The sequence below is a fragment of the Chenopodium album genome, chromosome 13 (genome assembly GCF_948465745.1).
Source record: "Chenopodium album chromosome 13, dcCheAlbu1.1, whole genome shotgun sequence".
Classification (NCBI taxonomy): Eukaryota; Viridiplantae; Streptophyta; class Magnoliopsida; order Caryophyllales; family Amaranthaceae; genus Chenopodium; species Chenopodium album.
In genome coordinates, this window is record NC_137846.1 from 54,362,777 (window position 1) to 54,417,604 (window position 54,828).

Consider the following 54,828-nt stretch of genomic DNA (forward strand, 5'->3'; position numbering starts at 1 on the left):
TAACCCGCTTCCGATGAGCAGCATCAGCCACAACCCGCCCAGGAATAAAGTCAGATAGCCCTGACTGTGTCAAAGGAGAAGACCCTGTCAAATCAATACAGACATCGCGACCACGATCCCATGAATAAAGTAACACATCCGCAGGTCTGAGGGCCTCGTCGTTCCCTCCAGCCAACCCAATGTCAACCTCTTTTCTCGCTGAAATCCCAGAACGATAACAAACATCAACAAGGGTATCCCGAACAACATTATGCCGATGTTTAATACCCACAATACCAGCACAAGACACCGCGTGATCACCGAAAATATCTCCAGCAAAAACCCTCGAACAAGCAGAGCACGACGTCGAGATAGAGAACAATGGAACACCCAACCGATAGGACAACACACAGCGATAAGTCTTGGCGTTCATCGTCTGACCCAACCCCGAAATAGGAACCGCCCGAAGCCAAGCAGAGGTGTGATCACCCTGCTGTGATTTCCACAATGCTGATTGTCGAGGAGTTAAAGAATAAGCAGATTCTGCAGAAGCGGTAATCTTTGTGAAATACATATCTGCCAATTTCTTCATGAGTTTAGGGGCAGCGACCTCACTCGGATTACTCAAAATGTCAGACTCCACTGTTCCATTAAACAGACACAACGCATCCTCAAAGGCTCGTCCAAGACCAACAATGCCAGTATGCCGAAGAAGTTGTGTCTGCAACCCAGCAGACTGCAACCGAGAAGCAAGAAAAGCATAGTGACGAACATCACCTGCAGAATAAACACCAAGCCCTCCAAACGCAAATGGTAAGGTGGCAAGCCGCCACTGCCAATCACCAAACCCAGGCCCCGAAGCGGTAACAATACGCTCCAAGGAAGATCGAAGAGCTCCATCAAAAGTGCGCTGAGCTACCTCAAAAGTACTAGGAGGACAAGTACGTAATGCAAAGTAGAGTTTTGAAACTCCAGTACATGCCCTAAGTAACAACAGTTCACACTGAGGATCATCTAGCATAGCGACCTTATCCATAAGGGCAATGGTCTTGGTCACCCTCTGCATCACAAGCTCACCACAGAAACCAGAATCGGAACTAGCGGGACCTCCAAGCAACCTAACACCACGCAAAGGTCGAGCAATATTAGGCGGAAAGACACCTATTATTATTATTATTATTATTTGTTTTTTTCCTTGATGTAACACTATAATAGAGATTGATCAACTAAGATAATGTTATCCTAAACCGGCCAAACAGAAATTCTTAAAACTTTTATGCAAGTATAAATTATGTGATTTTCTTACTAAAATTTGGAGTTAATTTATTTTTTTCAAAGATAAAAGTATTCAAAGGGGCATATTAAAACTGCCAAAAAAAAAAAAAAAAAGGTGATGCATTTTATGACCTCTGAAGCTAGGAAAAGGTGATCGAACATCTTTGGCTTAGAAAAATTATTCCATGTTATAGAGAAAAAAGGGTTTCACTTTTAAAACCTTACTCTACATTCAAATTTGCCTAATTTACAACTTTCCATCATTTTCATGCATCTATTCGCTTATTGCTTACCTTTTTTGGACCATATATGCATCAAATTTCAAATTTTAGACACCTAATTGATTGAGATAGTGATAGGTGTAATAAAACACGAACTTAATGTGAAGAAACTGCTCTTACCTTCTCTATAGACTTGTTTCATATTCATTTAATCAATTGTATTGGTTTTTACGCAGGTAAAAATAATTATGAAAGGATGGATAAGTGAGTGTGGATTTCAATTGTAAGGAAATTTATACATATAATTAAAGAGCGTACTAGAAATATTGAATTGATATAAAGGAGAGGAGAGAGGGAGTAAAATGATGGATTTAAGCTTTTATTATATGAAATACTTCGTCTCATTCTTGTCACACAATCACGTTTAACATACCCCTATCTCCTTAAAATTAATAGTCACACAATGTTGATGAACAAGTTATATCCTTAATGTCGATGAGATTGGTTTGCTATTATAAATAGTTAAATACTCTTTTTGTACAATCATATTATAATATCCCTTAATGATAATTTAATTGATAAGGAGTTTGACGATATTATAATTAATCTAAATTTAGATGGATTATATTAATATTACTTGACCATTTGATTATAATCATTAAACAAAAGGAGAGAATACAAGACATGACAAGGATTGTAAAAAAGGAAGTCTAATGTGCTTTCTAAGAAATATATTAATGTCTAATGTAAAGTAGAACACTCTGATGAGTATTCAAATGAGTGAGCATTGAGCAATCTTTCTTAGACACTTGGACGCTAGCAATTGGATGATTGAAAAGAGAAGATATTTGCACTCCCAACAAACCTTCGTATATAAAATTTGATGGTCAATTGATGATTCCAAATTAAGGTAATGAAATATCATTGAAATATCCTAATACCATGTCACCTAGTACAATCTACTATTCACCACCCCCACCCCCTCTTAATAGGAATCGATCCTAAAACCTCCTGTAAGAAAAATAGATTATGACATATCGAATGTGATAAACTTTACATTGTATTTACTACATAATGTTATAAGTCTTATAACTAACTGTCAATACATTGAAATATTGGGCACGTATATCTTATTTATAAATTAAGATTATTATATGTGTAAATCGTCTTTAAAGTCATATCAAATACAAGATGTCTGGAATAATTTCTAGATAATCAAACCAAACTATTTAATCTGAATTATATCAAATTCATGTTGAGTTTCGAGCAATGTTACGTATCTATGAGCCATTATCTTTATAAAATTGGTTAGAGAAATTCACGAAGGATTGAGCTTACTTGAAAGACAAGACCTGACAAGTCTTGAATTATATCATCGACCCTTTAAATCAAATAAGTTTAATTTCTTAACAAATAAAGTTGGTCCCTCAATCTCGTACACATGTATGATGGCTCAAAAAAGACGATCAACTACCTAAAATTGAATCAAGAATAACTAAATCAAATTTTCATCACACAATGACTTATTAAACTCGTTTTCTACGTTAATAACAATAATAATTTGGTAAATATATCATTATGAATTACTCTGCATGAAATTTGCTACTCCGTATTATGTTATAGGGTTTACATAAAATGTTCCGACTTCCTAATTGTCTAAGTTAACTGCAGATATAATCAATTAACTCCACTTTCAAGTTAATTTATTCATGTTTACATATACCACTTGTACATGTAACTGTTACGAGTATTTTGAAACAGAGCGAGCACTCAGTATCCCTCACTCCCCTCCAACATGGTGGAGCCCAATCATCCCTACACCACTCTTAGTTCTCCACATGTTAAAAGCCACCTAGATGAATGGTCAACATCACTTCTCCCACATTAACCAATCCAATCCAATCTAATGAACTTATCACCAAACAACGTCTTAGAATCTTCCACGTATCTTCTTCAAACAATCTTCTTTTTTTTTTTTTCTTCTATAAAACTTTTTCATTTTTATTATTTTCTTCTTCTTCATTTTCTTCAACAGCTAACAAATACTCCATTAACCAAAAAAACCGTCCTTTCTCTTCGGGAACTTTCTCATCTTTCCTCCTCTTTTTTTTCTCTCTCTCCTAAATTACGTCCTTTTCTTTCGCTTTTTCTCTTGATTTTTTTTTGCTGATTTCACCTGAATTTGATTCTTACACTCTGAAATTACTCCGATTATCTACAATTTCAACCAAAATTGTCGGCTTCGATTTGTGTTTTTGGATCAATTAGGAAGAATTAGGGTTTTTCAAAAAAAATTTGCGCGAAATTGTGAATTTTTTGAAGAGAGAGAAGTTGTAAGTTTGGATTCAGAGTAGCAGTTGATTCACAACATCACAAGGATTTGAAAAGTCGAGCTTCTTCTCTAATTGATTTTTCGATCAAGTTTCCTTCCCATAAGGTAATTACTCGAACAAATTCTTCGCTAATATGTTAATTTTCTAGAGAGAAATTGAAATATTGAGTCAATAATAGCTATTGTTTCCAGAATTTGATCAAATTTAAACTCATTTTCTGTAAGATTACGTACTTTTAGCTAGAAATTGCATTATATTACCTATTAATTCCACCGTTTTTGTAGAAATTGGTAGAAAAATCACGATCAAAATTATTTTTTCGCAGAATTTGCGCGAAATTGTTGAGAAGGAGAATTCAAACTCAGACAAGTTGACCGAGTTGACTCATGGGTGACTCGGACAATGACTCGGGAGGAAAGTCGAACAACTTCAGCCGCGGAGACTCGTACCCGAAAGAGCAGGACCGGTTCCTGCCGATCGCAAACGTGAGCCGGATCATGAAAAAGGCGCTACCGGCTAACGCCAAAATCTCGAAAGATGCAAAAGAAACGGTTCAAGAATGCGTTTCGGAGTTCATCAGCTTCATCACAGGAGAAGCTTCGGATAAGTGTCAACGAGAGAAACGGAAGACGATCAACGGCGACGATCTTCTATGGGCGATGACAACGCTTGGGTTCGAGGAGTACGTTGAACCGCTGAAGATTTATCTACAGCGGTTCAGGGAGTTGGAAGGGGAGCGAACCGGGCTTGGACCCCCGGTTCAAGGAAATAATAGTAATAGTAATAATAATAGTAATGGAGGCGTTGGGGTAAATAGTGGAAATGGTGGGGGTGTTTTTGGAATTTCTCAAGGTGGACACGTGTATGGATATGGTAGTGGTGGTGGTGGCGGCGGGGGTGGTGGAAGTGGTAGTGGGGGTAATAGAGGGATTTTGACTTATGGTGGGCCTGGTGGCGCTAATGGTGGGCCGAGATGATATTGTTGTTATGTTTTGTTGGGCCCCCACTAGGTCTTGTAAGTAGAGTGGGTGGGGTGTGTGTATTTTGTTTTTATTTTTGGTATCTTTTTAGGTTTTCAACTATTAATGTGAAATTAATTGGAGTTTGGTAGCTCTAGAGACTAGAGTGTATTTAAGAATTTCGTTTATTTTGGTCATGTTATTTGATAGCTTTGGTCATAGTGTACATAAAGCATTACGAATTTACAATTATGGATTATGATATGTGTCCTTTTGAAAATTGAAGAGAGTTGTGAAAAACGTGCAAGAATTGATGTTGTGATTCTTATAGCATGGTATGAGATGATAAATGTAAGCAATGATTCCATTGAATTTGCCTGTAAGAAGCAACTAGTTTAAGACACTTTTTCTTCACTTGTTACCACTATTAAACTTGATTTGTATGGTGGTGATCATCTTAATAGGTGCTTTTCATTGATTATAAAAGAATAGCAATTTAGAGGTATGTGTTGGAAGAGAGTATATAATTGGTGCTTATGAGGATAAATTATGTGTACTTATGTAGCGAAATTCATTTCTAAAATCTCATGATAATGTTAGGTTTTCGTAATAATACATTTTTTTTTTCTTTTGAATGACCAGTAAATCTTCTATAAACTGTAAGTTAGCATAGTATCAAATTATTAATTGAAAGACAACTATTTCGTAGATGCAATAATATTCCTTATATAATTATTTACTTGTTAGCCGTTAGCCCTTATTTAGATGACATGATATTGATATGGTTTTGAATGTAATGTTTGCTTGAGGTGACACCAATAATATTATGTCAAATATCCTGCTAATCATTTTAATTTATTAGTCAATTCAATGTTAAAATTCATTTTGAGGTGTAAATTGTATTTTTTTTTTCGATTTTAGTAATAAGTGCTCCAATTTTTTTTTTTTAGGATAGAAAGACTATCTCTCCCATCACTCTCTCAACCTTGAGGGCGGTGTTGCCTTATTATATTAGGATAGAAAGACTACTTCCTCCATTTTTTTTTTTTTTTTTTTTTTTAAAGAAAAGGAAAAATGGAATATAATATCTCACCTTGCTCCATCTTCCATAAATAATCCCACCTTTTGAAATTCAAGAAAGAACCCCACCTATGATAGGGATCTTCCATTAACAATCCCTAACCGGTCAGAGTGTTTTAGTAACCGATTTTCTTAGGGTTATTGCCACTTGTCGGATTTTAATAGGTTTACTCTAATTTTTAATAATTAAGAAAAACCGATAATAATAATATTTTTTTAAAAAAAAAAAAAAAACAAAACCCCAGCCCCCGCCATTACCTTCCCGGCCCCTCCGCATCCCGGCCTCTACTTTCCCCGGCAACCCAACCCAACCCCACTCTTACTCTCTCATCTTCAATCTTCAATATTTAGCTCACTTTCTCAAACATTAATATCAATTTTGCAGGAAAATCATCATAATTCCATCAAATTTCTCGAGATTTCTGTTTGGGGGTTTGGTTTCGTTGATGCAATTTGGTGGTGTTGGGTATGTGGTGGTAGTTCGGGTGACGGGGATATTCAGTTCAGGCGGGGTTGGGGGGTTTCGTTTCGTTGATGGAGGTTGGGTGATGTGGGGTCTGTGATGGAGATTTTGTTTGAAGGATTGTTTCTAGAATATGGAGTAAAGGTGGGATTATTAGATATCATTTTTCCTAAGAAAAATGGATATCACATGATATAATACACTAAAAATGGGATTAAGAGGTTGTTAAGACTTAAGAGTGTAATCAAGTAGACCATGAGCTTTAAATAAAAGTAATAGTATAATTTTCACTACAAAAACCTTTATTTATAGTGTTACAACTATTATGACATTTACATTTTAAAAAAGTGTTGCAACTATTTTATTTTTTTGAAAAAAAAAATAACAGATAGGTAATGTGTCATTTAAAAATGATGCAATTACATCGAAACAAATGAGGTATATGTAACAAAAGTTAGTAGTTTGGGCTAATTGCAAACACTTGCATATAGGAAGCGACTGAGGCCCATGAACATTGGAGATTACTGAGCTATTGACCCTGCACTCTTAAGATTAACACGTACGAGGGCTAGAGAAAAATGAGGAGCCATGTCTTTATATAATTCCTTTGTTATCCCCAAATGTACTGTAACCAATTAGTATTTGATTGAGTGGTAATGACTGTATTGCACATCTTCAATCTTGAGATTTTGGTATTAATCTTCAATAGGAGCCATTCATAATTCAATATTTGTATTGTGTCAGCGATATAAATAGTCAATCCCTTAAGAAAAATGAGGATAATAACTGAGGAGATCAAATAAAGTCGGATAATAACAAAGACCTCTAGCTGATTCTAGCAAATTGGTTAACCTTAACTAAAAATCAAAACCAAGATGATTATTATTATTATTATTATTATTATTATTATTATTATTATTATTATTATTATTATTATTATTATTATTATTATTATTATTATTATTATCAAAAACAAAAGTCATACAACCTACAATAAATTAGTGGGAAGCCGAGATACAATCTGGGCCCCCACTCCTCTAGCTATAGCAAATCCTACCCTAGTGAAGATATGAGCTGCAGCACGAGCCCCAATGTCTTGCGTCGTCGAGAACCTCTAAATCTGCTTCAGTAACGCAACAGCCTCCTTCTCTAATTCCCCAAGCGAAGAAAAGGAGAAGGGAATGAAACCATATCCAATCGCCTGACATCGAGCTTCATACTTAACCCGCTTCCGATGAGCAGCATCAGCCACAACCCGCCCAGGAATAAAGTCAGATAGCCCTGACTGTGTCAAAGGAGAAGACCCTGTCAAATCAATACAGACATCGCGACCACGATCCCATGAATAAAGTAACACATCCGCAGGTCTGAGGGCCTCGTCGTTCCCTCCAGCCAACCCAATGTCAACCTCTTTTCTCGCTGAAATCCCAGAACGATAACAAACATCAACAAGGGTATCCCGAACAACATTATGCCGATGTTTAATACCCACAATACCAACACAAGACACCGCGTGATCACCGAAAATATCTCCAGCAAAAACCCTCGAACAAGCAGAGCACGACGTCGAGATAGAGAACAATGGAACACCCAACCGATAGGACAACACACAGCGATAAGTCTTGGCGTTCATCGTCTGACCCAACCCCGAAATAGGAACCGCCCGAAGCCAAGCAGAGGTGTGATCACCCTGCTGTGATTTCCACAATGCTGATTGTCGAGGAGTTAAAGAATAAGCAGATTCTGCAGAAGCGGTAATCTTTGTGAAATACATATCTGCCAATTTCTTCATGAGTTTAGGGGCAGCGACCTCACTCGGATTACTCAAAATGTCAGACTCCACTGTTCCATTAAACAGACACAACGCATCCTCAAAGGCTCGTCCAAGACCAACAATGCCAGTATGCCGAAGAAGTTGTGTCTGCAACCCAGCAGACTGCAACCGAGAAGCAAGAAAAGCATAGTGACGAACATCACCTGCAGAATAAACACCAAGCCCTCCAAACGCAAATGGTAAGGTGGCAAGCCGCCACTGCCAATCACCAAACCCAGGCCCCGAAGCGGTAACAATACGCTCCAAGGAAGATCGAAGAGCTCCATCAAAAGTGCGCTGAGCTACCTCAAAAGTACTAGGAGGACAAGTACGTAATGCAAAGTAGAGTTTTGAAACTCCAGTACATGCCCTAAGTAACAACAGTTCACACTGAGGATCATCTAGCATAGCGACCTTATCCATAAGGGCAATGGTCTTGGTCACCCTCTGCATCACAAGCTCACCACAGAAACCAGAATCGGAACTAGCGGGACCTCCAAGCAACCTAACACCACGCAAAGGTCGAGCAATATTAGGCGGAAAGACACCCACCAGCCTGCTTCGAGGGTCTTCCGTAGGCTAGAAAACTTCAGTTTTTTCCACGTTAAGACATAACCCAGAACGAGGTCCTTCCTCCATAATCAACTGCAGAACTTGCCCCACCACCAAAGTGTCTCCAATAATCGTGCCGTCATCTAAATACCAAGCCTGAAGACATACATCAAAAGTCTCTCTAATTTTACACACCAGAGGTTGTAAAACCAAAGAAAAAAGCAAAGGACCAAGGGGATCACCCTGCTGCACCCCTTGAGATGACCATAAGGTTTGGTCCCCATAGTACAACCTGGCTGGATTAGAATAGCAGAATTCAACCCATCGCGAAATGCCTGGACAACGGCGACGTACCTCACATAACATGACCGAACGATCAACCAGATTGAAGGCATTTTGAAAATCCACCAACAACATAGATAGACCCACATCAGAACCACGATCCTCAATTAACCGATTCACCGCATGAAGAATTGCCTCACCACCTGAAGAAACCCCAACACCAAATTGAAGGCCATCAAAGTAACTCCCTAAAGACTGACCAACCATAACAGCACCCACCTTCGAAACGAGACGCCGCCAAACCGTACCCACAGCAATAGGACAGATACCACCACCGGGCTTGACAAGTGGCGTAAGAGGAGCACTAGCAATGTACTCTCCTAATTCCATAGGACATCTTCCAGCTAGAAAGAGATTAACCACCCCGGTAATAGAGTCAACCAACTCATCTGAGACTGCCACAGCTGCACCACTTAAGCAATCCATAAGATGTTGAGCACGCAAACCATCCCTACCACATGATGTGCCACGGGGGAAGCTCTTAATCCGATCCAAAACAACAGCAAAAGTCGTTACGAGATGAAGGTGATCAATAGGTATATCAGGCAAGGATGGATCTGGAGATGAAGGGTGCTTGGACTGTAAATCCGCAAGAGTGGCGTCATTATAAGGAGCAACGCCTGAAGAAGAAAGAACCCGAACTGCAGCAGTGTAATGGCCATCACAAATCTTCCTACGACACTGCTTTATATTACGCTCCTCCAAATCAATGTCCTCATCATCAACCACCGACAAAGTAGGAGATTCCTCCGCCAAAATTTCCCTCACAAGCTGCAAATTACCACCCGCTACATTCCAAGAACAAATAGCACGGGAAATACTCTCTTCCTGATGCCGACGTCTTACCGCAGACCGAGACTCACGACTACTCCGAGGGCGAAAGATTTTAAGGATGCAAAGAGGTAACACCAACAAAGAGACCCAATTAGAAATGTCATCAGGCTTAGAGATCACCTTATCAAGAGCACCTTTCAGAACCCGAGAAAACCCCAAACGACACTTGGGAGGGATAGACTTAACAGTGCGAAACCCCTTAGAGAAAAAACAATCAAGGAGAGCCACATCAAAACCACCGTTATGATCTCGCACCTCACCATCCACATGACCAATACCATCCACCGTTATTATTATTATTATTATTATTATTATTATTATTATTAGTGTTACAATAAAGTAGGATAATCAAATTATTAAAAGTAGAATACAAGCTCAAGCTACAATACATACCACGGTCCACGTACTCGTAGCTTGTAAGTTGCATGCATGGATAGTATATCATATATACCATCCAGCTATCTTACACCATGCTACGCTATTATTTACGTTACATGCGTTACACATGGTATATGTTCATAACATTTATTCATTTTACACAACCATGTCAAGAGACTTGGAGTTAGCTTTGAGACTCCAAAACATATCATTGATGGCAGAGAAATGACAGACCGGGGAATCACCTGGGCGGATCCCGAGGTATTGAAGGGCTGGGACATTAGGCTTCCACGCATATGTGTCATAGTGACATACGGCGGTGGTTTGGATGGCGTTACCAGAGGTTGGGCTAACCAAAGTTACGTCGTAATGACCAATGTCTTGTTGGTGGTGACAATAGTACACGACGTAAGGGTAGCTCATCCTATGGCATGCGGCTGCAGTATTGCCCGGTACAACCAACTTCTTCACTTTTGTTATCACGTAGTCTTGTATGCCTTTAGGCACCTCAATATCGTTCCTCATCATTCTTAACTCAACATCGTTGGACCCCAACTCCCTTACAACAAAATCTACAACATCTTCCATGGATTGGGCACAAGTCCTGTCATAATAATTGCTTATTATTAATGATCCGACAGAATTATTAACCAATAAAATTCCATATTAGCAAAAATATTTGTAATTAACTGATCGTAAATTGAAATCTAAACTAATGCTTTTACAAAAGGTAAATTTAATTTGATGGTAAAGGTATTATACTGAGCTTTGTTAAAGAGTAGTATAGTACCTGTTTTCCTTTTCCACCTTCGGTCTATGCAAACATATATCAAGGGTTCCTTTAATCCCTGTTGCTTCTACAGATTCAGGCTTTATCGAAAATAAATTGAGTATTTCTGTGAATTTATCCTCCGAGAAAGGCATGGATTGAGCAATGTGCTTGGGCAAAAAAGGAACACTTGGAGTCTTTTGAAAATCATGCTTTAATTTCTCTCCAAGGCGCAAGCTTTTCTCGACGAAAAAAACCGATCCAGAATTTACTTCGTTAACCTTTTCTTTATTACCATTCTCTTGGTTGTATTTCCAATCTACGACCGTGTAAGGCTGCTTCATACCAACCTTCTTTGTGTTAGTGTCCATGGTGAATACCTCGTCTGCTTCTTTCATCTTCTCTTTATTGGCGTTATTTGTGTTATACTTCCATCCGAAGACAGTATAAGGTTGGTCTATACCAGTTTTCTTTGTGTTGGTCTCAACAGGAAATGGCTTCTTGTCTGCTTTTGTAACCTTCCCTCCATTGACATTGTTCGCATTGTATTTCCAACCCATGACAGTGTAGGGCTGATCCATACCAACCTTCTTTGCTTTGGCATCGTTTGCATCATCGAAATTGTTTTTCCAACCCATAACAGTGTAAGGTTGGTCCATACCAACTCTCTCTTTTGCATCATCGGCATTGTATTTCCATCCCATGACGGTGTAAGGCTGATCCAGACCAACCCTCTTCTTTGCATCATCTGCATTATTGTATTTCCAACCCATAACAGTATAAGGTTGGTCCATACCAACTCTCTCTTTTGCATCATCGGCATTGTATTTCCATCCCATGACGGTGTAAGGCTGATCCAGACCAACCCTCTTCTTTGCATCATCTGCATTATTGTATTTCCAACCCATAACAGTATAAGGTTGGTCCATACCAACTCTCTCTTTTGCATCATCGGCATTGTATTTCCATCCCATGACGGTGTAAGGCTGATCCAGACCAACCCTCTTCTTTGCATCATCTGCATTATTGTATTTCCAACTCATAACAGTGTAAGGTTGGTCCATACCAACTCTCTCTTTTGCATCATCGGCATTGTATTTCCATCCCATGACGGTGTAAGGCTGATCCAGACCAACCCTCTTCTTTGCATCATCTGCATTATTGTATTTCCAACCCATAACAGTGTAAGGTTGGTCCATACCAACTCTCTCTTTTGCATCATCGGCATTGTATTTCCATCCCATGACGGTGTAAGGCTGATCCAGGCCAACCCTCTTCTTTGCATCATCGGCATTGTATTTCCAACCCATAACGGTGTAAGGTTGGTCCATACCAACTTTCGCTTTTGCATCATGGGCATTGTATTTCCAACCCATGACAGTGTAAGGTTGGTCTATACCAATCTTCTCTTTTACATTATCAGCATTGTATTTCCAACCCATGACAGTGTAAGGTTGGTTCACATTAGCCTTCTTAGCCTTATCTGCATCGTTGCTATAAAGACATTGAAGAAAAATAAAATTTTTTATAAGTTAGATTAGCAAAATTACACTTGAATGCCCATAAGATAGCTTAAAATGTTGTTGAAGGAGAAAATAAATAATCATTTGAAGGAAATTAAGTATAAAATGATGTTTTAGCTAAATATTTCACAATTAATAACAAAGTACTCCGTACAACGTATGTCCCCTTTGTAAGAGTATCCGAGTATGTTGAAGCAAATGGCAATATTTCAATTCTTAAAGTACTCCATAGTAAAAATGAATTAAAATTATAAATGACATTGAACAATAATATGTGATTATTTGCCAATATATATATATATATATATATATATATATATATATATATATATATATATATATATATATATATATATATATATATATAATCAATTTAAGAAATCTATGGATTTATGCTTACCTAATTAAACTCTTAGCGTATGTTTTAATATAATAAGGTGTCAATGAAGTAATCATTTAGTTATAATGGCTATATTGGTGATAGATTACAAAACATATTCTTGGGCTTTCCATCAGCTAAACTTTTGGTTGAATTGGTCCTCTAATATGGATAGCCATGTTAGAGAACCAACTCAACCAAAATCTTAAGCTAACGGGGCCCACGCTACATCCACACTTTAAGCCTAATGAGCTCTCATGTGAAAGGGCGTAATAGAGTATATAAATTAAACCGATCATAGACTTCAACCATCAGGTTAAGCTTTTGGTTGAATTAGTCCTCTAACATGGTATCAGAGCCAACGTGACATAGAGGTCACAAGTTTGAATCTCATCCACTACCCTTCCTTCAAAGTGGAATTATTTCGCGCTGGGTATGGGAGGGTCTGTGCTGCATCCACATTTCAAGCCCAAAGAGTCTTTCATGTGAGGGAGAGTGATAGAGTATAAAACATATTCCTTGGTTTCAACCATCCACTTAAGATTTTGGTTGAATTCGTCCTTTAACAAATGTTATTAGTTGTTCCAAGGACAAATTACTTACATAGTTACATTGAATATAATACATTTATTAAAGTGAAATAATATTGATCTCTTTGTATTTCTCTTCCTTTAAAATGAATGAAGAAAGTATATGTATAGTTTCAAAAGTCAAAATGGGTTAACTAAAATAACGAAAAAATATTTTATAAAAAAACACATTACTTTTTTTTTTGGTCAATTTATCAAAAGGTGTGTTAGTAAGCTGTATATGGAGACAATGGAGTAGTCAACGACAACGAAGATGTTATGTAATTAAAGTAATTACCCTTGAGCGGCCTTCTCCTTTGTCTTAATAATGCTTGGAGTCATCATAGACATTTGATCTGTAAATTAATTCGTATCAATATATAAATTTCAAAGTATTACATCTAAAAAATGAACGGGGAAAATATATATATTATAACAGAAATCAACTTTCAAACTTCATAATGAAGTTTAAAAGAAACATTTTATTTATTTTTACTTTTAAAAACTGTTTTTATTCTACACTTTAGATACTTGAAAATTATTTCTGCCCAATTAAACACAAAGCACACTAGAAAAATAATTAAATGAGCTATAATTAAAGTAACCTTTAGGATGAAATAGATTGTCCGTGATAGCTTGTGGCATAGGGACTTTTGGTAGCTTCATCTGCCAGTAGTCCTCTTGTTCACAGCTTGATGCATGAAATGCTAGAAAAACAAGCTGTAAAAAAATAAAAAGGATATATCATAATAAATTAAAGGAATTTGGCTAGGTGCAATTCAAAACAAAACAAAGAATATTAATGCTTATCTAATTTGATACTCAAATTTGATATGCAAACTATAATTTGACACTCAAATTTGATATGCAAACTATATTTTGAACAATAATTAGTGAATAATGAATTAATAGTACATCTTTCCTAAAAAAATGAATTAAGGATACATACCCTTGTTCAATTAAGAATTAATAGTCATTATGTTTAGGGACATGTTAATCATCTCATATGATTCTTTTTTCTCGAGTGTATATTCATAATTCATGTTAATTAAATTCATATTACTAATTTAAGTACTAGTACTTTGAGTTTTGCTTGGTCAATAACGGTTTATGTTTATTTTTGGACAAGCGTGACAAATACCAGTACTTTTTTACCTTAATAATTATCCGGTTGGTACTAATAAGATAGCAATGCACTAATAACTAGTATCATTATGAATAACTTGTGCCAATCAACGGAAATCATTATCACCAAAGACTTTTTCACGAAGTCATTTTGGCAATAATCTGTAGAATTGGTGAGCATAGTAGAATCATCATCGATCGTGTACTGTTGGAAATTTATGTCGAAGTTAAAGGCCAATGATACTAGTGTATGCATGGTCTGACTGCAAATTTATCTCGATATATATACATTTAAAATGTCAAATTCTTAAATACTAGAATTTATAGATAACAAAAATAACTAATGATTAAAATTACGCATTATGCATTGAGAAATATAAAATTTACGCTACATGTTGCAAAATTTGGAGCCAAGAAAGTATTAGTTAAATTAGTGCGGATGAATTTATTGCTTACCAAGAAAATTGCATGTAATTGTAACTGGGGCCCGAAATGCATGGCCATCTTTGGCAGAAAACTAAGAATTATGAAGACAAGACTCAAGAAAGAGTGAGTAAGTGAGTGAGTAGTCATGAGTGAAGGCAAGAGTATATATACTAGTTGTAAGCTTGATTGTAGCTATTCTTTACTTTGTACAACCACCCACACTATATTAGTTAATTAATATTTGAAAATATTAATTTTACTTTGGGTAATAATATATATAGCCCTTAGGGTTAAATATAAGCATTAAATATATTTTCTATTTCCTAAAATGAAAATAAGTTGAGAATTTATAACAAAATCACGCGCAATCGGTGTTATTAATGTTAATTTATCCTCAATATTTCCTCTTTAAACTTCTTATACATAGCTTTAAGGGTCATGTTTATCATTTTCCTTTTATTCAATGTAATCTAAAATATTACTTGTAAAAGTTAAAATCATATATTGAAATATTGTAAAAGTCCATTGTGATTAAAATAGAATAAAGAATTTTGTTTTTTAATTATATATATGATATGAATGAATATATTAATCTTGTGAATGCAATCATTGTACGATGATTGCTATAATTTCCACTCACTTTGGAAAATTAAAAAATAAAAATAAAATAGACTAACAACTCTAGCAAATATATAATTCGTATATCATCCATATGACTCAACAACCTAATTAAAAACTCAATGTGACTACATGAGCTCGCCACATGTCATCATGACTAGACAGATAATGTGGCTCCATATCATTTTTTGAGTAATTCTTATAATCCCCAATTTAAGAGAGTGTTTAAGGTGATTAATCACCACCATTTTTCTCTTGATAAGTAACTTAATTTGATAACCCACCATTATTTAAGAGGATGTTTAAGTTGATTATTCATCTCCCTTGATGCTTGAGATTTTTCTTTAATGTTCTTTCATGTTTCTCTATAAATAGAAGAAACCTTTTTTCTGATTTTTACACTTGAAAAATACTCCGTACATCAAGCACAATAGTCTAAACACATTCGCTATTAGACATAAGTTACTTGACAAAAACCTTCCACTCAAAAGTGTCTTTTTTGTGGTGTGTTAACCATAAGGTTCGTGCTGGCGAATACAATTGAGTACCTTGGTTGTGCCGAAAATTAGTTTTCAAGTCAGTGATTTGCATTACGACACACTGATATTGTTCCATTTTTTGTGTGATTATCTAGCTTTTTGATCTAACTTAAATATTTTTATACTGTTTGTACTAGACTACTCCTTTATTTACAAAAATTGTAACTTATTTAATCTAAATTTGTATTTTATCACATAATTATTTATATAAAACCTCATTTATAATATACATATAATGACCCGGGGCATTGTCTGGGCCAAAAACTAGTTAGTTAATTAATATTTGAAAATATTAATTTCATTTAGGGTAATGATTTACGTAACCCTTAGTGCTATATATAAGTATAAAAGTACTTCCTAAAATGGAAATAAGTTGCAATTATGGCAAAATCACGCGCACATCGGTGTTATGAATGTTAATTTATCCTCAATATTTCCTCTTTAACCTTTTTATACATAGCCTTAAGGGTCATTTTTATCATTTTCCTTTTATTTAATTTCCTTTTATTTAATGTAATCTAAAATATTGCTTGTAAAAGTTAAAATCATATATTGAAATATTGTAAAAGTCTAACATTGTGATTAAAATAGAATAAAGAATTTTGTTTTTTAATTATATATATGATATGAATGAATATATTAATCTTGTGAATGCAATCATTGTACGATGATCGCTATACTCTAGACACAAAAATCTTATTATCTCTAGCTCCCATGCATACTCTAGACTCTATAATACAAGTTTAGATCAATTATTTGTAAAATCAACTATTAAGCATGCAATAATCAAACCTAACAACTGGGACATTAGATTTTAATTATTTGGCTAAAGTTGTACCATCACAAGATTCACAACAAGTGTTCTACATCATTCGTGCAATATTCTATCAATCCTTAAAGAATATGTACGAAATAGATTATTTAAGAAATATATTGAGCTCCAAAAGGGTAGAATTGGAATATGGAGTAAGAAAAGATATCATTTCAAATTTTAAAATAAAACCGTATTATCATAATCATAAGATCACCTTATAGATGAATTAGGCTAAGAAGAGAGAGAAATTAAAATAAAGTCATAAATTTGTACGTAGTAATTAAAAGCAACCTTATGATGATAAACAGCCCTACACAATTGTTACTAAATAATCCTTTAACATTAATAATGAGGATAAATTATATCAATAAAGAGAGACAAAAGACACGTAACAAGGAAATCAATTTTCCCTAAGCAAGAAAACAAAGTGTAAATAGTTTCAAAAGTAATGTTTCTAGTCTAGACTAGAGATAATCAAGATCTTAGCTTTGTTTCAAGTAACAGTGTAATAACACAATTATTCATACGACTTTAATATTACCTCCGATTTTTTTTAGTTGCAACTTTGAAATGAATATTTTATATCTCTCAAATAATACCCCAAAGTTACAACTAAAAAAAATCAGATGTAGTATTATTTATTGTTTAGCACTGGCTTAAATTAAAAGGTTATGGCACTATTTATCGGGTAACATATTGCTTACACTCCTATTGCATGCTATTCTACTAATAATGCATTAATGCAACATCATGTAAAGTGGATGTCAACTATAGTTTAGTAATGACATAATTGATAATCAAATTTCGTATATATTATATGTCAATGCATATATGCTATAATACACTTGTTACTTTTATTATACGAGTAATAATATGTCTATAATCAAAAGTTTTGACCTAGTGAGTAAGATTACAAGAATATTAAGTCGATAAGTAGTAAAGCTAGAAGTAATTATTGATATCTGACTTTATTAATTATCTTTAATACTAATTAATATATGTTTCCTCATCAATCATGTTAATTAGGGAGCCAAAAGTCCAAAAGAAGCAGACAAGAAACCAAATTTCATTTCTATAAATCTAAATTTTTAAACCAATCAACCACGTGAATCATGAGCACTATGCAATTTGACACGTATATTAGTTTGTTTGGGAAAATTTAATTGCTATTTTTATCAAGAAATGATCTTATAATTTTAATGCTTGTCAAAATTAATAACCGCATATCTTTATCAAGAGAAGAATTAATTTGCATTGCAGATTTGCAACCTAATGTATACACAGTCACACATACTGTAAAGCAGTTACAAATTTTGTAAAATTAAGTAAATGATTAACTGGTACAAATCTTTTTATTCATGCTTGGATTGATCTCCTTTTTCATTGTTATTTAATTCCTTTTGTTTTGTGATTTTGTCCAAACATGTCAAAAATGGAATTGAATTCAATGTCTTGACGTGAATATGAGTTGATATCAACCGATATCCAATTTGACCTATTTCATAATATTTTATGGTTCAAATAAAAATGAACACTTAGTTAGAATGAATTTGGAAATTAACACGATTTGAAATGAATTCATTAGTTAAAATGAACCCAAATCAACACTTAACAACTAGCCTGAACAAATATTTTTTTTTTCGTTTAGGCAAACACATGCTTAGTAATGAATCTCACTCTTCACTCATTTTGTTTTTGGAGTTTTACATATTAGAGAGATCAAGAGCTAAATGAACCCAAATCAACACTTAACAACTAATCTGAACAAATATATTTTTTTCGTTTAGGCTTTAATAATGAATCTCTTGGTATCAATGTAATTATCTTATCTTATACGGTAATTACCTTATCTTATACTCCGTATTATCTTAGATATAATAAAATATTATGTTAAGTAAATATATTTGATACGGAGTATTATTTCTTGGTATTATTGTTATTATCGTAACATGTTATCTTTGGTAAAATAGGGATACGATAATAACATTGATGTCATTATACCAAAAGATATGATATATTTTGATATCGGCCTCCAATCCATACATTTATATTTGTGATTATGCACAGTATTTTATTTAATGGATCTTGCTAACGAGCTCCTTGGGGCGTTAGATAAGTAATAATTGTATTGGTTAAAATGGTATTAAGTTAGGAATGTATGACAAAATCACGTGTCGTTCGCTGTAATCAATAACTATATACTAAAAGCCACACCACTAATGACACATGTCATCACCTGATGTGTCTATCTGCAGTTTTTTTTAAAAAAAATCATTTTTGAAAACAAATCTTTTATCGTACCTAAATAAAAGATAAAATACTTGATGTATATTTTCATAACATATTAACAATTGTATGAACATAAGGAAAAAAAAAATAAAAGTGAATCGGAGATTTAACAAAATTTGAGTCAAATATTACAACAAGGATTTTATTTTTATTTTTTGAATATTTTTATTTATTTGTATATTAGAAGCTCCAAGAAAGTAATTCGAATATCAAATATTAAAAAATTACTTAAGGTAAAATAAAAGATTTGATGTATCCTTCATTCCTTCCACAAAAGATATTAACAAATATAAATTTTAGAAAAAAAAAATCATACTACATTTTAAGAAATTCATTTGGTTAACAAAAATAAATGATACCAATTTGTTAGTGAAATCAAATAAATAAATAAATATGCATATTTTGAAATACATATCTGGTCAATCAACACCTTTTATATACACCCATGTATTCATAGAGGTAAGTGTACCCAAAGGTAGTTATTTGCTTATTTTACATTTTTTTCTTCTCAATTTAAGAGTTAAAAATGAGCACAAAAAAAACATATTAAATGAGTAGAAAATACCCTTAGTGCGCCTTGGATCTGATGTACACATATATAATTTTTTTTTGCTAACTTGTTCTTTCATAAAGTCATTATAATATTTTAATTAGACAAATTAACAATTTATAATTAAATGTAGTGTTAATATGAAAACAGTTACTCTATTATTAAAAATTATCGTGCATGGCACGGGATCTAACCTAGTTAATGTTACTTTTACTCTAATATTTCGACTTTAATTTTCTTATTTAATGTTCCAGGGACGCTCATTAGTTTTTACCTTATTTAATTCACGAAATTTATTTGTATATTTTGAAATTTTGAATTGCAACAAGTTAATTTATTTTTAACTTTTTGAGTGAATATGTAACCGATGAAACCAAGGTAATAACTAGGACAGAATAAGAAGCTGAATACCAAGTACAGGCTTGTCATAGTGATAGTGTCATTCAGCCATGACTAATCAATGGCTTTCTCGTTCATTGCTATTATCTTTCCTCCTTCATTTAGGCATTTTGTCGAACACCTTCTCAGCATTGGCTCAAATTTACACCATTGAAGTTGTCAATGAGTATCCTCATGATCCCAGAGCTTTTACAGAGGTCTTTTTTTTTAGTTTTTTTGTTTTACAGTTTTTCATGGTTAGTGGAAAATGGGTTTTCTTTTCATTGCTCTGAATTGAATTTTATAACTGATTACCCTCTTTTGATAATGTGATCAATCAATAATTTTATTGAAATGTGCTTTTAGTTTATGTTACTAGAACTCTTCATTTTAGCTCTTAGGTATGAACTTTTGACATGTCAATTTAGACCATAGACATGGTTAATTTTGAATTTTGTAGATGAGTCGAATACTTAAACACGTACCCGTGTCTGATATGAGTACCCGAGTCCTAGTTGCATAATCAAATTTGTTGAGTGCACATGTGGGTTGTTGCTAATTTGGAAGATAGTAGCTTTTATTTTAGCTTGAAAAATAGACATACTACTGTGATTGATGGGAGAAAGATGTCGAAAACCTTGCATGCAACATGCAAGAATTGGTTATTTTGGGATTCTTTTATCAATTTTTGGGCTAATTTAAAAGATGATATATATGTGGTTAATCAAATAAGTATTTTTTTGTTGCCTGCAGTGTAAAATGGATTTAGAACTTCATAGAGTTGCTAACTGTTTATAGTTGATTTATCAGAGTATATTAATGGAGAGGTGCTAATCAAAATCTTATAATTATTGTTTATTGTACTTTTGTGCTTCTTTTCAGGGACTTCTATACGAAGGAAATAACACTCTTTATGAATCAACTGGTTTATATGGAGAGGTGAATTTTTCCTGCTTCACTTCATAACGTTTTTGCATATGTTGTTATAAATCTCTTCATATAAATAAGATTTTGGTCATTCACATTATGTCGAGTTTTTGATGATAAAATGGAATATAATGTTACACTCTCTAATTCATTCAGAATTTCTTGCTTTTCATTTGGGGCTGTTTCATCGATATCCTAGATGCTTACTGTCATAGTTAAATAATTACTGATCAGCTGAAATGTGGTGCTATGAACACTCATTATTATGTGTATTTTATCAACTTAGACCCTGCATGTTAAATGAAGGGTATACCTTGTTTCTGGTATTATATGATTCATCTTTCCTATGGTCGTAAATTGAGCTTCTGTACTGGAGTATTCCATTTAAGGAGGAATTATACTTGTAGTTCGTAAATCTAGCTATTCAATTTTGAATGCTGATATCAGATCTTTTTTTGGTTGATACTGTTTTCCCTATGTCTCTTTAAGTATTTGTAGCTTCATACTCCGTATTTGATATTTTAATTGTGTTATTTTACTTGACTTTGAACTTTGCAGTCTTCAGTGAGGAGAGTAAATCTACAAACTGGAAAGGTACAGCACACTTTCATGAATCTCAACTGATCTTCTCCATGGCTAATAATTTCATATAGTTGGTAGTTATATACTGCGTATTGTCAGCCTTTACTCAACTTGTTATCTGATCTTCCACTGCCATTACCACTCTTTCCTACCTCTCATCTTCCTTTCTTACCACAAGAACATGTCATTAGTACTGCGAATTATGCATATAGAGTTATAGACCTTACTTATATTACATTAATATGAACCTCTTGAGAGTGGAAACTTGCTTAGTGTTAAAGAAGATAGTCTACATAAGAGATCTTGTGGTTGATCCCTGGTCGTGATCAATATGATCAAACTGCATATCAACTACATTATGCATTCCTCACATTTTCCTACACCTTCTAGGGCTTCTACACCAGTTCACTCTGTACATTATGCATACTTATTTTTGCTTTTAGCCTAGCTAGAGAACTTGGGTGTAACAAATTCAACATTCCTATGTGCCTAAATTGTGGTAGTTGAGTAAATGTGCAGAATAGTTTACTTCAATATGACATGCTCCTCAATCATCTGTTATACACTTAATTTTCATGTGACAAATTTAGTGGCTAATTTTCCTCTGGTAATCTTATTTTTGGAAACTTAACTTTCACATTAACTATTATGTCTCTACCTACAAAGCACTAATAACCATGATTGGTTCTCTGTATGGTAGGACTTGAAGAAATAATCTTACCTTTAACCAGTCCTGCTTACCCTACAAATGCAACAAAATTTCAGAAGAATTTCATTAGTCCAACATGGCTGTATCCACATGAGCATGTTAATTAATCTCCGTTCTCTGCGCCCCAAATCAAGTAGCCTCCCGACTTTAAATCTTATCTAGTTACAATAAACCAATACCTCATACCTCCACAGACTATTCCAGAATGCTGAAGTTCTTCTACTTCCCTTTTGCTTACTACCTACATTCTCTTGCTGAAGTATGTTCTGATGTGCAGTCAAATATTAAAGACAATACTCGATAGAATTGTTTTTCCTGTTACTTTTACTGTGCTCTGCATGAATGGAGTTACTGACAGCTTCCTTAATAGGACCACCTTTGTGATTTTCCTTAAAATGATCCTAGAGAATTAAACAAATTAAAAGATCCCAACTAGCTCTTTGTAATGATGGCAATATTTGTTAATTTAGATCTATTGTAATTTAAAGCTATAAATATTTTCAGCATATGTAATCTTAACTCAGTTATTTTTGTTTTTTGTTTCATTTGACTAATTCTCTCTTGGTTTCAATAGGTCGAGGCATTTCTGGATATGTCTTCTTCTTATTTTGGGGAAGGATTAACTTTGGTTGGTGAAAGGTTTGTATTGAAAGAGTAATTTGCCATTTAACTAGCAACTATTTCGTACAATTGATTTAGCTGTGTGAGCTAAGGACCAACAGTATCAATAAATACTTGTTTCAATTGTGATTCACTTTTCATCTATAATTGTACAGCTTTTGACATAAAGGCTGTGGTTACCACTTTGAACCTCAATCATAGTCTGCTGTAGGAGCAAATTACCTTCGCACAGCTAACAAGTTTAGAGATAATTTATTTAACCATTTGTTAAGCAGTAATTAGCCTTGTTGCATCCTACTCCGCTATATACTTGAGATATTGATTGATGTAGGATTTTAGATCTTTAAAGAACCTCACCCCCCCCCCCCCCCCCTCTCTCTCATATTTGCTTCTTAAATTTTTGAAAAGCTATAATCTTTTTTAATCTATGTATACAATCTGTTTTGCAGGCTGTATCAACTAACTTATGATCAGAACACTGGTTTCATTTACGACAGAACAACCTTGAGCAAAGTCAGTAATTCTGGAGTTCCACTTTTACTTACTGTATTATATAGTGTCTTGTGAGCATCTTAGCTCTACTACCTGTCATCTCAATAAGATTTATGATTCAGTTAGAATACTTCAAAGCTATAATCTCACAACCATCTTTAAATAACTATTTTTCTCAAGCTATTCCATAGAACTTTAATTCGCATGAATTTGTTTTGTTCCTCTCGTTCCAAGTTGCATTCTTAAGTTTGAATAGAGAATCGAGATGAATTCTTCACTCCAAGGTCTTTGATTCTGAATCATTATTCAGGAAACTTATAACTTGAATAGTGTGACAATTGTTTCTGTAGTGGAGACATAGAAACTAAGAAACACAACAAGAACTACACTGGAGATCCTAACTTCTGTATTGGTATATGAAAATTTCTATTATAATCTGATTGACAAGGACAGAAAATTCATATTTGCAATCTTTTGTAGAAGCTTTTCTTCACTAAGTCTATAAACTTCCAGAATTATGGATTTGATTTGGGATAACCAAGTAGGTGTGCAGTGGAAAAATTTAAGAGAAGCTGATGTATAATTAGTTTACAATACCAGACCTCTTTTCTGGTGTGTCTAAACCAAGGAAAAAAAAGACTCAGTGTTGAACAGAATGGGTTGTCTAGATTGATTTTACGGGAAGCTAACCTTCCTACATCCTGAATTTTCTAATAGTACTGAAGGTAATTTCTAGGGCTTCTCCTCTCTTACTGAAGGAGCTAAACTTTGATGCTGTGAGACTTGTGAATTTGATCGAGAAATTTTTTTGATATCTTCCAAAACCGCTACAAGCTTACAGAACTCGTGCTTTAGTGCAGATAGGAATATTTAATCACCAAAAAAAAATTTGATCTCTTATTAAACAGTTACAACTTACAAGCTTACAACACTTATGCTTTATTGCAGATAGGAATATTTAATCACCAAATGAAGGATGGATGGGGACTGACAACTGATGGGAAAATCATGTTTGGAAGTGATGGTTCATCAACATTATACCATATAGATCCCCATACAATGAAAGGTGCTGCTTTTATCCTCTTTATTTAATAGATTCGATGGATTTCATTTTTGTCCCTCTTTCTGCTGCTGCCGTGTTCCTGTGTGCACAAAGTTAAGGATGCCTTATTGCCTTCAAAGTTGATAGTTGTAAATCTTGTAGTAGATAGAGATAAAATATGTTAATTTAAAAAAAAAAATCATCTGTGTGCTTGACTCTCACTTCGATGTTGTCACATACTCACATCCTGCGGCCTTGCCTATATGTCCTGTAGTATAACTTCACATAATGAGTAATCTGTTTAAAAGGTAGTTGCATGTATATCTCACTCAATATACTTGTTGTCCAGTGATAAAGAGGCAGAATGTCAGATACAAAGATCTTGACCTACATTACCTAAATGAGTTGGAGTATGTTCATGGGGAAGTCTGGGCAAATGTTTTTCGGGTAATTATTTTGCCCAAGTTCCTATTCTGGTATCTCACTTAATTTACTTCAGTTCTCTTGCTTAATAACTGATGCCTGAACTTGAAAGCATGTTGTTAGCAGATATACTATGCATAAAAATATAAGTAGCGTGTTAATTAACATCCAGGAAATCAGTCCAATATAGTGTAATTTCAGCTTAATTAGCAGTAATCATGAAGATATCAATATGCAGACTGACTGAGTTCTTGTTGTGCAGACTGACTGCATTATAAGAATATCGCCTGAGGATGGTACAGTGCTTGGCTGGATCCTTCTTCCCATGTTGAGGTTTTTTTTTCAACCATTCTCTTTGTCTCTTTGTTCAAGCTAGCACTCTCCCTTTTCTCGACTTATGATTTGTGTTTTTCAACCCATCGCACCTCATAATCTTCCCTCATTGTCCTGTTTCAGAGAAAGATTGGAAGCATCTGGTGAAATAGTATGTCTTGGATATTTTACCCAAGTTGACTTTGTATATTGATTTTAGGGCCTGTTCTCATACGATTATTTTCAGTTCAGTTCAGTTCAACTCTAATAAGTTAAGTTAAGTTCAATTCAGCTCAGCTTAGCTCAGTTCAACTCCTAATTTCCTTCTCTTATAAAATATTCATTTCATTTCAGTTCAGTTAGCTCTAATAAGTTCAGTCCAGTTCAGCTGAGTTCAGTCAATGAGAACAGGCCCTTAGTCCATGAATTTGGACCTTTTTTAGAGCTAGCAACATCCTTATAACCATCTCATAAGTGCATTAATTGCTTTGTTCTAGGACTCTGAAGACGTCTTGAATGGCATCGCATGGGACAGTGATGAAAAGCGCATATTTGGTGAGTTTCTTTCACTTCAATCTGTACGTCACATTTCTGGTGAATCTCACTCTATTGTTAATCAGCTACCTTCCTTGAAAAGAAGTTGTCTAATGATTAGACAAGTAGCAGAGGTTAAAATATTGATAATTCCCTTTTATCCTAGTTAATTGCCTACTAACTAATAAGACTTTGATTTTTAAGAATGAAGCCTTCAACTTTCAGCAATCATAATTATTGATGTGTGTAAATTTCAATTTTTTGGAATTCGTAGTGCTGAGACTAGCTAGTATTATAAACTGATAAACATGTCTCATTCTAGTATTTGGGGTAGGTCTTGAAGAACAACCAATTTACCTGATTTTAAACCCTATTAGAAACTGTAAAAAAAAAAAAAAAAATGCATTATTGAATTTTGTTGCATTGTTATTTTGGGTTTATTCAGGTTTTTCTATATATTTGTTGTTTGTTTTAATATTTTGTAGTAACTGGAAAGCTGTGGCCAAAGTTATTTGAGATTAAGGTACATTCATCGAATGATCATTCTCAAGTTGATATTAAACGGATGTGCATCCAAATGCTTGCCAGCCTTGAAGGCATGAAGTAGCAGCGGTCACATGGATTACTAGTATTTATTGATAGTTTCTGTGATGTCCAAATTAAATAAAACTTCGCTTATGAAGTTGGTGATAGTCTTATTGAACTCTTAGTATACAAGAGATGTTTTTTCAAGTTAGCAACCTAGCACAATCTTATATTAGATCTCAAGAAACGAAAACAGGACAAAATAATATGGCCTGCAAACTTAATTTAATGGTGTATTAAGAAGCATTAGACTAGCTCAGGAGATCTGTTCTACTAACAATAGGACTCTACGCAGTAACCACAATAGAAAAAAAGATAAACAATTAATATTTCTAACTTTCGGACATTTTTTTCTTTCACTCCTATTTCGTATTAATTAGTCAAAGTAATCCTGATTTACAAAATGACCAACAAATTTAATTCAATTATAAAATTAGTATTTTAAATATTGAGATTGGATTAATTTATTAATAAACTAGTTTTGGTCTCGTGCAATGCACGGATATATACTCTGTATAAATTAAATTTATAAAAGAATTTTACAAATAATTTAATAAATCTTAAATAAATTTCATGTAATTTGTTACTCTCTTATAAATAATTTACACGCTGAAAGGCAACATCATGTACATATTTCTAAAAACCATGCTTCAGGGAGGTGGTATTAAGATAGAAACATTACTCAAACAACTGTATTATTCAAATACTAGATTAGTGCCCGTACGATACACGGTAGTAATTTTTTTTTTTAATAATTAATTTTTGATATAATATAAATATGAGGCAACTCATTATTAAAAAAATAAAAATAAAAAAAAGGCCACTCATGTGACATAAACAATACAATGTGCATAAGAAAAATGAAGTACTAAGGACAAAATTATTAATATTAAAATTGAGAAAAAAAAATTATTGTTTATTAGTTGTGTTTAAAATTTTTAAAAGTAGTATACATTATATTACATTAATGATGCATGTTTTTTCCAATAAAACTATACAACATACTTCCAAAAAATAAGTTAAGGAGAATAACAAAAACAAAAATTAAATTAAATTAAATTAAAGATGACATCATATATTGTTTTGGCGGGAAATTTTTTAATAACGGCTTGACATGTGTCAAAAATGATGTAAGCATGTTCTGTTTTAGTGTTAGTTTATAGATTTCATACCACACCAGTCAAGCAACTGATATGTACATTTGTACAATAATCGAATACAACTAGAAGAAAGAGTTCCATCCCCAATTACGCTGCTTCTGACGAAGTCTATTCTGTACTAGAGTGCTTAAGTAGGATATGTAGAAGCATCAGCTATGTACATGTATTTATTATATGTCTTCTACAGTATTAAGCTCTATGTACAAATCTCTAAATTTTATGCATTTTTCAAATAGGAGAAACAAACCCGGGTACAAGCACTGAAAATTTAACAAGAGAAATTCTAAACGGTCATTGTTCTCGCGCATTACACACGTCAGGACTCGAGACCCTAGCGCAAAATTCCCTCACTGATCAAGAATATAAATACGATTTCAGCTACGCAAGTTCAGCTCCAATTCTTGCATTGCCTCACTCTTTCTAGCCATCCATGTCAAAAATCAAACATTCAAACTTCGAATAATTTGCCCATCATCTGAATTCCAGAGATTTTTACCCTTGGGCAAAGAGGATCTTTGACAACTCCCAAAATTTTAGTACAAAAACTTACAAGAGGAGCATTTCCCATTCCAAAAACCTTTAATGTCAATTTCATATAGAATGCAAGACGACATTTTCAAAGTACAAATTTAGAAAAATTTCATTCATTCCCCGGGTTAGATTTTTATTACAATTTCGAGTGTCAACTTCCAAATTCTCAATTTAGAATTTTGGTTGTTCTTCTTTCTTACCTAATTTATTTTATCATAGTTCCAATTTTTTTTTTTATATTCATCAATTATAAATTATTTTTATAACTAATTCTAATCTTATATACAATCTAATGCAACATAACATAAATCACAAGAAAGATACCTATAATATATTAATAAGTTCATCTAGTTGTAAAAAAAAAAAAAAAAAAAAAAACCAAAAAACAAAAAAAAAAAAATCGGTACACTAATGAGAGCTTAAAGAAGAAGAAAAATGAAAAGAAGAGAAAAAACCGAGTAATATCCAGGTCAAACTACAAGCTGCCTTCAAAGAGTAGAAAGAAAACAAGTCAAAAGCTAAATCCCATCAATTTATCATGTGAAAGAAATTTGTATTGAAAGAATGGTTAGAAAAATTCTCTATAATCATCTTAACTTATGTACACAAGATCAACATGAGCTATAGACAGGAATATATACACACGACGAAAATTAAAAGGCGACAACTACAAAGAATACAACAAAGAGGAAGCTAAGAGAAAGATACAACAAAAATCCAACAAAATATAAAGAACATAAGCACCAACCTCTGGGAGCTAAATCCTACTTCGTATTACATAGCATCCAAATATTAATTTCCAGAATATTAAGACTTTTTTAAGGTTCTCAAGCCATATGCATCATCAACCACAACACTTGTTTTCATGGATAAATTTCCAACTAGAACGTAAAAACTGAAAAGACAGCTAACATCTAAACGGTAAAAGGGCGGTGTTATGCTTTGCAGGATCCGGACACCATGCATACGACTTCAACTTCAAAACCTCAAGGTAATGTTCATCTCAAAAGAGCCTCCCACTCCAGCTTCAGTCTCTGAGTCAAGGTTGCCTTCAACAACTACAAACAGATAGATCTCGTCAGATAATATTTAAAATAAGAAAAGGGAAAGAAAAAAAAAAAAAAAAAACAGATTCTAAGACTGAACAGACATAAACCAAGCATTAATATTACTTATAGTATATTACTTCAAACATTCCCATGAGTAAAGTTAAAAGTAAAAAACCAGATTAGCCAATATATTTTGCAAGCATGTCTCCTGAATCCTGCTTTAGGCAGAACAATAAACATGACCTTCAAGGACTCGTTAAAAAAGCCACAGAACAACCTATTAGAGCAAACGTTTCTACAAGAATTATATAACAGCAGCATTGTATAGCAGACTTTAGATCAAATTTTCAAAAATTCTTTGAAGTCTATCATGGTTTGTATATCATAGAGGCTTGTACGTTATTACCACAACAAAGTTGAGAGTTTTTACTATGCTTGGTATATTCACATTAATATTGAGAACAAAATGAGATTACATGAACATGACCAAGTTCAAGATCCTACTATCTTTTGCTACAAGTATATTATAAGACCTAGTCCTTACACGAGCCTTTCCCAAAGACTTTATCACATTATAGCAGAAACCTCATAACTTGCTACCTCTAGCAATGGCTATGCTTATCGCATCTATCAAGTCTAGGAATCATTACGGAACAGTTCAATAAAGCAGCAGGCACGAAATTTTGTAAAATTAATAGAAGAGAAAAACCCAAGATTAATATTAATTCATCAAAAAAAAAAACTCCCAACATTCAAAACTTAAATGAGATGATAAAAGATCCACAGGTATCATTCATGAGATTAGCAACTTCTACAGGCAAATAAATCTCCGAACTAAATGAATAGAAAATAACAATTAAATGTTATATAACAAAAAGTGTCATTCAGTAGCTTCTAGTCCAGTGTAAGTTGTAACAACAAACTAAAGACCAACTTAATTATGATGTAAAGAACCTACAATCAGCAAAATCTTCATATTCATTCAAAAATCAAGTACATCAAATAAAGTCTAGATCATGCAGATAAACCTGTAACACCAACTGAAGAGTATACCATGAAACCCAGGCCAGAACATATTACATAATGGGTGAAGAAATTAAATGAGTACTGTATAGTTTGCAGTGCAATAGGTAAAATTTCACTATTTACACCAAAATAAGATAACCTGTAGGAGCTTATTAGAAGCCAATTACAATTCAAAACGAAGAGCAGATCAGCATGAATTTAGCAAAAAGACACATATAACACCAATCAACACAAATGCACACGCACGTACGTCGTACACACGCAAACAATAATTGGTCCTGTCTTATAAAACAATATTGGAGTAACCTAAAGCTTTTTCATAGATGACCCTTAATCACATATCTATAAATTAAAATAAAGATTTCTCAATGCTATACTGTTAATAAATAACAAAGGTTTATAAATTCTATACAATGAAGCAGCAGCACGTAATAAAGTTCATTTATAAAGTTAACAGAAATGAAACAAAGATGGCTCGGTGGATAAAATGGCATGAGAGAAATAGGAGATGGTAAATTACTTACCTCCTACATAAGAGCAGAAAAGCACACCCCAGAAACACAAGGAACATGAGTGACTTAAGAAATGAATCATAACTTGTGACCCAAAAAAGGTAGAAGCTAAGAAGCACAGTGAACCCCCAGTCATCCAGCCTCAAAAGCAAGCATAGTAGTAAATATCAGCTATTCAGAAGTTATCCTCCTCCTCTTCCCATAGTCAGCATCTCTAGATCTTGGACGCTCTTCTTCTTGGGACACACGGGACTTACTATGAGTCCTCGATGGCCGCCTCTCCCATTCTTCATCATAATCTGCTTCACGGTCCCTGTACCTATGATGATCAGCATATCTATCTCTGTCTTCTCTGTAGCGATCCCTGTCCCTTTCTCGCTCACGATCCCGATCACGAGAACGCTCACGATCACGGTCGCGTGAGCGTTCACGATCACGATCACGGTCCCTCTCACGGTCACGAGTTTCTCTGTCATCACGATGTCTTCTATCCGGCCATTCATGATCGTGTGCTGCCTCTTTCTCCCTAGGTATATCCCTGTCATATCCAGGCTCCCTATCTTCCCGATACTTCCTATCAGAAGACCCTGAAAAGTCTCTATCAGGAACCTTTTCTTTAACAGGATTCTGCCAACCAGTCCGGTCGTGGCTTGCCTCTCCATATTGATGGTCAGACACAGCTTCTTCCCCATAGCTAGACTCTGCAGCTCTCCCAGCATGCTCATCACCAGCCCATGCACCCATATTGGGATCAGACCACATACCCATATTAGGACCATCAACACCAGCATTAGGCATCATTCCCATCCCATTCATGGGCATGCCTCTTCCAAAGAATGCAGGATTCACGTGTGGAGCTACTCCAGGCAGGCCAACATTACCCACAGGTGGGAAATTTGACATTAATCCTTGAAATGGAGGTTGAGGTCCACCTGGGAATCCACCATAATTGCCCATTCTCCCCATAGGCCCTCCAAAACCAGGATCAAAACCTTGACCCATCATGGCTTGAGGATGCATCATCGGAGGAGATGGCCCCATACCTTGACCAAACCCATTGCCACCATTCCCCATAATACCTCTTCCAGCCATCCCACCAGCAGGCCTGTTTCTTATAGGTCCAACTGGGCCCCTACCACCCATGCCTTGAGGATTGCCTCTCCCCCAACTGCCTCTCATAAAATTCCTGTTTTGATCCCCACCTTGGTAATTGCCACCAGTTGATATGTTGTTCCCAGTTGGCTTATTTCCACCCTCAGCAGGGCCTCTCCTAGGTTGTGAAAGTGTTTGTGGTGTCGTCAGTTGATTTCTATTAACCTGTGCCTCACCCATCCTCTTGACAGTAAATGGAGAAGCAAATGCAACAACACATGGCCTGCCATTGAAAACATGTCCATTCATTCCCTCCTTACAAGCTAAAGCAGCAGCAGCATCATAGAACTCAACCTGGCAATATCCCTTCGACTTCCCACTAGCCTTTTCATCAAAGAACTTAACTTCTTTAACATTCCCATACTTGACAAGCTCAGTTTCAAGTTCTGCATCCGTAGTCCACCAATGCAAATCTCCAACAAAAAGAACATTCCCACCACCCCCTCCTCCACCAGCACCACCCACACCAGCACCCATTGGCGTAACTTGCACAGCAGAACTTCCTGTTCCACTCATGTTCCCAGCAGTCCCATTCACAACCCCACCTCCACCACCCTGTCTAACAATTCCCTCATTTCCTACACTCATCCCATGTGGTTGCTGGGGTTGACTAATCCCTTGAGGTGGCATACTATTAACTGCTTGCTCATCTACATCACCTACTTTACTCGAATGCGGCCCTAACTCAACCCTCAGTCCACCTCCATAACCACGCCCTGCAACAGATGCCCCAGCTCCTGAACCAGAACCCATACCACCATTAGGCTGTACAGGGCCCTTAACATCATTCCCTCTTAAACCCTGATTCTGAAACCCATCTACTCTACCCACATCACCCTCAAATTTTCTCTCTCCCTCACCCTGCCCGACACCCGGTATCGACAACCCATCATCCTCAGGCAAAAAGGGGGGTGGGGGATGCTGAGATTGAGACTGAGGAGGTTCAAGCCTACTACTTTCTCCATCATTCCTAAACCCTACTTCCTCGTTTTTCCGCAAAGATTGCAAAAACCCTTCTCCTACATTAACATCATTATAAAGATCCTCGTAATCATCATCTTCCTCACCAAAACCCTCATCAGTAACCGCAGAAATCGCTTCATTACGGTGGAATTGCTCCACCTGATCTCCTCCCCCTCCTCCTACCCCTTCAGCATCATCCATCTCTCCCCCTTCTTCTCTAAACCTCTCAAATTGTTAAAATTAGGGTTAGCTTAGTGATTTCTAGCTAATTAACGGCAAAATTAAGCAAATTTAGTGCAAAAAAACAGCGAATGTTGCACGCAATTTCAAACAAATTGAATCCATAAACAGAAACAACAATAAAAATTGAAATTCTACGGATTTGACTTACCAGAAAGGGAAGAAATTGCAGACGATGAGTGTTGGATTGGAGGGAAAAGGGAGAGAAATGAAAGGGAAAAACGAAGAGAGAGAAAGTTTGGAAACCCTAATCTGGAAGATTGTGTGTGATTTGAAAAGAACAGGAAAAAATTAATTTTAAAAATAAAAATAAAGGGATTTTCGAGAGAGAGAGGGGTGAAAATTCTGATCCATATTCCATTGTATCATCCTAAATAAGTTAGGAAAATTCTTCCGTGAGCCCTTAAAGGTTTTAAAAAATGTACCGTGTATCCCTGAAAACTTTTAAATGCATCGTGTATATCTGAGGTTTGTAAAAATTTGCACCAAATACCCTTAGACTCATATAACAAATGATAATTTTATTAAATTGAGACCCCATATAAGCTATAAGCATCAAATTCTATTAAATTGTTACAGTGTAATGCTAATATAATGCTAAATCATTTAATTATCAAGCAAACTTAATTGATAAATCAAATTCTTACACCTTAAAGTTTAGGATAATGATCGACGGAGTTCAAATTTTGATGTAATTTATGCTTTTAGGTAGTTTTACTCCATAAATATTAAGTACTAAAAATAAGTCAGTGTGTGGGCATAATTTTAGTTTGATAAGTCAATGATATGTGCATTTATAAGACGATCAAGGTATGTGGTGCATTTTTTTACAAACCTCAAGAATACATGGTGCATTTGAAAGTTTTTAAAGGTACACGGTGCATTTTTCAAAATCTCAGAAGTACACGGAACAATTTCCCAATAAGTTAATGGTAATTTTACGAGCAAGCCTCGGTTTATCTCCTAATTTGATCACTTTTTTTTAATTAGTTAAAAAAAAAAATCATGTAAATCAAGTGATAAATGTCGTAAATAAACAATGATAAAATATCAGTGAAGATGGTATTTTCAAAATAAAATTATCAACTAAGGGCTAAGATAAAAGAAAAGTTGTTGATTTTTCAACTAGATGAACTTGGAATTTCTTGTAATTATATGCCTCATGTTTCACCATCACAATTAATATTTGGAATTCAATGCATGAATTTGAAATTGGGAATTACTTATTGATGTACAAAAATTATTTATGTGCATCGAAATAAGTGATTGTCTTGCCGTTATCTAAATCCACCCTCACCTTACTTTTTAACTCTACTTTTTAGGGTATATCTTAATTGAATTGAGCTTAATCAAATGGAGTAATATCTTGTTCATGCGTTGTGCTCATTTGGGTGACTTTATATTGGGTGAGCCTAAATTTTCGCAAATTAGAGAATGGTCACTCAAAATTTACGAGTACCTTAATACATGTGTCTTCTAGTTATTATTTTAAAATTATTTTCTTTAGATCAATGGTAGCCCATCATAAAGGTGGTCTCATGGTGGATTTCATTTCCTCCTAAATAAAATTACATCATTTAGTGTTTCATGATTGTTAATAGAAAATTTTCCATATTAATATCTTTGATTGGGTTAAATTAATAAAAATTTGATATTTGAAAAGTATAATTCAAGACAAATCTAATAAGATTTCACACAATTTATATTTTTTTTCTTATGTATAAAAAGCAAAATATGGTCAAAGAGCGATGTGTGACTAGTGAAAATTTAAATTGTGCGATTAAAAAAACGGATAAGTATTTCGTTAACATCTTACATATTACGGAGTATTATTGTAAATTTAGGTTGTCAATTAAATTTTACAAGTTTGAATTTGAATCCATAGACCATTTCCCGTTAGATTAATTAATGAAGATATATGTTTATTAAGTTCTATGTCTGCCTATTTAACTTGATATCATATCCGTAAGGGTGATAATATTTCAGCTCATTTGGCGGCTAGGCTACTACCTCTAAATGGGGTGGAACATGTATTTCTAAGCTCTTTCCCACATGACATTAGCGCCTTGGCAGAACTTACTTTATTGGAATAAAATCTACTCCGATTTTTATAAATAAGAAAGTTGTGTCACTTTCTTCTTCTTTTTTAAGATACTCCGTAAAAGACATCTTCTCAATTGTAGCCTTGTGACTTTGTGAGTAATCTATTAACCTATATTAAAAGAAAATCCTTCCATAACACTTGTTATTATTACCTTGTAAAAAATTTTCCTACTTTTTTTCTAAAATACCTTATAATTTTTTTTTTTTTTTTTTTTCAGTTTGACAATTTTCGTATATACCAAAATGAAATATTTCAATATCTTTTATATTTTGTAATGTTATTGTCAAAAATATTTAACAACTTTAACGTAGTTTTGGATTTTAACATCTCTGAGGCGTAAAGTGCCAAAAGTACCGATTATTAGAGTCGGGAAGGACGCACGTTATTAAAGGTTTAGAAAATCACCGTAAATTTAGTTCCTTTGTCTACTTAAGTTAATTCCGGTCATCGGGTGGTCTTCGTATTGGTTTTTGTTTTCTACTCCATAACATATGTTACTCTGTCTTTATGGAGTACATTTTAGTTACTCTTCAAATAAAATAGAGTATTAGTCTCCACAAATTCTCTCTCCCGATTCTACAAAGAAAATCGGCAGGTAGAGCGTCTTCTTTCATGTTTCTTAAATTGTGCCCTTTTTCTCTTGTATAATCAACTATTATGCATTTTAAACTTTGGTATATTTCCCTAATTTGAGTTTAATATAATTCTAGTATCAATGCAAGTGAAATTATTTTTTGGTGTGTGTATTAAAAATTTGAAGAAGGGTCATTTTTATTTGATTGGATTGATTAAATTTTGTGGGTATGAGAAAAAAATCCATAAAATCAAGAAAAGGAAACAAGGGTTTTAGACATGCGGTTGTGTAAGTGAAAGATGGAGTTTTTAGAGTATGCACATCAGGTGTTCGATGAAATTCCGCAGAACAAAATGAACGTTGATTAACAAAATTGGATTCTTGGAATATAAGTTCTGTTATTCTTAGTAATGGTTGTTGATTACTCTATCAAATAAGCAAATTTAAGTTACACAGTAGTGATTTGGAGGCTAGTTTGTTAGCAAATGATTCATTAGCAGTTCCCAGGTAGTGGATTGCATTTGAGTGTGCTTGGTAGGCAGTGATTAGATGAATATGTCATTTGATTAATTTGATTACGCAAGCTAGATTTACTGATAGGGTGTTGTGTAATGCTTGATCAGGTACCTTTGTTGTCATTTGAGTAAGCTAATCCTGTACAGGCTTCTATTTCTAGTAAAATTCTGGAAAGGGAAATTTCCGACGAGAATATTTCAAGCAATTAGCTAGGTTTGAAAGAAGCAATTGTTTGATGGCATTGAGACGTGCTCTTGGGTGGTCTGATGGTGAGCTCATGCGATCAGATGCGAAGCCTTGCTCAAGATTAATGAGACAAACAGCTGGGATTTTTACAGTTGGTGGAGCATTGGGTTTTTGGGTCTTGTGTAGAATGCACTATGGTATGTGTTTTTTTTTCTTTTTGGCTTTTATTGATCTTAATCTGCTTCATTACAAGTTTGCACTACTCTTTACTACATGGTGTATACTGTTTCATACTAGTTAACACATTCGCATCCCTGTCTTCCCTTTTTTTATTTTTTTTCTATTTGTCATACCTCCATTAATAAAAGAGAAAAACTTATGAGGAACTACCTGTTATATAGGTCTTTTGACTTATATGTAGTAAACAAAACTTGAGAAATTTATGGTGCCTCTGCTACTAAACTTTTGTACGTGGCGATAGCTATAATACTCAAAATTATACAAGGTCTCTCATAGTTTTGGTACCTATTTGGACTACAAATTTCTATGTAACCCTGTATATGATAGTTTGATTTTAATTGATTTAGCCCCTCTCCCTTCACCCACCTGGTTGGAGAAGTCATTCCTTACATAAGGTTTGAAGTTCCTCTCCAAATCCTTTGGGCACTCATTTCTACCTCTAGTAGGTTATGTAGGGCTCATTCTCACCCTCCTTTACCCCAAACCACACCAAGAAGCCCTTTGGAGTTTGGACAAATAGGAGTGTTTTATTTCCCCTTTTTCGTAAGCAAATTTAACGTACAAGACCAGGAAGAACATCTAGACAGTTGGGGGAATGTCTTAACTTACAAAAGTTATTCATTACTTTTTAAATTCGAACAAGAGCACTGCATAGATGAGAATAAAATAGGCAAATCGAAAACATATGCATACCATGTATCAATGTATGATTTCTCAGTTTCTCCCTATATATCTTTTTTGGGGGAATCACCTCTAATGGTCATTTGGTTGTAAGCAGATATATTTTGTCAATCTTATCACTTAAACTTTCCAATGTGCCCGCTTGTGATTTTCACTTGAATTAGCTCCCAACCTTTGAAGAATTATAGCAGCTGACATGCTCATAATATCTTTGCATCATTCTAATGTACCAATGAACATAGAGCAAACTAAATTCTTAGTGTATTCTAAAGTTTGAGGCCTTTAGCTGAGAAAGTATCTATTTGCAGGATTATAAATTTCATCGGATGATCAAACTGATGATCTTGATCTATCTTTGTTTACTTTCAATCTGTCATTACCCTCATTGGTCATCACCCTATCTGCCCCCAGACTTCATATTTTAGCTATTTTAATAATGGCTATTAGCTTAAGCATACTGTTTAATCTTTAGGAATGTATAGGATTATTGCAGTTAATGAAATATGAATAAAACAGATGGAGCTCAAAGTTTATGTTTATGTCTTCCTTTAGGTAATCGGAACTTCTTGCCCTATCAATTGATGAAGACTAGAAAGCATGGCCATGCCATTATCATAGCATAATTAGCTGCTATTAATTTATAATGTACCTAGTCAGTTTCATATATTATTTTATCCCTCGTGTTAGAGATTCCTTCATGTATACTTGTGGGCTTGTGGCCATGAATGAAGTGATAAGTCTGATAGCAGTTGTGCAGGTGGGTTAATGTCTACATCTCTTTTATTGAGAATTTGAGGTGTGGTTTTGTCAGGTCACTCCCAACATTAACTAAAAGGAATATAACACTGAGAAAATAATTATATGCTCGATCAATAAGCAGTCAAAGAGAGTAATGGAGAGAACCAGTTAGGGTAATATTCAAAAGAGTGAGGTTTGAAGTATACTGTGCTGCATGAGGATGGCTCACACTGTAGACTCATGCTTTTAGTGCTCCTCTATTTTACTCTGACTCTTTGCTTCACATCAATTATCCGTGCCAGATGCTCGACTCTTGAACATAGGTGTTAGAGTATTAGACACTTTAATTTGGATCAATAGTAGCCAAATTTTCATAAATTGGCCGTGTCCGACACTGCACATACTTATGTCTGACACTTCTGACCAAGTCTAAGTAACATAGGTGCTTGTACTGAATTGCTTTGACGATAATAATATTTTATAACCTATGCAATTGTAACGATCTTTTCTGTATTAGTTCGTAGATGTAGTGCTAGTACTATTTGCTCCATTTAGTTTCACTGGGCAAAAACTTTGACCTCTGGGCTTGTTGAAGATTATCCTGGTGTTAGATTATTTCTTATGGGCGAGAAAACGTTAGGCATATCAACTGCTAAATCCAAATTTCACTGGAAGGAGCCAAATAATCAGGTTGTGTCTTTAGAGCTTGCTAATTATGGGAATATTAGTTATGCTCATATTAAGATGATTTATTTAAGAACTTACGTTTATCTTAGTCTTATGTTATTTGAGTTGTCCTCAAGTTTTATCTCTGGTTATTTTGTCATTCACCAAGTATTAGAGATATCAACAGATGTAGCTAAATTATACTACGTAATTGACATGAATAATTCAAAGTTTCAATCATCTTAATATATTCCACCTGTAGATAATCCAGACAGTCACAAAGTCCTATTTTTTGGGTGCATCCCGACTCTCTTCTCAAGATATTCAAGAAGTGTTTGTATTTTCTATTGTATATACTAGTACAACATACAAAAATTAGACCCAGCAAAAATTAGAAATATTATTTTTAGACGATTATGATTATGTCCCTTTAAAACGGGTGATTATTTAGCTTATAATACAAAAGTGCAATTAAATTAAAAAGGTGGGCTAAACTGGGGTTGGTTAGTCATTTCTTACTTGTATTATTACCAATATTCCCAAAATTTGTCACTGTTGGTTAACTCAAGGAATTTGCATATTTTATTTCTATTTCAGCACCTAACATTGCAATCTCTAAATTTGTATGCGGCATTTTTGCTGTTTTCATTTATTTTCATTCATTCTTGTGGTTTTCTGTCTGGCAGGATCAAGAGTAACAATTCCCAGAAGTCTCAGATGGGCAGCTTGTGGAGCTGTATCCGTTAGCTCAACAACGGCTCTACTGGTCCGCCTTTTGAGTCCTGAATGCGAACCCCAGAACATAGTTGCTTATGACAATAAAAGCTGAGTTCCCTTTTTAAAATCAATGTAAGATGTATGTTATCCCTTGTGATGGGAGAGTCATGTAACAAACTTCTGACACGTAGTCACTCAATGTGAGAAGTAGTCTTTCGATTGATTTGTTACGAGTGCTTGCCAAATTGTCTTCTTGTATTTAGTTTGATAGGAATTTTCCCAAGCCAATACCTCTTTTGCGGTTTTGCCTAAAATTAGTTGTCACATTATCGTTATTTATGAATGGAGTTTCTACCTTATCATCAACTTAATAGATGCTTTTTTTTTTTTTTGGGGGGGGGGGGGGGGGGGGGAGGGGGGGGGGGGGGGGTTGGGTGTGTTCCTATGCGATCCATCTACTAAATAACCAATTGATTGTTTAGGTCGTTCATTTGTGCAGAAAGGGCAAATACAAACAGGTTTGCATAATCCAAATGGGTAAAATTAAAAGTGACTTACTTTCACAATCGATTGTTTAGGTTGTTCATTTGCACATAAAGGGAAAATACAAACAGGTTTGCATAATCGAAATGGGTCAAATTAAAAGTGACTTCCTCTCATCACTAATAATAGCGCACCTACACAAAAAACACATCATTATTGCAGTGAACAAACTTCCATAGTTCCATGTTTGCTTCAAAACAAGCTTTAAACCAGAAACCCCCATTGCAAACCTTTATCAATGGTGAGAATAGGTTGTTAATTTTTGTTGTTTTGATTGAATAAGTTTTGTTGAATTCCATAAGTAATGATAGGCTTAGCAAAAAAGCAAAATTTTCAATAAAATGATGCATTAAGGTTGTGGAGTAAAAGATTTTAAACAAATTCGTTCATTTGTGAAAATGAGTAATTGATAGTACATTGTAATTTGTAAGACGAGCATTGCACAAGTGTTTTTGTTGCTAGATACTATTTATTTGAACTTGAAGCACACTGCAAATTCTTTTATGTGCACCTTACATAAGATTGAAAAAAAAATCCGTTTTGCAGATGACTTCTTTGTTAAATATACCGAGTTTACTTTTATTTTTTTTTCATGAAAGGCATTTTGCAAGTTATGTGAATAAAACTATAGAAATTTTAAACGAATACAAGAATAAGAGAGGGGGGGGGGACAAATTCTAATCTCCTCAATTATCTCAAACATGAACAAGGGTTTAGTTGATTCTTGTCATTCTTCTACTTCGATGACCCGTTCCACTTGCTCCATAACACGGGTTTATTCGTTTTGTAATCTATAACATTAATCCCTTGATCTGTTACAATCCAATTGCAATCTTTATAATCACAATGGTGATAAAAATCACTTCTCATAGTAAAAACTTCACTTTTCATGTAGCCATATTTGTTAGACCAAACATTGCACCAATAAAGGGTAGTGTTAAAGATATTTGGTTTAAATTTCCATGAAAATGCTTGATGAACATTTAGTATGTGATAACCCAAATCATCATTCTTTGATTTGCAATTAATTCTGATAGGTTGATTGCCAGGCAATTCATTCTTTATTGAGACGTGAAGATCCGCAAATATGACTACATATTGATTTAAAATGACTATTGCAAATAAAACTATTCCCCAAGAAAATTTATACATAATGCTTGCCTAAATAATCGAATATTGGTTAGCTAGTTTGAGTGTATTATAGAAAATGGTTTGTTTGAGGGTTTTTTATAAGGCATATCACTACTAAATTTTGTACGGTGAAAATATTTGTGTTACCTCCTAAATTTGCTCTTTGATTTCTCATGGAATTTTGGATATCCATTATAATGTATATTATTTAAGTATATTACTAAAAAAAGGAATGACTTTCTTCATACAAATCATAGTAAAAGAGAAATAGATTGTTGGTAAAAATAGGTTTTTTATTTGAACAAATAACTTAGACTTTGTATATGACACTTGTCCATGGCTAACTTATAAAAATAAATAATAAATAATAAAAACTTAATTACATTCCTACTTATATATATTAGTTATATACTACCTCACAAATTAATTAAACAATTCATTAGTCAAACAGACATAATAATTTGTGGAGTTTGGGAGCAATTAAAAATTATATGATACACATTTTTGACTCTTTTAATTTACGTACTACCTCCGCATCAAATTAGTTGCACCATACTTTAATTTCACATGTTTATCTACTTGGTAAAAAAAAATATTTTCACCAAAAAAAAAAAAGAAAAATCTACTTGGTAAAAAAATAAAGTTACTCGTATAGATTTCCATCAAAACTCAACTTAATTACTCAATCTCACATCTCTAACAACGAATTTACACAAAAACGCAACATTATGTAAGCAAACTAACCTTGATGTTTGCTTCAAAACAAGCTTCAAATTGAAAACACATTACACACCTTTGTCAATGGCGAGATCTAATGTTCAGAAGTAAAGCAAAAGGCAACATATGAATTTGTGTATATCGAGTGGGGAGCTTGAATACTGGTTTTGTGTTTCAAGTTGTTATACTTAGATCTTTTTTTTTTACTTAAATGTTTTTTTATCACTTGTTGAAAAATTAAAGAAGAGGAATATAAAATACCACCTCCAAAATAAAGAATATCAATTTTTTTTTTGCTAACAGGGTGGTGACACGTGGACCCTTTAGTTGGAAAACAGATCAAGATAGAGGAGGGGTGACGATACTTAGGGGTGTTCATAAATCGGTCCGCACCGAAAAAATGGACCGGACCACTCCGGACCTAACCCGGTCCGGACCGAATTAATCGGTCCGGTCTTCGGGTCTTGAAATTCATTTTTTCGGTCTTCGGTCCAATCCGGTCCAAAACCCTATAAAAATCGATCTTTGACCTGACTGGATTTTTTATTAAAAATATGCGTGAAACCTTAAATAATGGTTAAAATTATCCTTAATAAATTTAGAAAACTTTAACTTTATAAGTTTTTTTGTACTAAACATACAAAAAAAGACGTAAAAATGACGTTAAAATATAGTATTTTCTTTACTTTTTTTGTGTTTTTCATTACTTTATTAAAAATTTAGTATTCTTTTTTAAAAAATTCTTAAATTGGTCTAAAGCGGTCCGGTTCGGGTTTTGGACCGATTTTTTCGGTCTAGTCCGGGTTCAGTCTTAGCTTAATCGTTCCGGTCTTCAGTTCTTAAATTCTAATTTTCGATCTTCGGTCCAATTCGAGTCAGTCCGGTCTTGGACCGATGAACAACCCTAGCAATACTTAGTGATTTTGTGTTTTGAAGGTGGTATTTTATAATTTCATTCAAAAAGTGGTTATTTAGAAAAGTGGAGTATTTGGGAGTTTTTTTTTTCCAAAATTTCCTAGAGTATTAATTTTGTTGATTTTTGGTCATAATATATACATCTTTATTAGTAGTTGTTTGATTTCTTGGAAATTATTTTGATTAAATTAGGTTTCATTGAATTCTATAAGTAATGATCTGCTAGGCAATTTTTTTGATAAGATGGTACATATAACCAAAACATATATGTTTGTTTGAGAAAATGAACAATCGATTGTACATGGTAAGGTGCACAAAGTCGTTTCTATTATACGGAGTAGTTGAGAAAATGAACAATCGGTTGTACATTGTAAGGTGCACAAAGTCGTTTTTATTTATAGTTGAGAAAATGAGCAATCAGTTATAAGTGCAAGGTGCACAAAGTTCAGTTGTAAGGCCAAAAACTCAAAGTTAGTAACATGGATATTCTGAAAGTCTGTAGAGTGCGAGGTACGTAGCTCAAATGGTTAGAGCTTTCCTTCTGATTTCATGTGATCCTAAGATCAATTCTCATCACCCACCCCTGTGACTCTCTTAACCCCCCCCCCCCCCCCAAAAAAAAAAATGTAGTAAAAGTTCAATTTTGTAATCAAAGAAGATCCATTTTTTTTCCATTATTTATTATTCATATAAAATGAAGTAGTAAGTGGGAAGTGGTCTCTGTTTTACTTTTTAGGTAGGATAGAGAAAAATATTTAGACACATTAGTATTAATGTTGTATATATATTATATACAGAGTACTATAATTTGTGGACCATGTGGTGGCCTAGGGATAAGGGGTGATAAAGTGAAATTTTTATTTATATAGCGTATTAAGAATAAAGCAAAAGTGGGAAGATAAAAAAGAACATATCGTAACAGATTGTACAAAGATAGATAAAAAAATAAACATTGGAGGAAGTATGTTTTTAAAATATCAAAATATATTATTTGTGCATTAGCATTTAGCAAACAAGAAATTCCAAATAAAGCGCTTAAACAAGAATGAAAGAAGTATAAATCACCAAATACAGTCAAGTTTTCTTCCTTTGAGATTTTTAACCAAAAAACAACAATGTATAACAAAATTGAGCAGGTTGGATGTACTTTTACAAGAAGTACAATATTAAGATTATTACAGGGCAAAAATAACTAAAAAAAAAAAAAGTTATAACGTCTAACATAGCTAGAAGTATTCTTGTTTATCACAAATTCACAACCATAGTGATGGAATGATTTGAGTTCAAAAGAAGGATGATCATCAAATAGCTTTTCTCACTACATTTACCAAAAATTGCTAATTTACATATGTTTTCTTGCAAAAGTATTATTGCAATATGCAAATTTATTATCCTACCCAATTAATAATTGGTTGTCATTTCAATCTTCGAATGAATGCATAACCTATTGAGGGGATGGACTAGGTGATTCTTGTTGCTTCTCATCATTCCACTTGTGCCAAAGCACGGGATTGCTAGTCTTAACATCAATAACATTAATGCCTTGATCTGTTATACTCCAAGTGCAATCGTTATAATTACAATAATGATAAAATTGTTCTTTCTCCGAGAAAACTTTACTAGATACATAACCATATCTCGACCAAATATTGCACCAATATAAGGTTGATTCAAAAATATTTGGAGTGAATTTCCAAGTAAATGTTTCCTTGTTTTGAAGTATGCTATCCCCTAAATCATCATCCTTGGATTTGCATTGGTATCTCATAGGAAGATTATCAGGCAAATCATTCTTTATTGTAACATGAGTATACCAACTATTTGGCCATCCTAAGACGACTTTGTATTGGTTTGATATGACTATTGCTAACATGATCATTACCGAAGAAAATCTTTCCATTTTTTTTTTTTGTTTTGAGAATTTTGTTTAGGAAGCTCTTAATAATCTGTTATAAGTTCATTAAAATGATTTAGTAAGGGGTACATCTTACTTGTTCATACATATCATTGATTAAGTTTATTTTGTATGGTGAAATCTTGTGTAATTTCCTACTTTCACTCTTTGGTTGCCCTTGGCATTTGAAATAGTCACTGCCTTTGATATGCACTTCTAAAAATAAAGGGTATATTTTTGTACTTATATGACTCGTAAATAGAACACATGGATTGAGCCCATTGAGGGTTCCTAAAATGAGATAATCTAGTTTATCATGATTGTAAAAAAAAAAAAAAAAGTTTATCATGGCTTCACCACACACACACACTTTTTTTTTTTTTAAGAAAAAACAAATTTAATATTTCTCAAAATGTTTTAGATTAATTTTAACTAATAGAAAGGTTAAAGTATAAAGATTGTGATATAATAATGTTTTATACCTTCTAATGTGTCAAAGACTTTTTAAAGTCACAAATTCTATCTCATCGGCTCGTTCTAGTACGTAGCTAGTACGTAGATGATACTCATTCCATCGGGTTTTTTTATTTGTTCCATTATAATTTGCAAGATTTTCGGAGAGTGAAAAAGTATTGATCAGAAAAATAACGGAAGGAGTGTGGTACCCAGTTTTCGTAGTTAGAGAGAATAGGTAAAAAGGACAACTTAACAATTAAAGAAAAGTAATTAAGGCGTGTTAAAAAGGAACGTGTGTGGAGTACCAAGTATAAAAATATATCCCTTAATTTCCACATACTAACTTTTTCACAATTAATAAGAAACAGAGATGATACTATGATATGAAATCTATAAATAAACTAAAATAACAACTGCTAACCTCATTAGTTTTATAAATTGTACACATGTCAAGTTGTGGTTAAACTTTTTCCCGCCTAAATTAATTGATGACATTATATTTTTATTTCTATTTTTACCTTAAATTATTTCAATAGTTTTTTTTTAAAAACAATTCTTATTTTATATTATATTTCATATATTATATTATGATGAATTTATGAGTTACTATTTGGGTTCAAAATATAATTACTCCCTGTTAAAGAGTACCTTATATTGCATAATTTACTTAAATTTATACTGTTCTTCAAAATTAGTTAGATCTAAATAGCATTGCAATTAATGGTTATGTTTTTATAATTTATCTCATACGAGAGACATATGTAAAATAAATATTTATTTCAAAGAAATTTTTTATGTCGTGCATTGCACGTATCTCATACGAGAGACATATGTAAAATAAATATTTATTTCAAAGAAATTTTTTATGTCGTGCATTGCACAAGGCTTTTATAGTATATAATTATATGATATATGGACGAATTTCTAAGTGATGACTGCCTAATTGATAGGAGTAATATATTAAAACTCAAAAATATTTAACGCTTGCCAACAAAAATAAAATCCAACCGAAACCTCCCAAAATAGGCGCAAAACTTAACGGAACGTTTACCCACCTTCTATAGCCGGTAGTCAATTTTACAACAACGGCTACAAAACCTGCTATAGCCAGTCACCTTGAAACATTCCACTTCAACGGTCACCTTTATATTTAAAAAAAAAAAAACCTAATTCTTGCACACTTTTTATTCAATTCTCACTATATATAAATCTCTCATTTTTCATCCCAACAAAAAAAAACAGAGAAACCCCCAAAAATCATCAACCAATCTTTTTCATATTTTCTTACGACAAACATTCCCAATTATTACTTCTTAAATTCTGAAAATCAGTGGAAATATTGTTTAATTTTAATTTCCCAATTTAGAAATTGAAAATGCATAGATTAATTTCAGTTTTTGTTGGGTTGATTTTATTATGTAATTTGATTACTCCATCAAATTCACAAATTTCTCCTTCTCATGCTCCTTCTTCATCACCCACTTCACTCCCTAAGATTTCGAACCCTCCGGTGATTTCTCCGGTGCATTCTCCTCCGGTGAAATCTCCGGCGAAATCCCCTTCTCAATCATCCCACATTGTTTCGCCATCGCCTTCCGAATCACATTCGACAATCTCACCGTCTCCGGCGAGTTTCCCGGTACATTCTCCGGCGACTTCACCGTCATCATCGTCTCGCAGTCTCGTCCCTCCAACACAGGCACCAATTTCTTCGCCACCCGTGATCGCCCCTGTTTCTCCGGTGGTCGGAAGTACACCTCCGGTGAGTTCTCCGGCGGAAGTTCCGGCAGTCGCTGAGACTCCGGCGGAGGTGCCGGCGGTTTCCGAGGGGCCGGTATTGGGTATTCCATCCAGTTCCGCGCCACCGGCCGAGGCACCTTCCGGGATTGTTCCCTCGGTGGCGAGTTCTCCGGGAGTGCTATTGCCCGAGGCGGCCGAGGGACCGATGCCGCTTGCTGATGACTCCGGAGCAGAGGTGAAGTTTGGAGTTGGAAGTGTTGTTTTGAGTGGAGTGGCTATTTTGGTTGCCATGGGTGTTTAAGAGATTATTAAGATATGGTTTTAATTAAATTTTAGTTTAGTTCATTTATTTATTAATTTGTTTATGTATTTATTTTTGGTAGTAGAGATTTATTAGTACTTCTATTATGATTTATTGATTAGTATTATGAGATATGATTGTTTTGATTGAATGTAGAGTAGTATCATTTTATTATGATGATATTGATTGTGAGATTAATCATTAAACTCCATATGATTGAAATTAAAGCACTTTTTTTTTTCTTTAAACGTTTTTCATGTCAATCTTATTTTTGTAAAAAAATAACGGTTAATTTTCCCATAGATTTTGGGGGTAGTTGAGAAGATTTTGGAGATTGAATTGTTCCAAATCCAAAGGAAGTCCTTGTATCATTGATCTTCCATCATACTTTATGATTTATAACACTTGTTTAGGCCTTTTTTATGTTTGTGTTTGTTTGTTTGTCTTTTGTTTTTCATTGGAGACTTTGGTTTACGTTTACTAATTTTTGAGTAGGTTGAAATAAAATGCACCATGTACACATGATGAGCTAAGCCGTGGGTGCGTGCAATATTAGTTACATGTCAACAATTCAACATGTGTAATTTATGCATCTCTATTCACTTAAAAGTGTCATATTCTTATGTAAGTGTATGGGGAAAGCATTTAATTTAGAGATAAAGGTTTTTGGAATATCAATCATTGTTTCGCCAACATTGTATATAGCGTAATGGAGCAATACTTTGTATGTATTTTATAGTCATTAACATCAAATTGCTGCGTGTGGTACGTCATGGTGATTAGAGAACATGGTCGGTCATGGTTAGAGGTAAGAGGTCACATAATTATATATATTTTCACTTTAGGATTGCATAGGGTTGTTTGATAGAAAGGGATCAAATTAGATTTTGGTACAATTTAAGATATGCACAGTTTTAATGAAACTTATGGAGAAGTAAAAATGTGTATATATATATATGTATGTATATACTCATAGAATTTTTTTTTACAGAAAGAGTGGTATATTTTAAATTTGTTTTCTTTTAAATATTTCAAACCTCTTTTAATACGTATTATCTACTTTTGAGATATTAATTATGTGACTTGTTACTTTGTTAAGTGAGTTCATTATCGATGACTTTTGTGATATAGCTTGATTGTCCCCGAGTTTCTATTATTGATTGAATTTAAATTAATGAAAGCCTTATAAAGATGCATAAATACCTACCCATTACTTATTTACTTTGTTTCTCTAAATTAGGACCAACCATGCTCTACTTCATGCATCCATAATTCCATATGCTAGCATGTTACCGATGTAATATGACTCCTTTATCTTGCTCTTAGTTGATATTGATGTAAACCTTTTTTTGAAAATAAAAGAATAAAAGGTGATGGATCAAGTAATACTTTACATGTAATACATATGGACGATCCTAAGTTGTAAGATCATCCATGCATAATCCTATAACAAAAGTATACAGGGATTTTTTTTTTTTTATTTTTTATTTATTTATTTTTTTTTTAACAGAAGCTAACGAACGTCTTGAGGGCGTAAGATAAAATAATTACACCCTTCGACGCGTGATTTTAGCATGCACTCCCAAATTGAGAAGTACCATATTAGGAAATATTCTACAGAATTATCTAATGCCTCAGAGACGTTCGTTAGTAAGAAGCTTTTTATAAATGCAATATATAGTCATATATTGATCATTAACAAGCTAATCATTTGATTAACGCAATCATTAAGAGCACCAGCATCAAGGCCTTTTACAATCCTTTCCGTGGCTTTTTGGTGTCCTTTCCCAATCCTGATGGATGCTATTACTTGGGAAAAATAACTGTTAGGGAAAGGATATTGTAGTATCCTTTCTTTGGAAAGGAAATCTCGCCTCAGACCAAGTGCCATGTTAATTCAACAATCACAAACAAAAGCATACAACGGCTATATTGGAAATCATCCGACGCTCAACTTGTTGACACTTGTCAGCATCTTGTTTCTTTATTTTTTTTTGCTCCAAAACAGTATAACGGCTATAATTTGTAAACGGTAACTTGTTTTAAAAATCCGAAAACACCAACAGTCATAAAATTTTTTTGTCTATAAAATGAGTATAAATTTGCTATATTTTCACAAAGTTTCAGTTTCACTTGTACAATACTCTTAAACACAAAATTACTCTAATCTTCTTTTTTTCAAGTTTATTTTTCTCCATTTCACTTCCAATTTCTTAGAGTCTTCAATATGGATCGTAATAATTCTAATTACAGTGGTAACCCGAATTTTCCTAACAATTCAAACTTTCAATTTAACCAATCTAATCCTCATGTTGACCCTAATCTGTTGAGTAATCCTCAAATTCAAGCTGCATTTTTTCAATGGTGTAGTAGTCAACCAAGACCAACAAATTTCAATAATATTCCACCAATACAACCAAATTTTCCTCATAATTCCCAATCCTATCAACAAGCTTTTGGTAATACCGCTTTTTTCCCTATATCAGAACATTTAACTCAAAATATGAATCAATCTCCAGGTGGAGTTTGTAGTAGCAATGCTACTCCAATAGAGTTAAGTGGTGAACATGTTGAAGAATTAGCGGGAGCACAACATCTTGAAGAGATTGACAATGATGAAGTCGAAATTGTTCCAGAAGTGCAACTCAATACATCTGCACAAAGGAAAAACCAAGCATGGAGTATCGCCGAAGACAAAGCTCTTGTATTAGCCTATATAAATGCAGGAGGCGATGTGTGAGGTTGGCGGAAGGGCTAAAAGACCTCTTGGCATAAAACAGACAAAGATGAAAGGTAAAGCATCAAGTACTTCGTCAAGTGTAAATCTTGACTCTTTAAATACAAATTTTAATGACATGGGAGAGAAATTGGGTCAATTGGGAGAGCGACTACTTGATCAGATGAGAGAACGAGATGAAGAACAAAAGGCCCGGGTAGAAGAAAAGAAAAGACAGAAGGAGGAGGCCATGAAGTTCAGAATGTTAGAAAGGTTAATGCAGAAGCCCGTTCTTGATGACAAGGAATTAGCAATGTATAACAAACTGAGAGACGAATTTAGTAGTAGGTTTTCGCTTTAATTTCATTTTAGTATTTGCAATGTTTGTATTTTAATTAAGTATTGTAAGGTACGCAAGTTATTTTTTTTAACAAAATCTTATCTTATCCATATCTTATGTGCACCAATTATGTTTTAACAAAATCTTATCTTCTGACCAACAATATCCTATTTTTGTCTATTTAAAGTACATGATTTCTATCTTCTAGTGTCACAAACAAACACATCAAAAATAAAACACCAAACACAATATGAGCTTAGATTCAATCTCTTCAAGTTCTTCAAGCTCTTCCTCCTCAAGTATAACTGATAAAATTTATGATCACATGGTCATGAATTTTATAAATGAGAGTCAACGTTTAGTTGCGATGCAAAATTCAGTGCTTAATTCATTACAACCTGAAAAGCAAAAACGTTTGAGAAAACGAAAGGTAACTGTGCCTAGAAATCGTGAAGCGGCTCACGACAATCTAGTTGCAGATTACTTTAGTAATCAACCGGTATACAATGATACTGTATTTCGAAGGAGGTTTCGTATGAGGAGACCCCTATTCCTTCGCATTGTGGACACATTAAGTGCAAGTAATCGCTATTTCCAACAACGTCCCGATGCTACCATGCGTCTTGGTGCTTCACCCCTTCAAAAATGCACCGCGGCTATACGTATGTTAGCTTATGGTTGTTCAGCTGATCAAGTAGATGAATATCTAAAGCTTGGTGAAAGTACTGCTAGAGAATGTCTTTCACAATTTGTCGATGGAGTTATTGCTCAGTTTGCAACTGAGTACCTCCGCAAGCCAACAATGGAAGATATCCAGCGTCTTCGAAGAGAAGGGGAGGATAGAAACTTCCCCGGCATGCTAGGAAGCATTGATTGCATGCATTGGGTATGGAAAAATTGTCCAGCTGGATGGAAAGGAATGTATCAAGGCCGATCTAAAACGGCCACTGTTATCTTGGAAGCGGTTGCATCTAGGGATTTATGGATTTGGCACGCCTTCTTTGGGACTCCTGGGTCGTGCAACGATATTAATGTACTACAACGTTCTCCTGTGTTTGATGATATAATAAATAATCATGCTCCACAAGTTCTGTTCACAGTTAATGGAAACACTTACACAAAAGGATACTATCTCACCGATGGGATTTATCCAAAGTGGTCGACATTTATAGATGCGGTTACTGCCCCTCAAACAACTAAGGATACGTTATTTACTGAACGTCAAGAGAGTGCGAGAAAGGATGTTGAGCGTGCTTTTGGTGTGTTACAAGCTCGTTTCGCAATAATCAGGAAGCCTGCTTTGGTATGGAGTGTAGATCTGTTGTGGAAAATTATGATGACTTGCATCATTATCCAAAACATGATTGTTGAAGACGAGCGTGATACATATTTAAATTATAAGGATCCACTCGAGTTTGCCGATGAACAGCCTGAGAATATGCCGGGGTCGTCCTCAACTAGGAATGCAACAACATTCACCGTAACTCCTGGACAGTATGATCCAGATAATTTCGGTAGATTGATAGCTTCGAGAGGGGAAATTCGTGATAGAGACGTCCATATGGCTTTGAAGAACGACTTGATCGAGCATTTATGGGCACAGTCTATGAGGTCCGATGAAAATTAAACATTTCAGTTATTTTTAAACTTATGTTTGTTATTTTCTTTGCTATTTTTATCAACGTAATTCATGTTTTTTTTTATTCGTGTCGTTTAATCAATGTATTTCATGTTTTTTATCAATGAGTTTTATGTTTTTGAATTCGTCTCGTTTAATTAATGTGTCGGTTAATAGAATGATCTATTATTAATTATTATTAACAACATTTTCAACAATAATAATAATTAAGTATATTAATAAATATATGTAATTTGAAAAAGGAATAAATGGTGGGGTATATGTAAGTAGGAGAGAGAAAGTGGGAAAGGATACTCATTGATGTTGGAAATTTTTAAGGGAAAGGATGAGTAAAAGGATGGAAATAGTGGGAAGTGATGTGGAGGAAAGAGAAAGTGATGTGTCAAGTGTAGGAAAGGAGAGAGAAACCGGGAAAGGATATAAGTATCCCCAACACTAATGATGCTCTAAGTGTACCATGGAGCATCATGGGAAGCTTCAATGTAGGACCCAATTAATGAATACCAATTGGAAAAAAAAAATGAATGATTTAGCAATGCCCATACTTTAATTTGATTGCTTGATGCTCTGGCAAACAAAAATTAGGGTTAGATATTTTTGTATGAGTATTTTGTTGCATTGCATTCTTATCATTTGTGGATGACTACTTCAATGTTGGATTTTTGGTACCAAACTTAAGACTTGTTCTCTTCATATGAAATAAGATTATCTTGCATGATTCTAATAAGATTTAGTCTGATTTGATATGATTTAGCAAGATTAGCACAGTCTCATCTTAAAACTTTAATCCATTGCCACATCAACTTTTTAGATTAAGTTTAATTTTTTTTTTCTAATTTATAATTATGTTAAGACTCCTTAAGACTAGATAAAATTTATCTCTTCAATCGCTCAGACTCATTTTTTTACATGTAAATTAAATTATTAAAGTTTTTTTTTAAAAAAAAAATAAAATTAATTGAGTGTTAAATTGGGTCTGAAGTTGAGTCTTGAATTTTCAAGACTCCACTTCAGATTTTATTAAGACCAAACTTCATAAATGCTTAAAAATAATAAAGTCTCGTCTTAAGATCGCAAAATTAGAAAATGATGTGTTATCTAGAATCTTAAGACCTAGGGCTAATCTTGCTCTCTGATATATAAATTTGACTAAGCTATCTATGACTGCATTTTTATATTTAAAAAAAAAAAAAATCAAATGGGATCTAATAAGGTTCCTACTTTTCAAATAAACTATTTTGCATAAAGTTTTTTTTTTAATAACACGCAATTAAAAATATTTAGCAATAAGTAAATAGGAATTAAATTATCTAATTTGGTCTAACACAAATATTTCTAGTTAGGTTTGATCTGATTTTGACTAGAATAAGTAACAAGTATTGGAAATTAGTTAAATAAAAACTGTCTTTATATCCAATTTGCTCTTAAATTGATTCGTAATTTAATAACAACCTGAATTTTAGGTTACATTCATTTTCTGCTTTAAATTCACTTGTATCTCTATCAAAACTTATATGAATATTATTCGTCACGAACTTATATCACTTTCAGTATTTGCGACCAATTTCCATATGATAAATAGGCCAAATTGAATCAGCGTAACTTCTCTAATCAGCAATACGGACAATTATGCTAGAGAGTAGATACTTTAAGCTACTAACCTATTTTTATTTGTTATTCATAACTTTGAAAACTTGTTAACATTTTCTAAATGTATATGAGTAATTTTTGTACAATACTAAAAAATATACAATTTTACTACAATTTTTGTATAATACTAAAAAATATCGACAATTATGCTAGAGAGTAGATACTTTAAGCTACAATTTTTGTATAATACTAATTATATACTTCGTATAAGTAATTTTTATATAATACTACAATTTTACTACTTATTAGTTTTATACTTTTTATGGTGTATAGTAAGTCGAATAGATGTAGCATCCAAATACAGCAACAGATAATATAACAGTACGTATTAAATTATTGCATGTGTATTTATTCGTTTATATGAGCTGTGATGAACAGTATAGGTAGTTATCCCTCGTGTACGAATAAACAAGGTGACAAATTATTCGTAAAATATGCCAACTATAGTTTTTTTTTTTTTTTTTTTAGCACGAATATATGCAAAATAGATTTTAAAAAATTATATGTTAAAAAAACATGAAATTAAAAATAAAAAAATTCTTCACTATATTCCTTAATTTTTTTTATTACAAAAATCATATTTCTCCATCCTTTTTGTAATCTTTAATATAGGATTTGAAATAAATTCTTTAACATACTTGCTCCTTAACTTAATGGATCTAACTACCACTTGACCTAAATTTTTTTTTTTTTTTTAAACAACCTAAATGTTTTATTGATTACCCCTCTATTTAAAAAAAAAAATTATTTTCTTAAATTATAAAAATGACTTATTATATATATTCTTTGTTTAAATAAGAACCCACAATTTAAGGATTGGAGTATTAAAACTTCTAGCCCATTAAGAAAATAAACATGTAATATAGATATAGACAAATTAAAGTAAGCACCAGGTAAAAAGAAAATAAAAAAAGTACACCGAGCTAAATGTTCTATGAATTTGGACTATATGTTCTTCAACTTATATTATTATCAATATAGACACGCTCTTTTGATTTTGAACAACGTATTATTGATTTTTATAAAAGGTCGAATATTATGATCTTTTCAGTTTTCACTATGATCATGACTTATGTTTTGATGATTTTGAACAGAAGTTGAACATGTTTTTTTTTTTTTTTTTTTTTTTTTTTTAGTTTTATATATCTATAAATTCTTTTATTTATACTCTTTTCAATACATACCATTTTTTTTTATCATGAAGAGTAATTATTAGACAACACATGTTCTTTTAAGTTCATGTTATTTTGTTTTATCTCTGTTAATTTTCCTTATTGATTTAAATTAATGTTCTTT

General features: G+C 33.6%; 4 protein-coding genes, 1 long non-coding RNA gene and 1 pseudogene across 8 annotated transcripts; 4 read left to right on the plus strand and 2 right to left on the minus strand.

The window, feature by feature from the left end:
* Positions 1–3,488: 3,488 nt before the first annotated feature.
* On the plus strand, positions 3,489–5,047 carry LOC145575009 (nuclear transcription factor Y subunit B-3 pseudogene; annotated as a pseudogene). The gene is made up of 2 exons (XR_014098242.1): positions 3,489–3,912; positions 4,134–5,047. The product of XR_014098242.1 is annotated as a nuclear transcription factor Y subunit B-3 pseudogene (transcript).
* A 15,225-nt stretch (positions 5,048–20,272) lies between these two features.
* On the plus strand, positions 20,273–25,530 carry LOC145575806 (glutaminyl-peptide cyclotransferase-like). The gene is made up of 9 exons (XM_081633605.1): positions 20,273–20,426; positions 21,091–21,147; positions 21,694–21,729; positions 23,001–23,065; positions 23,497–23,560; positions 24,488–24,605; positions 24,931–25,028; positions 25,267–25,337; positions 25,461–25,530. The coding sequence occupies exons 1-9, from the start codon at positions 20,280–20,282 to the stop codon at positions 25,528–25,530; spliced, it is 726 nt and encodes a 241-aa protein (XP_081489731.1). The 5' UTR covers positions 20,273–20,279.
* Positions 25,531–28,775: 3,245 nt separating this feature from the next.
* On the minus strand, positions 28,776–33,400 carry LOC145575010 (uncharacterized). 2 transcript variants are annotated; one of them, XM_081632922.1, is made up of 3 exons: positions 33,220–33,400; positions 30,726–33,045; positions 28,776–29,184 (listed from the first exon to the last, which is right to left on the minus strand). In XM_081632922.1, the coding sequence occupies exon 2, from the start codon at positions 33,027–33,029 to the stop codon at positions 30,885–30,887; it is 2,145 nt and encodes a 714-aa protein (XP_081489048.1). In that variant the 5' UTR covers positions 33,030–33,045; positions 33,220–33,400; the 3' UTR covers positions 28,776–29,184; positions 30,726–30,884. The 2 variants fall into 2 exon arrangements, with proteins under 2 accessions (XP_081489048.1, XP_081489049.1); XM_081632923.1 differs by having other exon boundaries at positions 30,726–33,051.
* A 2,217-nt stretch (positions 33,401–35,617) lies between these two features.
* On the plus strand, positions 35,618–39,827 carry LOC145576973 (uncharacterized). 2 transcript variants are annotated; one of them, XR_014098583.1, is made up of 3 exons: positions 35,618–35,767; positions 36,370–36,645; positions 39,460–39,827. It is a non-coding gene; the product is annotated as an uncharacterized LOC145576973 (long non-coding RNA). The 2 variants fall into 2 exon arrangements; XR_014098584.1 differs by having other exon boundaries at positions 35,640–35,767; positions 36,423–36,645.
* Positions 39,828–44,240: 4,413 nt separating this feature from the next.
* Positions 44,241–44,696, minus strand: LOC145575807 (S-protein homolog 74-like). Its single transcript, XM_081633606.1, has one exon. It carries the CDS (start codon positions 44,694–44,696, stop codon positions 44,241–44,243), a length of 456 nt encoding a protein of 151 aa, XP_081489732.1.
* Positions 44,697–50,493: 5,797 nt separating this feature from the next.
* LOC145575809 (uncharacterized) lies at positions 50,494–51,870 on the plus strand. The gene has a single exon (XM_081633607.1). It carries the CDS (start codon positions 50,494–50,496, stop codon positions 51,868–51,870), a length of 1,377 nt encoding a protein of 458 aa, XP_081489733.1.
* The last annotated feature ends 2,958 nt before the right edge of the window (positions 51,871–54,828 follow it).

What these genes read in the sequence shown, in the direction of transcription:
- LOC145575807 (XM_081633606.1), bottom strand. Translation starts at nt 44,696, where the DNA reads ATGGAAAGATTTTCTTCGGTAATGATCATGTTAGCAATAGTCATATCA.
- LOC145575806 (XM_081633605.1), top strand. Translation starts at nt 20,280, where the DNA reads ATGACTAATCAATGGCTTTCTCGTTCATTGCTATTATCTTTCCTCCTT. An exon ending in CAACTGGTTTATATGGAGAG is followed by an intron (nt 21,148 to 21,693) that starts GTGAATTTTTCC and finishes TGAACTTTGCAG; the next exon opens with TCTTCAGTGAGGAGAGTAAA. An exon ending in TAAATCTACAAACTGGAAAG is followed by an intron (nt 21,730 to 23,000) that starts GTACAGCACACT and finishes TGGTTTCAATAG; the next exon opens with GTCGAGGCATTTCTGGATAT.
- LOC145575809 (XM_081633607.1), top strand. Translation starts at nt 50,494, where the DNA reads ATGAGCTTAGATTCAATCTCTTCAAGTTCTTCAAGCTCTTCCTCCTCA.
- LOC145575010 (XM_081632922.1), bottom strand. Translation starts at nt 33,029, where the DNA reads ATGGATGATGCTGAAGGGGTAGGAGGAGGGGGAGGAGATCAGGTGGAG.